General features: G+C 40.9%; 3 protein-coding genes and 1 long non-coding RNA gene across 6 annotated transcripts in view; all 4 read right to left on the bottom strand.

The window, feature by feature from the left end:
- Positions 1-800, bottom strand: part of LOC307004455 (uncharacterized protein) — an 11419-nt gene extending 10619 nt beyond the window's left edge. Inside the window, exon 1 of the mRNA XM_079623753.1 lies at positions 719-800. The gene's annotated coding sequence lies outside the window, so the exon portion shown is untranslated. The remainder of the gene's footprint in view (positions 1-718) is intronic.
- A 37026-nt stretch (positions 801-37826) lies between these two features.
- LOC307004073 (uncharacterized protein) lies at positions 37827-43370 on the bottom strand. Of its 3 annotated transcripts, none has more exons than XM_079623019.1 (6): positions 43326-43370; positions 42332-42702; positions 40869-40965; positions 40214-40283; positions 38643-38797; positions 37827-38480 (listed from the first exon to the last, which is right to left on the bottom strand). In XM_079623019.1, exons 2-6 carry the CDS (start codon positions 42654-42656, stop codon positions 38318-38320), a joined length of 810 nt encoding a protein of 269 aa, XP_079479145.1. In that variant the 5' UTR covers positions 42657-42702; positions 43326-43370; the 3' UTR covers positions 37827-38317. The 3 variants fall into 3 exon arrangements, with proteins under 3 accessions (XP_079479145.1, XP_079479144.1, XP_079479143.1); XM_079623018.1 differs by lacking the exon at positions 43326-43370 and adding an exon at positions 42924-43166; XM_079623017.1 differs by lacking the exon at positions 43326-43370 and adding an exon at positions 42953-43001.
- Positions 43371-53268: 9898 nt separating this feature from the next.
- Positions 53269-55972, bottom strand: LOC307004111 (E3 SUMO-protein ligase ZBED1-like). The gene is made up of 2 exons (XM_079623060.1): positions 54656-55972; positions 53269-54458 (listed from the first exon to the last, which is right to left on the bottom strand). Exons 1-2 carry the CDS (start codon positions 55727-55729, stop codon positions 53772-53774), a joined length of 1761 nt encoding a protein of 586 aa, XP_079479186.1. The 5' UTR covers positions 55730-55972; the 3' UTR covers positions 53269-53771.
- Positions 55973-65594: 9622 nt separating this feature from the next.
- On the bottom strand, positions 65595-68719 carry LOC307004359. The gene is made up of 6 exons (XR_013799015.1): positions 67641-68719; positions 67220-67290; positions 67060-67130; positions 66651-66803; positions 66299-66361; positions 65595-65982 (listed from the first exon to the last, which is right to left on the bottom strand). It is a non-coding gene; the product is annotated as an uncharacterized lncRNA (long non-coding RNA).
- Between the last annotated feature and the right edge of the window lie 3370 nt (positions 68720-72089).

Genomic DNA, 72089 nt, shown 5'->3' with positions numbered 1-72089 from the left:
AGTATAAGTTTTTATTTTAGTTTAATTGTAATTCACTTTTAATTTCCCACACCAGGAGTAATTTATATAGTTTTATTTTATAGCGATTATCTGTTCAGAAAATGCAAAATGTTCTATTAAAGAAAAGATAGAAAATAAATATTTATGTGTGCTGTAAAGTGGTTAGAAAAAATTAAATCGGAATCTGCAGGTCAAACTCGGTGAAAAATCAAAACCGGAATCGGCCTAGAAAATTGTAATTGGTGCATCTCATCTTTTTAATGATTTGTATATTATATTTAATATATTTCATTTTCAAGAAACATTTACAGTTGGTTTGTAAAAGTTAATTAATTACACTTGTGTTTCGTTGCATTTACCCTATTTTGACAGACCAGCATGTCTCGTCAACAAGTGGCGATTCAAATCACTAAATCACTACGTGATTCAATTGACTCGGAGTATCAAAAACCTCATCATAACTTTCTCTAGTGACCAAATTCGTGTTCACGATAAACTGATTCACGATATACAACGCAAAATGAGACGCACCTTTTGCACTCATGTGTGAATGTGCTTTACTCACAGAAAATAACGCTCATTAATGTTAACGTTAGATAAAGCAATACAATTGTACATTTAATGAAGACTAGTTCCTTTAAGATTGCCTCTAATAATTATAAAATCGACTGAATGATTTTTATCTATTCAAACACGTTAAAAGCTTAAAAACACAAACCTTTCTTCAGCCGAATCACAACAGAGGGTCGCGGCGCATATTTATGACGTCACATCGCCAGACTAAAATAAAAGTCCTGTTCACACGCTGCTGTCAAAAGTACATAGAAATTGAAATGCAAAACACACATATAGTAAAAACAATCAGAAATAAATAAGGTATTCATATTTGAATCCTTAGAGAAATGCATTGTCTAATGATCAGCTGAAAGAGTTTGTAGCATATCTTGTGAGATTCTATGCAGTGTTTGGGTGCAGAAACCATTTATACCTGGGGTGGTAACTTATTTTTCAGTAACAAGACATTTTTAAATTGATGTTTGGATGTATTTTTTCTAATGTGCCATAGCAAAACCTATAATTATTATACAATAAACAATGTCAATAAAATCAAACCTTTATTTTGGCCACAGACAAACACAGAAACAATATAGCTAAATTGTTGCAATATGTTTTATTAATTGTGCAAAATTAATAGTGACTGTGTGTTTTTCCTCTTTGAATAATTTTCCATGGCTTTGTAAATTAGTCTTATAAAAGCAGTTAATGGCCAGGGTGTGGAGCACAGAGCAAAGAGCCCAGCCGGCAATTCAACGTTGATTCACTGGTGATAGACCAAGTCAAGTCAAGTCACCTTTATTTATATAGCGCTTTTTACAATACAGATTGTATCAAAGCAGCTTCACAGTGATAACATGAAAATAATACAAAAAACAATTTCATCATCGTCCACCTTAAAGGGCATATTGCAGGTTAGAGTACCCAGTGCGCCAATGTATAGAACAATAATGTAGGAACTAGATTTAAATATAAACATATACTTATAAAACGCTATTTAGGCTTCTGGAGTCGTTTTTGTGAGAAAATTTTACTTCCGCATTTGAAAACCGCCAAACCGGAACTGACGTAGCATGGGGGAGCGCGGTCAAAGTAAACAATAGGAAAGCAATGGATCGCAATGACAGTTCGGACGCTGAGGAAATTGTAGCCTAAATGTTTACTCGTATGACGGACCTCAGCCATATAATTATGAGCCTGATATGAAGCCAAGAGAGTAGACCGGTCAGGATTAGACAGAACAACAGTCAGAGGAGACACATTGAGCTGTGGTGTGAGGAGAACAGGGCAGGGGTCGGGTCTCGATGAGAGAACAGTGTTAGCTTATAGATGTATTCACGTTAGCCGACGATATGTATAACACTATGCTCAGATCACAATATTGTAATTATGTGTCAGGCAATAGCAAAGCTAGTATTTAGACCCTTACCTGCACGTGTATGTCAGCCATTAGGAGACAGTTTCCAGAGAAAGAGGGACATTATAAAGGTTTTGAATGGCCCCACTTGGTGATAATGAATAAAAAAATAATCACAATCACAACTTTCTTACTGTATAAAATTTTTATATGTAGAAACAGCCAACACAAACATTAAAATTCGGAGTACAGATTGAAAATGAACATTATATTATAATAATAATAAGTGTCGGCTGCAGACTTGCAAGACATTACAAGTTTATGGAGGATACGTTAATGAATTAAATTAAGACAAGGCACATTTTGTAAAACAAATGTACAATAAGTGATCTCTGACGGATCCGTGAGCGTCAGTGATGCGCGGGTCAATGTATAAACAACCCGCACCCGACCAACGTTTTCAATAACCCGCAACTCGGACCGCAAAAAAAAAGAAAGAAAATATTGTACCCGACCCGCGTTTTTTAAAAGTAGCTAGTAAATGCTCATCGTAGTCATTGGGCCATAGACGGAGGAACTAGGGGTGCGCATTTTTCTGAATGCTGTATGATATCGCCTAGTGTTTTGTAATAAAGGCTTGATTTATTCATTTAATTCGTTTCATTTTCTTAACAATTAAGATGCAGCATGTGTTTATCCAGTCTAATCGAACTGCGCGTCTCTCCGACTTTCCCAACAAAAACCCCGCCCCCTAGCAAATACATAAAACTGACATTACTGAGCTATATGCGTTTAAAAGTAGCCTATTAAAATGGCACAATGGCATTGCTCAGTTCAACGTGTTGGGAAATCGGGCATTTTGTCCCGCGTCAGCTTTTAGTCAAAAGTTAATAACGCGCTCAACATTCAAAAGGTAAATAAGGATTTCCCACTGTCATCTCTGACTGAGCTCGTGCGTCATCCTCGCGCAGTTATTCAGCCAATAAAGTGTACACCTATGTATTTCATAGAACATTGTGTCTAGTACTATATAAATTACAAAGGTTTAATTGGCATCTTTATTTCAAACGACCCGACCGACCGCGACCCAAATATCATTAAAAATATTTTTGGATGACTCGTAACCGCGGGTAACCGCGGGTGACCGCAGGCACCCGCTCATTTTGGATCAACCCGCGCATCACTGGTGAGCGTCATGTTTCCCACCGGTGGCCGACCCACATGCTGACGGCGGACCGGGTGACCCGATGAAGGAGCCGGGACAGTGTGCACATATCGCCGTCATCATATAACGTAACGTTAACTCATCATATCGCCGGGATTATAATCATGCAGTCTATAGTGAACGCTACACACTACCGCGTTTTTCAAAGCAGACGCAGAAACGAACCCAGATAGCAAATGACATCTGGCCCAGTTGTGGCCCACATCTTCCACATTGTTCTGGCCCACATACCGCATGGAATGACGGCGATGACTCAACCTGAGTGTGGCAGCTAGAAGTCAGCCACAATCGGACCAGATGTGGGCCACATCTCAGAAATGGCATGGGCCACATCTGGGCCACATCTCAGAAATGGCATGGGCCACATCTGGGCCACATCTCAGAAATGGCATGGGCCACATCTGGGCCACATCTCAGAAATGGCATGGGCCACATCTGGGCCACATCTCAGAAATGGCATGGGCCACATCTCAGAAAATGGCATGGGCCACATCTGGGCCAAATGTGGGCCACATCTCAGAAAATGGCATGGGCCACATCTAGGCCAGATTTGGCCCAGATCTAATTATCCTATAATAAAGAAAATACTCAAATAATTGTATAGTCAAAAGTGATTTAATAAATGTAAAAAATTGATAAATACATTTAAATATTTATATATATAAATCAAAAATAGGAAACAATAAATATATATAAATAAATATTATATATAAATAAATATTATATAAATAAATATTATATATAAATAAATATTATATATATTATATAATATTTATATTATATAAATATAATAAATAATATACAAAATAAAACAGGCAGAGGTCCAGAAGGGGAGGACTGCCAGAAACCAGTCCAAAGAAAACATTAGACCAAGGTCTACACATTAACAAGGTCAATGGCGAGCAAGTGTCAGAACCAGGAGAAGATAAATAAAACAATGTGGAGAATCAACAGATGAACAGTTTAAAATGAGAGCAGGGCAAAAGGGGAGTCCGTTGAACAGGCAGGGCGAACAAGGTCAAGGGCGAGCGATCAGAACCAGGAAAAAATCTTAATTTTTTTGTCTTGCTCGACGGCCTCCGTCCCGGTCTGCGGCAAGCTGCAGCCATCTTTTGGTCCAATGCTCAATTTCTTGGTCTGTTGCGGTGGCAGTTAACCGGTTTCTTCTGACAGCAGCTACAATGACACATATATGAACAACAGTAAATAAGCAAATAATTATTGTTATTTATTATAAATCTATCATTTATAGGGAAATTGTTTAGCTGACACCAAACAATATGAATAAAATCACAGTAGTTATTTTCAGAAAGCCATACCATTAATTACAGGTTTTAGAGAGGTGTCTTTAAATGCAGCCTTTCCATTGATCCCCCTCCAGTTAATCTGACGGGCCATGTCATTTGAAAGGAGGAAGCTGAGAATCTGCCATACGCTCTCTTTGACGGTTGTGCCTCCCCTCAATGCTAACGTGTTTATCTGTAAAAATAAATGTATGCCCAAATGAAGAAACAAGCGTCAAAAATCATCCTTGATTGGAATGTACAAAAACTGTGTGGGCTTTTCCCTATCAAAATAACTTGAGTTCATTTGGAATTATAGTTCACCCCAAAAAAAAATTCCTGGCTCTTCCAAGCTTTATAATGGGAGTGAATAGCCGTTTCTGTTTTGAAGTGGATCAAAGAGTGTCCATCCATCATAAAAGTGCTCCATACAGCTATGGGGGGTTTATAAAGGCCTTATGAAGCGATGCATTAGTGTAAGAAAAATATCCATAATGAAAACTTTATCGACTAAAATAACAAGCTTCCGGCAGACGGCCTTCAAAAAAATGGACTTGGAAAATACAGGCATTAACTGCCATTATAAAGCTTGGGAGAGCCAGGACATGTTTTAATGTAACTCTGTTCGTCTGAAAGAAAAATGTCATATACACTAGGATAACTTGAGGATGAGTAAATCATGGGCTAATTTTCATTTTTGGGTGAACTATCCCTTTAAGAACAAGCAAAAACCATTACAGTTCCTAAAGCAGTAGGAGAAACTTATTCACAACCAGCAATCTCATTGGTTAGTGCTAACTATCACCATCCACATTTTAATTTTAGCAAATCAGTTAGAGTGAGTAGGTTGTAAACGATTAATCGAATCCAAATTAAAAGTTTGTTTACATAATATATGTGTGTGTATTGTAATTATTTTGTATATATATATATATATATATATATATATATATATATATATATATATACACACACACACACACACGCATGTATATATTTAAGAAAAATGTGTTATTTATATAAGATAGTTCTATTTATATATAATATAAATCATATAAAATATATATATATGCAGTATATAAATGCAAATATTTCTCAAATATGTATGCATGTGTGTGTATTTATATATACAAAATAATTATACACAATACACACACATATATATTATGTAAACACAAACTTTTATTTTGGATTCGATTAATTGCGATTAATCGTTTACAGCCCTAAGTGAACGCATACAATTTTCAAGTACTTTTTCACCATCGGGCCAAACCTTTCTTGTTGCTTAACCATTCCATGTCGAACCGGCCCAGCCAGTATGGATATGGCTTTAACATTTGGTTGACTACCTACTGTACCATTCACAATGAGCAAAAGATGAAAACACTGACACTGAGTTAATTGATTGGAGTAAATAATTTCTATTGAAATATGAAATCTTACCACAGCTGTCTTGTAGTCTTCCTGCTGCAGCTGCCCCTCAATGACTTGAAGTTGTTGGAAACTTGACAGTGGAAAACAGTCTGTGTTTAATGTTGGGCTGTCTTCTGTAGTTGATAATTTTTTGAGGTCGTAGACCAATTTAACCAATGTGCCCATCTGTTCTTTGATCATTTCTTGGTTTGCAAGAATTTTGCGTATCCAAGCTATAAAAAAGAAAAAAAGCTATAAAGAAAAACTGCATATCACTGTATAAAAAAAAATTATAGAAAATTTCACCTACCTTCACTGAAATCAGTGTGGGATGATGCTAAAGAGGGGAACACAACAGGTAAGAAATTAGTTTGAACATGTTAAATGACAGTAGAAGGAAGTAAAATTCTTATTTTTACTATAGGGCTCTGCAGATTTGGTTGTACATACGTTTTTTTAAAAGGTAACTAATGGTTAATGTGGGTTTTCAGTATTAATTAAATTCACCTGTTTTTAGCTAGAGCACACTGCGTTCATTTATACTAGTGACCAATTAGTGGAACTCCACAGGTTTCACAGACTTTATCAGACTTCTGTGTCAGCCATCACCACATGCAACTTGAAACAACTATTTGAGGGGAGCTGACACACTAATCAACTGTTGTTGCTGATTTTGCCCTCCTGAATGTGACCATCCCACTGACTAAGAATGGAGGAAGGTAACACTAAAGGACTTTAACTTTTCTTTCCAACATGAAGTTCACAAAATACAAACCCATTTCCAGAAAAGTTGGGACATTTTGTAAAATGCAATAAAATCAAGAATCAGTGATTTGTTAATTCTCTTTAACCTGCAGCACACCACAAAAAAAGTTGGGACAGAGGCAAATTAAAAGTGAAAAGATAATCCAAGTTAGATTATCCAACTCTTTTGAAACACTGGAATGAGCAGGTGAATTGGTAATAGGTGAGAGTATCGTGTTTGGGTGTAAAAGAGCTTCTCAGTTTTTGTAAGTGAGGATGGGTCATGGCTCATCACAATGTGCCAAATGTCATGATAGAAATGTCAAACAATTCAAATGATCAAATTCCTCAATGCAAGATTGCAAAGAATGTATGTTTTTATGTCAAAAGCGTGCACACCACTGATCTATATCAGTGACGAGCACAAGCCGTCTCTCAAACAGCTTGTGAGTTGCAAGTACCATAATTAGTGGATTATTGAGCTTAAACTGTCAAATTAGAAAAAATTCTGTCAAAATGTCCTTCTTGGTTCAGCATGGTCAGTTTTAGAACTTAAATAGTTGAGTAAGATAACGCATGTTGTGTAACAGTATTTTGGATATATGGGTAAACCTGTAAGATTTGAATGTTGTGTTAGTGAACTGACACAGTATATACTTACAACTTAAGACTTCTGCCTCTCCATGTCTGTGTGGGGTGCGATTCCTTGCTGTAAAGGATAATTAGTGGCAAATGTCAAAGTTTAGCAGTAGCTTTTAGCACATGTTATATGGGTAAAATATGGGTATGGGTTAAATGGGAAGAAAAAGTCTGAGTGTAAATTTACAGGTTACTGATGTCTGTTTCACAGGTGTTGATGTCCTCCTTTGGTTGCTGCTCATTGGTTTTTGGCGCCCTGATGGCATCAAAACAAGCCAAAAATATAGTGTCACCCCTGAATTTGGCTAACATTAGATATTAACACAACACAAAGATATTAACACAATCTTTAAGCTAAAAAGCATCATTACATGTCCTGTGTTTTCAAATACTCACAATTCATAGTCTCTGCCTTCTCTCTGGCCAGTGGTTGAGAGTAATTCCCTGCTCTGCTGGTAGCTGTAGAGGAAAAAAGTGGGAGAAATTGGTGAGGTCAATGTTCAGGAGCTTTGAGGCAAGTTTAAGTCTAACTGATATCAAATTGATGTTTTATTTGTCTGCGGTGGAATGCATATCTACTCTGTAACTTGCATGTCCTGTGTTTTCAAATACTCACAATTCATAGTCTCTGCCTCCTCTCTGGCCAGTGGTTGAGAGTAATTCCCTGCTCTGCTGGTAGCTGTACAGGAAAAAAGTGGGAGAAATTGGTGAGGTCAATGTGGGAGAAATTGGTGAGGTCAATGTTCAGTAGCTTTGAGGCTAGTTTAAGTCTAACTGATATCAAATTGATGTTTTATTTGTCTGCGGTGGCATGCATATCTACTCTGTAACTTGCATGTCCTGTGTTTTCAAATACTCACAATTCATAGTCTCTGCCTCCTCTCTGGCCAGTGGTTGAGAGTAATTCCCTGCTCTGCTGGTAGCTGTACAGGAAAAAAGTGGGAGAAATTGGTGAGGTCAATGTGGGAGAAATTGGTGAGGTCAATGTTCAGGAGCTTTGAGGCTAGTTTAAGTCTAACTGATATCAAATTGATGTTTTATTTGTCTGCGGTGGAATGCATATCTACTCTGTAACTTGCATGTCCTGTGTTTTCAAATACTCACAATTCATAGTCTCTGCCTCCTCTCTGGCCAGTGGTTGAGAGTAATTCCCTGCTCTGCTGGTAGCTGTACAGGAAAAAGTGAGATAATGATTCTACAATAATTTGGTGTGTGGAGATCGAAAGTGAATGATAATAATGTACTAACAGTAAGGTTTGCGCTGTTGAGGCTTGTGCTGCCTCTCGAGAAATCAAACCAAATGAGTGCAGCACACACAAAGAAACTCAGTAAACATACTGCGGTAAAAATTCTACATTTATTTCTAACAGCCCTATAGTGTCATTATTCAAATGTAATTTATTGATCAAATGTAAGAATTTAAAATGAACAATGAAGCATACATTTAATAAGATTAGGGGGAAAATGCCCTTTAAATGTAAAAATATCACAAATATGCAGATTTAGATATATCAAAGCTGATGAGAATATTGCTTCAAAATAAATTATATTTACAACACAAAAAAATCCTAGTGAATTACCAATTTACTTGTCCAAAGGACAAGCACATGACAAGGCTTAATGTAGAGCCCTGTTTTATTTGAACCAATTGTATTGCCTCATTGTTTTTATATATGTATTTTAAGTAGGGATGCACCGAAATTACAATTCTGGGCCAAAACGAAACTTCTGGATGCACTTGGCCGAAAACTGAAATCGAAAAGATTTTTTTCTTTTTTAACTATATTAATCTAATTTTTTGCATAATTGTATTATTATTAGACTTTTTTAATGATAAGTCAATAAAATAAAATAGCCACAATTATATTTAAAGTAACACTAAAATTGGACAGAAAATAGGCCCATATTAAAATAATATGAAATATCAATATATTGAAATCAATATATTATTCTTTACTCAGTTCTATGCAACAGAATCAGATTTATTTTTTGACCAATTATCAAAATACAGTATAGTCCTAGAAAGACATTCTCAGAGCATGCAAGCAGAGCATAATCAACCGATTACAAAAAATAATCGTTTGTGACAGCCCTACTTATTCAAAGGCAAAAGTGTATTTCCAGAACTGATGATAGTATTCTTTAAATGAATCCACAAAAAAAAAACAAATGTGTTAATTAAACATATTAATAGAACTATGTTGCACAAATTGGCCAATCTTACATTCCCTGATGGGGATGATTTGCACTTCTGGGGCTGCTGGAAGTGGAAAGTTTGCCTCATCCTCAGTTTCACTGTCATCGAAAAAACGTGCCCTTTTACTGATGAAAAAAATCACACAAAAAAACAAAGATTATTCAATTTATTGTCCTCATTCAGCAGCTATACTCTGCTCTGTATGAGCTGTATTTACATTTGTCTTTTTCTTCTCACGGGGGGCGAGTCCACGTCTGTAAGGTCTGTGTTTATTTCTGCCTCAGGTAGTTTTTGGCGAGCTTCTTCATATGTTTCTGTATAGATAAACAAACAACAAAGTTTCTGTGAAGCAAACGAAAAAATACATTACATATTGAGAAATGATGAATAAATAATGTGAGAAAATAAAAAAAAGTCTTAGGGCCAGATTTAAATAGGCAAAATTAGCGTTACAGCACAATCTCTTTTTTGGGGCGGTAAATAATGGTGCAAATACCAATAAATTCACTAGCACAAACCTTAGTGAATAACCTTAAATTAATCCGAATGATTCTGCATGAATCTACATGAGTCTAAAAGGAAAACTCTTACAAATGCATATGCAACAAGGCAAACATGCCTTTTCTGTGCTAATTTTTGTGTCTCTTTAATAAATCCTGACACCAAAAGAGGGTTTGTGCTGGTGCAAGCTGTTAGTAAATCTGACCCATAGGTGCAAGCTAAGGATATATGTACCTCTAGTCAAAATAATCCGGATTTTGAAGGGAGTCCAGGATGGTCCTGGGGTCACCATTGATTTTATGGCTTTAACTCGATCTTCATATTTGTATGGAGGCCACATACAAACATTGTCCCTTACCCAATTTTGGGGGACAACCTCGACTTCATTTGTTGTTTCAAATATTACGATATGATACATTGTCTGAAAAAGAGTTGTAATTAATTTTAGACTTAATTTAGATTAATAAAAAAAAAAATCGAATTCATATAAATGCCACTTACAAAGCATGTCCCACAATATAATCCAGAAATGATGGTGTTACTGCTTCTCAAGAACTATTTACATTAATTGGTGATATTAAGACATGTGAGTCAGGGGGAAGACTGCAAATTTGTCTCCCACGGGCAACCTCACACACTTCTGCCAGGGCTTTGTGAGCTCAGTAAAGTGCATCACTGTTGACAAATTGGACACAATGAATACTCCCATTTGTCTGGAGTCAAGAGGGTAAGTGTACAAGGCCTCCTTCTCTCTGTACTCTTGAAACATCACATACTCTTTACCCCCATAAGCAATGATGTTTTTTACTGAAATCACTTTACCATGAACAGCAATGCAATCATCTTTGCTCGATATTCGCAGCATGACACCATCAACAGTAAGCTGTCTGAACTGATGTACTGCTTCTGTCAGTGTTTGTGGTACAGGTCCATTTGTATGGGGGCACATTAGGGATATTTCATCAGTGGAATAACAGTTCCTTTCCTCATGTTCTGACAGCCTGCGGATTATCTGTGCAAGTGGATTGTGAGGCTTCCTTACCAATCTCTTAAGCTCCCCAAGAAAGTTTTCATAGGGGAAGCCAGATATGCCATCTAAAGGACCATGCACTTTTACATCACTAGCAAGATGTACCAAGCCATGAATATTGTATACCACCATCTCTTTGCCATACAACAAGCCATAATGCTCAACAAATGATACCAAAAAGGAGTGAGCCAAATCATTCATTTCGATACAATACTTTGAATTTGCCAGAATGTAGATGGCAACAGACAACAGCATAAAGTTATCATAAACCTGGCGAGGCAACACACCCTTTAAAACAACAGGGCCTGTGTACAACAACAGTTGACGGAATTCAGTTGCCTTCCAACGAAGTCTCTCACTGAGAGCCCTAGGCTTTCTGGCAAACTCTGCTGGAATGAACTCCTTCAATGCTACTAGTCTCTCAGAGATACCCAAGACTTGAATGCTCGAAAGCCTTGTACGCAGGGGGCCTACTGCACCACACCACAGATCTGTTAGACGTCTCACTACACCCAAACACACAAGGTGCATGTAATCATGAGGAAATCCAGTTACCATGTCAATGTCAGTTTCTAGAAGAGGACAGTGTGTTAGATGGTGTTCCTCATCTAATCCTAGTCGAAAAGCTTCATCTGTTCTACAGGAGGCATTGTTCTCAGGAAATGTCATGCGGTGTTTCATATAGGAACCTTTCTGCTGACATTTGTCACAGCCGTAGTAGCCTGTGTGAGATTTTATACCTTTGATAAAGGCTCGTGCTGGAGCATCACACATGATAGATGTTACCTTGACAAAGAAAGTCTTGCCACCAAAAACAAAACCTCTTCCTAAACTCTGCAACTCGCAAACTAAGTGACTAAGATAGTCAGAGAGATTTTTTGGCTTAGTGGTCCCACAAAACAAACCTACAACAACAGGTTTCTTAGATAGACCTTTGAACATGCCAAGAATAGGCCAAAGTTGAACTGAAGAACTTTTGAAAAGTGGGAGGCCGTCAAAATTTAGCTGCATGTTAAATGTGTGCCCGTCTGTAAAACGAGAACATACACTTCTCAACGTGTTTCTGAAAGCATTGACAATACCAAAATAGTGGAAAGATCCACCAGCAATCATCTCCACATTGTACTCCGTTTTCGTTTTTAACAGTGACCTTCCATCTTTTGGCAGAAATGGTAAATGTACTCTAAGGATTGCCAATAAAGCAGAAAGTGCAATGAGAGATACACCAAAACGAAGTGCCCAGTCAGTAATGCTGCTTCTAAGATCACTTTCATCGTTTGTTTCACCAGTACTGCTACAATCATAGCTGCTGTTCTCATTAACAGAGATGCAAGTAGGATTCATATCTGAATGTCTGCAGTCAGAGGAAATGCCACCAGGAGGAATGCTAACAGGAGAGTTGTTAAGATTATCATGTTCATACACCTCATGGTCCACTGATTTAAGAAAAGTGTCAACTCTTTTGAGGGCCCTTTTCCTAAGATTGCTGCGTTCATTGTAATTCATCACTAGTGAACCATATACTGAGTCACAAATTAAATATGCAAGGAATATCCCTACTGAGTTCAAGCTCAGGATGTTCACTACCCTATAATGAGAGAGAAACAGCAGATTAGGACAGCAAATTAATAAATTAATTAAAGGGATACTTCATCTAAAAATGAAAATTCTGTCATCCTTTACTAGTAATAAATAAACCGGAAATAAACATTTAAAATGACAGTGATTAAACAATATATAAGTCAAGAGTATTATTCTGTATTACAGGTATTTACAGACAGGTCAAAGGAGCCAGAGTCTGGTAGAACAGCAGCCGTATACATCCTGACATTTAAAATAAAAATTGCAAAAAGAATATCTGATCATGTGTCAGTATTCACTACCGAAATTAATAGCTATCATACTGGCGCTACAGTGGATCGAATCTAGTTTGGTTTTGTTTTCCTCCTTTTTTCTTCTTCCAAATCTATGTGCACTCCACACTCCAGATCAGTAGGTGGTGGTAATGCACCTTTTACATTGGCTTGCCAATCCGCCATAAAACACCAGAAGAAGAAGAATTACATGCTGAAACAACTGCACTAGATTTTCACGTGCTTTCCGTGTAGCTATCACGACTTTGCGAGATGAGTTGAGATGAGTGCGATTATGGAAGATCTCGTGGTGATTGAGCAGCTATTCTTCATCTCTGCATATAAGGTGAATAAATTTGAATTCATAAATGTAATAACTGTAGCTTATAATAGTAAACTAATCTTGTCGAATTTTATTCCTAAATAATGAATTTGCAATTTTTTCCTAGCTGCATTCATAACAGAGTAAAATTGCGTGAAGCCATAGGGTCTTTATAATGTTAAAGGAACACTCCACTTTTTTTGGAAATAGGCTCATTTTCCAGCTCCCCTAGACGCACTGGTCTTCAATCCTGCTCCTGGAGGGCCACTGTCCTGCAGAGTTTAGTTCCAACCTACTTCAGCACACCTGCCTTTGTATTTTCAAGCAATCCTAAAGAGATTGATGAACTGATTCAGGTGTGTTTGATTAGGGTTGGAACTAAACTCTGCAGGACAGTGGCCCTCCAGGAGCAGGATTGAAGACCAGCTCCCCTAGAGTTAAACAGTTGAGTTTTACCGTTTTCGAATCCATTCAGCCGATCTCCGGGTCTGGCTGTAGCACTTTTAGCATAGCTTAGCATAGATCATTGAATCTGATTAGACCGTTAGTATCCCTCTAAAAAAAAATGACCAAAGAGTTTAGATATTTTTCCTATTTAAAACTTGACTCTTCTTTAGTTACATCGTGTACTAAGACCGACAGAAAATGAAAAGTTGGATATTGGCCAATATGAGTAGGAACTATACTTTCATTCCTGCGTAATAATCAAGGAACTGCTGCCGTACCAGCAGCGCAATGATCAGACCCGGAGATCGGCTGAATGGATTCGAAAACGGTAAAACTCAATAGTTTAACTCTAGGGGAGCTGGAAAAAGAGCCTATTTCCAAAAAAAAAAGTGTTCCTTTAATGTTGGTATTTAAAATTAAAAAAATCTATTATATTTTGGTATACTAGGATAAATTTTGAATCTTAAAGTGAGTTTTATTAATTTAGATTTTTTTTGTGTGGTTTTTTTGTGAAAGACAGGAGGTGCTGACTGGAAGCGTCAGATCTCGAGTCAATTTTATAACGGTTTACTAATTATGGTACTAAACTAATCTTTTAGTTTAGATTTTTAATCATGAATAATGGATTGGTTGCAGTTTTGCACGATAGTAGCCGTTCAATGACGTCAAGTGATTGTAGTATATTGTAGATTGTAGTTAAATGTATTAACTTTTTCTGCTCATGGACTAATATTGAATTTAAAGTTTGCTTCATTAATGTGAGATATAATAAGCAAATTTGGCATTGTACTATCTTTATTGTTGATGCGTTTTCATTAATAATAATAATAAATGAACCACGAATTAAGCATTCGTTTTAAAGTAAGGGGAAAATCCAAAGACCTTTTATTTGTGTTACAACGCAGGTATACCACGTCATCAGTTTAATTTGCCTTGTTAAAAGTTCTGTTTAATATAATAAATTCATTTTATGCTTCCATGAGTTTAAGTACATATGCACTAAGGAGAAAATAACTAGTACAGACAGAACTGTAAACACCTTTAAGTGTTGCTTAAAAAAAGATAACTTACCTTAGGCTTAGTTGAAATAAGGGGTGGTTAGAAGAAAAAAAAAATCACTGTGGAGGATGATGCAAAATCTAAAAAAAAGGAAATGACAAAAATAATATAGTAACCACTACAGTATAGTCCAAAATGTTGAATGAGGCATGTATGCTGCAAATTAATCTAATATGATATAAAATCAATCTAAAGTGAAACTATGTGCCTAAAAACATCTTACAGCAAAGGATGACTGTGGCGAGCAGGAGGCAGAGGGCCAAGTGATTGGTAATGAGGGACACCTGCACGTCGCTCATTACCAATCAAGCCACCGGCCTCGCACTGTTCTCTCATGGCCCTCTGGCCTCGCCCTGCTCGCCACAATGACAATTATCTGTTTGCAGACAATAAAAATGGGTAAAATAAGGAATGACTGACTGTAATATCAAATATTACCTAGGTCTGTATTTAGACATGCAGAAGTCAAAGAAAAATAATTATTGATGAATAAAATTGTGGTAGAGGATCATATGGATGTTTATTTATTTATTGACCAGCAAAATATTTTGGTAACACGAGAAACTGCATTAATTATGTCCATGTTTCTCATTTTAGCAGATCATTTTCAATCAGTCACAATTTTTAACTGGTAAAGAGAGATAAATAAACATTAACATGGACAGCTAAGATAAAGTGCAAATAAGGGAAACATCTTGAGCTGTTAAGACATGGCTGATGATGTATCTTTAAAGAATTTAAACCCAAATACTAAAGTGTCTCAAAAATATACTTATTACATGGATGAAGACGCTTAATGGTTGAAAGAGCTCTTAAAAGAGCTTTTGTGGTGTTTCTGTTGACACAAAAGCAAAATGGAGAAAAAGAGGAAACATTTGTCTTTTTGGGCAACATGTAATGAAAAAAAGGTAGCTATAATGAGTAATAACTTGACAACATTTTCATAATGTCTCATAGAAATATTGATGTATGCTATAATTTCTTTCCTATTCACTTGTGTCTCCTAAAATGCCTGACAAGCAAGTAGGTGTCCTCTACAGTGGGCATGAATGAAACGGATGCCTCATAACAGAACGTCGTATTCTTATTTAAAACGTTGTCTTAAAATGTGAATTTATGACAAACGATATAAGAATTATGCTGATTTAAATGGCAAAAAACAAACAAAAAAAAACGATTCATTTGATCAAATCATATTTCCATTGAGTGCTGAATTTAGTCATCCAGTCGGGATAGGGGGTTGTCATGGTGAACATTCCAAACATTAGGTATCTCTGAAAAGCCCTGAGTGTTTTGAGGTCTCAAAAAATGTAATCTACAAAGGAAAACTTTGCTGGGTCTCAGGCGGATATATGATACATGGGCACAGATTTATGTTTCTGCCCACACGCGCCGAGACTGTGAGATCCACCGGTTAAAATTAAGGGAGAATATCGTGTTTTTCCGTAAGTGTTGATCGGCCATTTCCGTGGGTGCTTGAGCTATTCACGCGCTGTCTGAGAAGTGTGCGCGCTTCAGGAGTAACGTTAACGTAACTTATGTGTAGCTAACGGATTCAGTTCACTTTCGCATCCAAGAGGATATGAATCGTTTTTTTATATACTTTATTGTTATTATCATTATTAAGTAGGGCCAAACGTTAACATGACAGACACTGGCACGAAAGAGTTTCTCTCAATCTGATTTGCGCCATTAGCGCAAGTGACGTAACAGATTCAACGGCAACAGGTTGTTTGTCTCTGTTAAATTTGTTCATTTTTTAAAATGTCATTGATATTTGTAGTTATAATTTGTAAAGTAAGTTAATTTAAAGAAATTGAATAATTAAAGTACTTACCTCCAGAAAAGTTATCAGTCCTCTCTCAGCAGCAGTCGGCAGTCGGGCTGTGTGTGCACGCGCTGGGCACAGACTTCAGCTTTTATACTGGCTAAGTTCTTTCGCGGGCTTTGCACGCGAGTAATAATTTAAGTCTGGCAGCAAAGTTTATATATTTTAATAATAATAATAATATATATATATATATATATACATATATGTGTGTGTGTCATTATTGTTATATCATCCTGGCATTAAATTATTAATAATATAATAAAACGGCTGTGATCGGTTAATATCTGAAGGAGAGACTGTAAATTTGACACGTTTCTGACTACCTCTATTTTATTTTTTACTTGTAGGCTTATTAAAAAAATCTTGGGAACGATAGTCACCCATAAAGACAGGCCTCATTAATAGCCTACCTTATTATTACATATTTTATAAATGTAAAGAATCAGGCCTACTACAATACACATTGAGGAAACACATTTATTTAAATCTCGTTTAATTAATGATTAATTTAAAACTAGGCCTAATATTTTGAGTCATAGATGCAAAATTCCACCTGCACCATGATAGAACACCTTTTTTGATTTTGTATTATTATAGGCTACATTCAACCTAGACTCTTTTACACTGTAAATTGTAATTCGTAACCAAAAAAGCATGCAAAGTGATTAGTAAAATTAAAGAATAGTAGGCCTATATGCTGTAGTAACAAATGCTTATTTAGTGTGTAAGTTGAGCTAAATAATGTAAGCACTTAAGCACTTCACACATCCATTATAAATCGATAAAAAAATTCCATTCATCACATTTACAAATAGCCTACACACGAATTTAAGGTAGTGACAGTTCAAAGTCAATACTATTTTTAAATTGTTCTTTATACAACAGGTGTCACAATCTTTTTGTAATAAAGTGCCATTTTAAAGTTTCCGATACAGAAAACTTTATGCATGTTTCCCCATATGCATAAAAACATATGCAGAAATAGCCTAGTACAGAAATGAAAAACATTCTCATGAAATTCGTTTCAGATTTGTCATCTTTGTTTTCAGGCTTAAATTAGACTTTGAAGAACAGATTTTACACCAGGTCATTCATGTATTTTTACTGATATCATTTTTCACTGGTAAGATAATTTAGTGTCCCTATTTTAATGAAGACAACTGTGTGTTGAGCTTTATTAGGATGTGAGCTGAATTTTCAGTTTCATTTGCGGCAGTTTGCACGTCGGCTTGCTGAATAGACGCTCAGCCATATCTGTAAACCGTGGCCCGATAACGCGCTCTCGCATGTAAATTTTTTACCATTTTGGGAGGAAGGAGTAAAATTTATATATGTGACCTCAACAAGCAGATGCATTTTTTTAGAACCATTTTGAAACAAAGCAAAAACAACTGATTTAGGGTGTGCTAATTGTAAACAGTGTAGCAGCAGCATAAGCTTAAGTATCTGAAGATTCTTCATTACAATACTTTCCTCACTAATGGCAGTATAAACTGGGTCACAGTGATGATTTGGAGGTAGATTTAGCCTACATCTTTATCTATGACAGTCAGCACTCAAACAGATACTCATGCCCAGACCTCAACATCAGCTGTGTTATTTGTCCTGCCTTCACTGCCTTTTTAGCCATTACCATTAAAGAGTTAGTTCATCCCAAAATTACATTTCTGTCATCAATTACACATTAAACACTGAACTGAAAAACAGCTAAAATGCATGATTTAAAGCTGCTTTGAAATACTCTGTATAATGCTCTATTAATAAACTTGACCCACATGACTTTTGTTTATCAATTCAAGATACTTTTAATTAATAGATTACATTGTTCATTTAGGTCACCAAAAAATTCTATCATAATTTACTCACCCTGAAGTTGTTCCAAACATGTATAAATTTCTTTATTTTGCTGACACAAATTAAGATATTTTTTAAAGAATATTGGTAACCAAACCATTGCCTTGGTAATGCAAGTGTTAAATTAATTTATAAACTGTAAATAAAGCATAACAGTGAAAAATAAGTTTAAAAAAAAATCTGCTCTACTACCATGATAACCATTACGATGAAACATCATCACCTCCAGTGTACTGAGGCCTGTATTGAAGCAAATGGTCAGTGATGACCTCGCAGGCAGTTGCCACAAGCACTTTTTCTAAAAATGACAAAAAAACATCTTAAGTTAAAAGGAAGTTCCACTAGTGTTGTGGCTTGTAGATGAGAGACGCATTTATTGCTCATGTGCACGCTTTACAAGTATTACAGTAAAACTAAAAATATCTCAGTATTAGGTTTGCCAACACAGCTAAGAATAACTGCATTGCAGGACAAATGTGTTCATTAAGTTTAAACCTCAAAAGGTGTAATCATGTAATGCCTACAATTAAATATATATATTTGGCAATAAATTAGCAAATTGAAAAATAACTTGAAGTTCTTGAACCCAAAAAGAGACCAAGTTATATGATGTTATTATTAAGTTATATTATAGAGGAAACGCTGCAAAAGATTATACTAATGGTTAACTTTATCAATGGCAACTAAAGATTGGCAAGACCTTCAATTGTAGCTTGGAATTTCTCTGTTGTAAATTTTTAACATTTAAAATAAAACGCTGGCGGACCCGCAGGTCATTGTTTGCTGGTTATGAACGAGAGCATTACAACATGGATAAATCAACTTATCAACTTATGAGTAAGTCACCTCGGCTTTCATTGTCAATTGCACTCGTTCCTGTTGCGTGTCCTTAAACTGGCAACCTGCGTGGGGGTCGAGTCTGAGGAGGAGGGGGCGGGGTAAACAACAATCTCCCGTATTTTGAATTTGGGCTGCAGTACCTATTTCCACCACTAGCACAAATACATTCTTACAGACTGCACCTTTAAAGATGTCTATTGAGAGTCCCCACAAATATATGTGTGTGCATGTGCACTAACTACATTAGTCCAAAAAAAGTATTGATTTAATTTTCAGATGTTGCAGGAGACATATCTGGCCCACACACAACAAACTCACACTAAAGCCGGTTTGATGTGTGCGGGCCAGATCTGGCCCACACGCAACAAGCCACGTCTCACACTAAAGCCGGTTTGTTGCACACGGGCCAGATCTGGCCCACACGCAGCAAGCCACGACTCACACTAAAGCCGGTTTGTTGCACACGGGCCAGATCTGGCCCACACGCAGCAAGCCACGACTCACACTAAATCCGGTTTGTTGCACACGGGCCAGATCTGGCCCACACGCAGCAAGCCACGACTCACACTAAAGCCGGTTTGTTGCACACGGGCCAGATCTGGCCCACACGCAGCAAGCCACGACTCACACTAAATCCGGTTTGTTGCACACGGGCCAGATCTGGCCCACACGCAGCAAGCCACGACTCACACTAAAGCCGGTTTGTTGCACACGGGCCAGATCTGGCCCACACGCAGCAAGCCACGACTCACACTAAATCCGGTTTGTTGCACACGGGCCAGATCTGGCCCACACGCAGCAAGCCACGACTCACACTAAAGCCGGTTTGTTGCACACGGGCCAGATCTGGCCCACACGCAGCAAGCCACGACTCACACTAAAGCCGGTTTGTTGCACACGGGCCAGATCTGGCCCACACGCAGCAAGCCACGACTCACACTAAAGCCGGTTTGTTGCACACGGGCCAGATCTGGCCCACACGCAGCAAGCCACGACTCACACTAAAGCCGGTTTGTTGCACACGGGCCAGATCTGGCCCACACGCAGCAAGCCACGACTCACACTAAAGCCGGTTTGTTGCACACGGGCCAGATCTGGCCCACACGCAGCAAGCCACATCTCACACTAAAGCCGGTTTGATGTGTGCGGGCCAGATCTGGCCCATATAACCTTTGCCGCTGCCAGAACTGAGCCACATGTGCCATAGTTGGCCCAGATGAGGCCCGGATATGTATGCTATCTGGGAAGTCCCATCTCTTACCCTGCACAAAACGCACACAAACACGGAAGAAAGCACCATCCTTTTTCTTGTTCGGAAACCTGTGGACTCGATGTCCTGACAGGCCATAATTCACAGTCATTTATCACAATAATTATTAATTGAAATACAATAACCACCGAAAACACACTGAATCACGACCGCTTCAACATAATACCAGCCTACTCTGCACTGAGCGAACGCAGAGCCGGCAAACGACTCCCCATTCTGACGTAATATGACGCGGTGGTGAAAAAAAAGCGCTTTTTCAACACGGTCAAGGAAACTGTCACGTTTTCTACTAAATTTGTGCCCTTATGTCTGGCAAAACAATTTTAATCATGCATTTACTCTTCATATGGTATTTTCATACAAGGTTATATATTAATTCTGAAGAAAAAAAAACCTGCAATATGCCCTTTAAGGCAGATCTATAATATTGTTGAATATTAAATGTCCCCAACTAAGCAAGCCAGAAGGCAAGGCAACAGCGGCAAGAAACCAAAACTCCATCAGGTGACAGAATGGAGAGAAAAACCTTGGGAGAACCCAGGCTCAGTCGGGGGCCAGTTCTCCTCTGGCCAATGAGTGAACAGTGTATGATTATGATTCAGGAGCATTACAGATCAGAAGTTCAGAATGAATCAGAGTATTTGTCCAGTTCCGGTTGGTTGAAGTCGGAGTGGAGAGGAGGAGAGACTGGTTGACACTTCAGGTCAGCGGCGTCGTCGTGTCCTGGCGCTGGTCCTTCATCAGATCTGGATACAGCCTGGTTCCGGTGGACAGCGGTAAACCTCGGAATAGACAGAGAGACTAATATTAGCGTAGACGCGCCATCCTTCTTATGATGTACCAAGTACATCAGGATTTATGGGAAGTGTTCCCGGTCCCGGCTGTTCTAAACTATGCAGCCTAACATTGAATTATAGAAGTCTATAATGTGTTATGTGTATGCTAGGCTGAAGAGATGTGTTTTTAGTCTAGCTTTGAACTGACAGAGTGTGTCTGCTTCCTGGACAATGTTAGGAAGACTGTTCCAAAGTTTTGGTGCTAAATAGGAAAAGGATCTACCGCCAGCAGTCGATTTTGATATTCTAGGTATTATTAACTGGCCGGAATTTTGAGATCGCAGTAGACGTGAAGGACTATAATGCGTTAAGAGCTCGCTCAAGTACTGCGGAGCTAAACCATTTAGTGCTAGACCAAGGTTGAATTAACGTTGAATTATGTTTCGATTTTGCAAACGAAACGTTGATATTGCGACGTTGTTTCACTGTTGATATCACAACATTGTGTCACCGTCTTACAGCGGCGTCGAATAAAGTTTGAATTAAGTTTTGATTTTGCAAAACGAAACAACGTTGAAATTGCAACTTTATCTCAACGTCTTATTTTTCAACATTGATTAAACTATAGATTGAGTTTCCTTTTCACTGTACTCTCTGAAGACATCAAAATCAAAAACAACTGTAATGTAACTTGCTATGCATAATTTGCAATACTATCCTTGTGTTGTGATTGCATCTCTGACAGCTGCGCCAGCTGGGTGATCAAGTGTGATGGGGTCAATTTCATCGGGGAGAAGCTGGTTTTGTGGTCTGATAGTGGCTATATTGTGCAGAATGGCACATGCAGCCACTATCTGCGATGCCCGCTCTGGTGACACTCTTAAGGACCTAAGGCAGTTGAAACGTGCCTTTAGGATGCCAAAGGTCTTCTCAATCTTGACCCTGGTTTTACTAAGGGCCACATCGAAGAGGTTTTGTGGCCCTGTCTGAGGGTCAGGATAGGGGGTTAGCAAAAACCTCTGACATGCATAACCCCTGTCTCCAACCATCAGGCCATCATAGAACAGAAAAGGGGGAAATTGTTTAAGTTTTGCTGTGTCACAATTAAAATGAACACTTTAAAGTGTTTTGTTGCTGCCTGTTCGATTGGATCTCTCTGCCTGATCGATTGCTCCTGTCTGCCCTGCTGATACTGCTGAGTTGCTAAGTTGGTTTGCGTTTACTTGTTTACTTGTCACGGGTGTGGTGCGGGTGAAGAAAGGCAGAGGCACAAAGCTCCAATTCAAACTTTTACTATAATAAACTTATACAAAACTGGTACAGGCAGAAGGGTAACATATACAAGGACCGACTGAACAGAAGCAAACTAAATACAGATACAAACGAACACTAACAAGGTGAAGACAGGTGACACAGATAATGAGGACACAAGGGATTCTGGGAAGTGTAGTGCAGACTAAGACAGACAGGTGCAGACGAAGCCTGTGACATAACGCCCCCCTTCAACAAGGCGTGACCTCGCGCCGTAGAACATCAAAGGGGTTGGGGGGTGGGCGCCCTGGAGCAGGACGGCCAGGGCGGAGCAGGACAGGCGGGCGGCCATGGCGGAGTGGACCCCTCGGGCGGCCATGATGATGTGGACCCCTCGGGCGGCCATGGCGGTGTGGACCCCTCGGGCGGCCATGGCGGAGTGGACCCTTCGGGCGGCCACGGCGGAGACCTCCCCTCGGGTGGTCCAGGCGGAAGCCTATAGCCCCCCCAAAGAGTGACAGGAACAGACACCGGCTCAGGAACAGACACCAGCTCAGGAACAGACACCGGCTCAGGAACAGACACCGGCTCAAGTGTGTGCGCAGCCCACACACACCACATGGTTGTGGCCATAATGGCCAGTGTCGCAGTCACTGAGGACACAGGCGGTGCATACATGGGGTGAACAGTCTCTGTGCTGGACGGGACCAGCGGCGCAGGAAGCTCCGGGCCGGACGGGACCAGGCACTACTCACTAACTCTTCTGACAGGTGGTTGAACGTGATCTTAAAAGAATAGTTCACTTAAAAAAGAAAATTTGGTTATCACTTACTCACTCTCAAGTTGTTCGAAACCTGTATGAACTTCTTTCTTCTGTTGAACACAAAATAAGATATTTTGAAGAATGTCCGTCACTAAACAGTTGATGGACCCCATTTACTTCCACAGAAGGGAAAAAAATACTATGGAAGTCAATGGGGTCCATCAACTGATTAGTTACTGACATTCTTCAAAATATCTTCCTATATTATTATTGACAATACATATCGCACACTCCTACCTAACAGTAGATCTTGTAGCTTGAACTTAATTTTGGCTCTTTAAAATGTCCTCCCAACTTCATAGCACCTTATCTTGCAATAACAACAGGTTTTATAGACTAGCGAGTCAGACATTATTCAATTCAATTCAATTCAAGTTTATTTGTATAGCGCTTTTCACAATACACATTGTTTCAAAGCAGCTTTACAGAAAATGCATTTCAAAAATATACATACAAAAATACAGTTAGTTAATCATGAAATTTAGGGCATAACATATCGCCGGCGTTGGGTCGTCTCTTCACAGGCGTCGAGTCGTCTCATCACAGGCGTTGGGGCATCTGAAGTCTCCATGAGAGGCTGGATACTAACTGGAGCTGACAAACTCTATTTGAGTTATCTCGGGACAGGCGTCCCGAGATAACAACAAAAAAAGGCAGATGGGAAATAATTAGCGTAGCTGCTGTTCTTAATATGAATGCATTTGATCTGATTTAACTGTAGTATAAAAGGTATGAGATGCATCATGTGAATGCTTGGCTAAAGAGATGCGTCTTTAATCTAGTTTTAAACTGGGAGAGCGAGTCTGAGCCTCGGACAGTATCAGGAAGGCTATTCCAGAGTTTAGGAGCTAGATGTGAAAACGCCCTCCCTCCTTTAGTGGACTTAGATATCCTAGGTACGACCAGAAGCCTCGAATTTAGCGATCTTAAAGAGCGCGATGGAATATATGGCGATAGAAGATCTCTTAAATACACAGGAGCTAAACCATTTAGGGCTTTATAGGTCAGTAACAATACTTTGTAATTGATACGGAACTTAATAGGTAACCAGTGTAGAGATGATAAAATTGGTGTTATATGATCATATTTTCTTGACCTAGTAAGAACTCTAGCGGCTGCATTTTGGACTAACTGTAGCTTGTTTACGGAGGATGCAGGACAACCAGCTAATAGAGCATTACAGTAATCTAGTCTCGAGGTCATGAATGCATGAACTAACTTTTCTGCATCAGAAACTGATAGCATATTACGTAGCTTAGCAATGTTTCTAAGGTGGAAAAAGGCTGTTCTTGTGACATTTGAAATATGATTTTCAAAAGACAAGTTGCGGTCTAGTATAACACCCAGGTCTTTTACTGTAGAGGATAAAGTAACAGGACGTCCATCTAGATTAAGGTTGAATTGTAAGAGGTTTTGTGGGCAGTTTTTTGGACCAATCAGTAATACCTCCGTTTTATCTGAATTTAATAGAAGAAAATTACACGTCATCCAATATTTTATATCTTTAACACACTCTGTCATTTTAGATAATTTAGTGTTATCATCTGGTCTAGATGAAATATATAATTGAGTGTCATCAGCATAACAGTGGAAACTTATTCCATGTTTTCTTATAATATTACCAAGTGGCAGCATATAAATTGAGAATAGCAGGGGGCCTAATACAGATCCCTGCGGCACTCCATAATTTACTGACGTTATCTTTGATTTTTCCCCATTTAAATGGACAAAATGGTAACGGTCTGATAGGTACGATCTAAACCAGCTTAATGCCTGTCCCTGAACACCAGTGTAATTTTGAAGTCGATCTAAGAGTATTTTATGATCTATAGTGTCAAACGCAGCACTAAGATCGAGTAAAACTAGTATTGAGATACAGCCTTGGTCAGAAGCTAAAAGTAAATCATTTGTAATTTTAACCAGCGCAGTTTCTGTGCTATGATGTGGCCTGAATCCTGACTGAAACTTTTCATAGATATCGTTTTCTTGCAAGAAAGAGCACAATTGAGCGGACACAACTTTTTCTAGTATTTTAGACATAAATGGAAGATTTGAAATGGGTCTGTAATTTGCTAGGTTATTTGGATCTAATTGTGGTTTCTTAATAAGAGGTTTTATGACTGCCAGCTTGAATGTTTTTGGAACATGTCCTAAAGATAGAGACGAGTTAATAATATTGAGAAGAGGCTCTTCCACTACAGGTAACACTTCTTTCAGTAGTTTAGTGGGTATTGGATCTAATAAACATGTTGTTGGTTTAGATGCAGTGATAAGTTTATTTAGCTCTTCCTGTCCTATAGTTGTAAAGCGCTGTAGTTGTTGTTGAGGGGCGATAATTGAGGCTGAATCATAAGACGCTGTCAAAGATTGTACATTTACAATTGTGTTTCTGATGCTTTCTATTTTCTCAGTGAAGAAATTCATGAAATCATTACTATTAAAATGTAACGGAATATTTTGTTCAGGTGATGTCTGTTTATTTGTTAATCTAGCCACGGTGTTAAATAAAAACCTTGGATTGTTTTGGTTATTTTCTATTAGTTTGCGTAGATGCTCAGACCTGGCTGCTTTTAGAGCCTTTTTATAACGTGACATACTGTCTTTCCACGCGATTCTAAAGCCCTCTAAATTAGTTTGTTTCCATTTGCGCTCTAAGTTACGAGTTTCTCTCTTGATAACATGCGTAGCACTGTTGTACCATGGTGCTTTAGTTTTCTCTCTAACCTTTTTTAATCTAATTGGTGCAACAATTTCTAATGTACTAGAGAAAATGGTGCTCATACTGCTAGTCATTTCCTCTAGCTCATCTGTTTGTTTGGGTTCACTGAGGAGCGGAGATAGATCAGGTAAGCTATTCAAGAATCTATCTATAGTGGTTGGAAGGATTGTTCTGCCTGGGCGATAACGTGGCGCAACATGACACATTTCAGCCGTACGTAGTATGCAAGTTACCATGTAATGATCAGTGACATCATCACTTTGCGGTATAATATCTATATCGGTTGGATCGGTTCCATATGATATAATTAAATCTAGAGTATGATTAAGACGATGAGTGGGACCACTAACGTTTTGCTTGACCCCAAAGGAGTTTAATAAATCTGTAAACGCAGCTCCTAACGCATCATTTGTGTTATCAACGTGTATGTTGAAATCTCCAACAATTATTGCCTTATCGGCATTGACCAATAGATCTGAGAGAAAATCTGCAAACTCTTTTAGGAAATCAGCGTAAGGCCCTGGCGGTCTATATACGGTAGCCAAGGCTAGAGATAATAGGGATTTCTTTCTTACATCTAGGAGCGTAACATTTAGCACAAGTACTTCAAACGAATTAAACCTGTGGCCTGTTTTCTGAGTAACATTAAGAATATCTCTATAGATTGTTGCAACACCGCCGCCATGACCAATCAGACGGGGCTCATGCTTATAACCGTATCCTGGTGGAGTGGACTCATTAAGACCGAAATAATCATTTGGTTTAAGCCAGGTTTCAGTAAGGCAGAGTACATCAAAGCTATTATCAGTGACCATTTCATTTACAATAACCGCCTTAGGTGTAAGCGATCTAATGTTTAGAAGACCTAGCTTTAGAAATTGTTTTTGTTCACTAATATTGAGATTTTCTGGTTTAATCACAATTAGATTTTTCTTAGATCCTGCAGTAGATTTATTGTTTGGCCTCACTAAACGAGGAATAGACACAGTTTCTATATAGTGTTCTACACTGGTACTTATATCAATTAATTTGGGACAGCAAAGAATGTGATTTGGACTTTGACTTACTAGTCATATGGTGTGTAACGTCTTGGAGATGTTGTCCGACAGAACAGCCGCTCCGATTCTGCTGGGGTGCAGGCCATCAGCACGGTAGAGCCTAGGTCGCTCCCAAAACAGATTCCAATTATTTACAAAGAGCAGTCTCTGTTCATTACACCATGACATCAACCATTCATTTAGTGCAAACAATCTACTGAACCTTTCTTGTCCTTGTCGGTACGTGGGAAGCGGTCCAGACACGACGATCTTTGCTTCAGGCGATGTTCTGCGTACCGTCTCGATCAGGCTCCTGTAGTCCCTCTTCAGAACCTCCGTCTGCCGCAGCCTGATGTCGTTCACCCCCGCGTGCAGCACGACAGCTCCGACGCGCTCGTCACCGTTCAGGATCTCGGGGACCTGCGCAGCGACATCGAGAACACGAGCACCAGGAAAGCAGTGAGTGCGCACCATACCTTTACCTGAGGTAGCGCGGACATGCCGGACCATGGAACTGCCGATGATCACAGCGTCGTCGCGTTCCGTCTCGCGAAGAGGGGAGAAGCGGTTCCGGGTGGAGATCTCGAAGACCGGGAGGGGCGGAGAGGTCCTTGCTCTGGTCCTGGCTCGTGTCTTCCGCTGTGGCATCATCCAGGGTCCATGGTGCTGTGTCGGTGTCGGGGTAAACGAAACCAGGGGTGCTCGGGTCCTGTGCAGAGAAATACACGGAGTAGAGGAGGCCGGAGTCGAAAAGTTACTAACCACTGACTTGTGAGCATCGGCGCGTGATGCTTCAAGCGCTGATCGTCGGTCTCGCAGCTCGGCCTGCCTCCCCAGCAGATCACGGATCTGCTTCTCCACGGACTCCAGCTCCAACCGCACCGAATGCAGCTCAAACGTGTCCTCACCTGCACTCAGAGGTAGACACACATCCGATATATTCGCCATTATGACAGATGAACAATAAATTAGCAGTGATGCTACCAATATCACTACTAATTTAGGACTGAAATCATGGATAGAACCCGTATCCTTCCAGTGATTCGAGTGTAAATAAGACGGTCGATAGGCGAGACCACGCGTGCAAATGCTAGCGGGCTAACTTAACGTTAGAGATAGTAACGGAAGTTCGGAAAGTTGGATATAACCAGCGATATCAAAGCAATACTGCGGATTGCAGATCTCTCACACGATCTCTCTCACAGATCACAAAGCAGATCTCTCACACGATGTCTTTTGTTAAACACTGAACTGTCCTTTAGCCTCCTCTCTCTCTCTCTCTTCACCACTGTAGCCTCATTTGGCAGGCTGGGAATGAGCAACGAGGGAAGCTGAGGAACTGGCGTACGAAGTCTCCGTCCCATTAACAGTTGCGCTGGGCTGTATCCATTAGCCAATGGGGTCGCTCTGTAGGCTAAAAGCGCAAGATATGGGTCTTTTGCTTTCTTTAGTAGTCTTTTCACAGTCTGGACATGACGCTGACCTCCCCATTGCTTTGAGCAAACTTTGGACTGCTGGTTACATGTCTGAAACCATATGCTGCAGCAAAGTCTTTGAACAGCTGGCTTGAAAACTGAGGTCCATTGTCACTGTAGAAAAGCTCTGGAATGCCATGTCTGGAAAAGATTGACTTTAGGTGTACTATAACATCTTCTGATCTTGTGGGCGTCAGTTTTGCTAACTCCACAAATCTGGAATAGTAGTCCACCACCAGAACATAGTTACTGTTGTTAAGAGTAAAAAGATCAGCTCCAACTTTTTGCCATGGTCTTTCAGGGAGTACACTGGGCATTAAAGGCTCCACTGAATTGGCACGTTCCTTAATGCATGTGGTGCAGTTTTTTACAAGCTCGTTGATTTGGCCACTCAGACCAGGCCACCACACTGTCTCTCTAGCTCTCTCTCTGCACCTAGACATTCCCTGATGTCCCTCATGTAAGGCTATGAGAACAGAGTTGCGCATAGTGGTAGGAATCACGAGTCTGGTGCCTTTCAGTAACAGTTCATCGTGTACAGTTAGAGTGTCTCTGTGTGGCCAATATGCTTTGATTGGACCTGTGAGATGGCTGTAGTCTGGCCAGCCTCTCTGACACAAAGACATGACTTCAAAACATGTGTTATCTGTCTTTAATTGTTCTTTCAGTTGTGTGATGTATGTTGAGCTAGCAGGCAGGCTTCTGATTATCTCATCGACGTAGATGTTTGTGTCAGCCATTAGATCTGCAGCAGCTCTAGAATCTGAATCTTGCACGACAGGTGCGCGTGAAAGGGTGTCCGCTGTGAAGAGTGCTTTGCCTGGAGTGTGTGAGATGGAGTAACTGTACCTCATGAGCCTGAGTCGGAACCGCTGGATCCTGGGTGGAAGCTCGGTTAGGGCTTGAAGTCCCAGCAGACTGACAAGTGGCTTGTGGTCAGTTTCCATGGAGAAGTGTCTCCCGATGAGGAAGTCTTTAAATCTTTCACATCCCCACGTTAGTCCAAGCGCCTCCTTCTCCACCTGTGCGTACCTCTGCTCTGTCTCAGTTAAAGAGCGTGAGGCGTATGCTACCGGTCTCCACTGCTCACCTTCTTTCTGAAATAGGACTGCTCCGAGTCCGTAGGATGAGGCATCAGCAGACAGCTTCAGATCTTTGTTTGGATCATAGAGTGTGAGAACAGGTGGTGATGTCAATTCACTTTTCAGCTGATCAAATGCTTTTTGTTGTGCATAGCACCAAACCCACTGGTTTTTCTTTGAAAGCAGATCTCTTAGGGGCTTATCTTTTTCAGCCAGTCCTGGAATAAATTTACCTAACTGGTTGACCATCCCAAGAAAGCTGCGCACTTCGCTGACATTTGACGGCTCTTTCATCGCTTTGACTGCTCTGATTTTATCCGGGTCAGGTTGGACTCCCTCCGCAGACAAAATGTGTCCAAGGAACTTTACCTCATGTTTGCTTAAGTCACATTTCTCCATATTTAGTGTGACACCAGCCTCTTGCAGTTTGTGAAGCACTGTGTGAAGTCTGACATCATGTTCCTGCTGGTCCTTTCCCCAAATGAGTATGTCATCCATGTGACAAACCACGCCTGGCAGCCCATTGAGAATCACTGACATTCTCCGCTGAAAATGTTCTGGAGCTGAGGCTATTCCAAAAGGAAGTCTGTTAAAATGGTAGCATCCGAAAGGGGTAATGAATGTTGTATAGTGTGCTGACTCAGGTGACAATGGGACCTGCCAAAACCCTCTGTTTGCATCTAACTTACTGAAGACGATTGCTCCCGCCAGAGATCCAAGTGTCTGTTCCACTGAAGGTAAGATGTACTTCTCTCTGCACACTGCATTATTGAGGTGAGTGAGGTCCACACAAATGCGCACGGAGTCATTTTTGGTTGGCACTGGGACCATACCTGAGCACCATTCAGTTGGCTCTTCCACTCTGCTGATTACTCCCATGGACTCCATTTTTTCCAGTTCCTGTTTCACTTTTCCCATCAAAGGAATGGGGACACGTCTTGGTGTGGCCAGGGAAAAAGGAACAGCGTCAGGTTTTAGCTTAATGGTATAAGGTTGCTGCATTAACCCCAAACGCTGACACAGCTTTGGGTATTTCTCATTTAACACTTTCATGTCTATGCTATCTGCTCTAGACACAAGGTTTAGCTTGACACTTGCTGGCCTGCTCAACAGCGCTATGTGCAAATCTTTGATAACATATACGTTTTCTTCAATTTCTTCTTCACCTTTGCACAATGTTTCTCTGCACATACCCAATACATTGAGAGGAGTGCCCCCAGGTCCAAACAATGGTCTGTCTGGTTTGCATAACTCTGTCACATTTTGATTTATACTGTAGTACATCTGGGCTGGGATAACTGAAACATCCGCTCCAGTGTCTATCTTAAATCTGACTTTGTGGTTTCTGATGGTAAGATCTGCATACCAAGGATCTGAACCTGCGTCCACAGAACCAAGGAACATGGGTGTGTCATTATATTCCTCTGTTTCTATCACATGCACGGATTTAACAGACTTACACACCTTACTGTAATGTCCTCTTTTACCACAAGTATGACAGGTCACATCTTTTGCTGGACATTGAACTTTAGCATGTGCAGGTGTTTTACCACATCTGTAGCAGGATCTCTCATTTGGTGTTTTGGACTGTGTTGAGTATTTTGGCTGAGTTGGGGACTTGTATTTTGTATACTGTTGTTTTGGATGCTGTTGTTTTCTATATTTCACAGACACAGCATCTATTTCTGTGTTGTTCTCTCCTCTAATGTCTGTTTGTTGCCTTTTTATGACTTCCGACTGCCGGGCTTGATTTACTGCCTTCTCCAGCGTCAAATCCTTGTCCATTTGTAATCTCTCAGCTAAGCTAGTGTCTCTGAGTCCCACGACGAGACGATCTCTTATTAGCTCATCGTGTAGAGCACCGTAGTTGCAGTTTTCAGCCAAAGCATAAAGCGCGGTGACAAACGAGTCAACAGTCTCATTAGTTAGCTGTACTCTTTTATTAAAACGGGCTCTTTCATAGATAATGTTTTTCCTGGGCACAAAATATATGTCCAAATTATCTTTTACCGCTTGATACTGTTGTCTCTGCACGTCCGTTAAAGCTTGACCTCGAAGAATGTCGTCCGCTTCATCTCCCATACAGTAGATGAGCGTGTTTACCTGGTTAGCCTCTGAGCTAAGATGCAGATTGCTGGCTAGACGGAATCTTTCAAATCTCCGTATCCACTTTTCCCATTGCTGAGGCTTAGAAAAATCAAACGCTTCGGGAGGCTGAATGGTGAATGTGGCGTTCAGGGGTGGATTTGCGTTAGCATTGTTGCCGCTGTGTACCTGTAGCTGGGGCGGTAGCCTGCGAGGCTGCGTATGCGGTGCGCTAGCTCCCGCTTCCTCTGCATCCGACATTATTTTCTTCCGATAAAATCTTCTTTTTCACTCCCAGAACAGCTTACTTTCACTCCCCGGCAATTAAGCTCTTACTGCCGCCCGACTTCTGACACCATGTCGTATTATTGGGCATAGATTCAAGCGACACATTGTAGAGCAACTGAACAGCATTTATTCATGCATCATTCCGAACTCACATTCCACACATGAACCCCCAAGCACCCCGTAGTCCCGGTACTTCCTGTTGGACCCTTCGTAATAAAACCCATTACTCCACAAGGACATTACAAAGGACCACTGGACCAGTGTATAACAAGAACTGCCTGAGTTCTGTAGCTTTCCACCTCAGTCTATGTGTTAGTGGTCTTGGTGTCATGATCCTGGCTCTCTCTCTCTCTTTCTCCCTCTGCTGGTCTCATTCTCATACTCACACACACCCTCCTGTTACACACACACTCAGGCTGCGTCCGAAACCGCGTACTTCCCTACTATATAGTAGGGGAAAAGCAGTAGGCGAGTGAATAGTATGTCCGAATCCTTAGTATCCATAAAAGAGTAGGCGAGAATTACCTGGGTGACGTACTCATTCTCGCGAGATTTGGACGTGCGTATACTAATAGTGCGTCCGAATATGCTTACTTTCCAACTACATAGTAGGAGAAAACAGTATGTGAAAGGAGTAGTATGTCCGAAACCTCAGTACTCATAAAAGAGTAGGTGAGAAGTTCCCGGATGGCTTACTGCTTCTGCCCAGATTCTGAAGAGCTTGTGGATGGATACTCTTCTATCCCAGGAGGCCACGCGAGAGAATATACGTCATTATCAAACATCGCGGAGAACATTGACGTGGGTGCTTTCAAGTGTGAGTTAACACGGTTCCTTGTGTTAAAATCGCATGTGTTGAACTACTGTAAACTGTTGAATTGTTGAAGGTATAAAGACGCTATACGGTATAGTATATATTATTATTATTATTATGTATAGCTGACAGGGGAGCTCCAGTAAGCACACACATACATCTCTAAATTGGATTTACATAAACCATATACATCTTAAAGATGCTTATTTTAAATGTCTATTAACATCTGACAGGAAAATCGTCGATAATATCGCAGATTAGCACATCAACATGAAATAGACATTCGAGTGAGTGATGTATATGTCCTATTGTGTAGGAGAATTTACTGTTGTCAACACTGCTTATATATTATACGATAAAGTAACAAAACATACATTATCTATTTTATTTGTCCATTGGTACTGTTGATAAATTGAGGAACATTTATGTTGGATAAAAAGTGAGTTAACACATAAGCATCAACCTCAACATGTAAAAGTTTGAGCTCATAAAAGGAAAACCTGAAATAAAAATAAAAAGTAAGATCATTTTGTTACTTGTTAACAGCACAATGTCGTTTGATTTCTGTATAACATCATGTCTGTTTTTTATTATGTTTTGTGCATTTCTGTAGGATTCTGAAGTTTCTGCAGACTGGTATATCACCATCACTGAGGATGAGGAGCCCAGAGCTGAGTGCTGGAAATGGTGCCATGGATGAGACCCTCCATTACTCCTCCGGCCCTTACGAGACCCTCCATCACTCCTCCGGCCCTTACGAGACCCTCCATCACTCCTCCGGCCCTTACGAGACCCTCCATCCCTCCTCCTGCCCTTACGAGACCCTCCATCCCTCCTCCTGCCCTTACGAGACCCTTCATCACTCCTCCAGCCCTTACGACACCCTCCATCTCTCCTCCGGCCCTTACGAGACCCTCCATCCCTCCTCCTGCCCTTACGAGACCCTCCATCACTTCTCCTGCCCTTACGAGACCCTCCATCACTCCTCCTGCCCTTACGAGACCCTCCATCACTCCTCCGGCCCTTACGAGACCCTCCATCACTCCTCCTGCCCTTACGAGAGCCTCCATCACCCCTCCGGCCCTTACGAGATCCTCCATCACTCCTCCTGCCCTTACGAGATCCTCCATCACTCCTCCTGCCCTTACGAGATCCTCCATCACTCCTCCTGCCCTTACGAGACCATCCATCACTCCTCCTGCCCTTACGAGACCCTCCATCACTCCTCCTGCCCTTAAGAGACCATCCATCACTCCTCCTGCCCTTACGAGACCCTCCATCACTCCTCCTGCCCTTACGAGACCCTCCATCACTCCTCCTGCCCTTACGAGACCATCCATCACTCCTCCTGCCCTTACGAGACCCTCCATCACTCCTCCCAGCCCTTACGAGACCCTCCATCACTCCTCCAGCCCTTACGAGACCCTCCATCACTCCTCCTGCCCTTACGAGACCCTTCATCACTCCTCCAGCCCTTACGAGACCCTCCATCACTCCTCCTGCCCTTACGAGACCCTCCATCACTCCTCCAGCCCTTACGAGACCCTACATCACTCCTCCAGCCCTTACGAGACCCTCCATCCCTCCTCCTGCCCTTACGAGACCCTTCATCACTCCTCCTGCCCTTACGAGACCCTCCATCACTCCTCCTGCCCTTACGAGACCCTCCATCACTCCTCCAGCCCTTACGAGACCCTCCATCACTCCTCCTGCCCTTACGAGACCCTCCATCCCTCCTCCTGCCCTTACGAGACCCTTCATCACTCCTCCTGCCCTTACGAGACCCTCCATCACTCCTCCTGCCCTTACGAGACCCTTCATCACTCCTCCTGCCCTTACGAGACCCTCCATCTCTCCTCCTGCCCTTACGAGACCCTTCATCACTCCTCCTGCCCTTACGAGACCCTCCATCACTCCTCCTGCCCTTACGAGACCCTCCATCTCTCCTCCTGCCCTTACGAGACCATCCATCACTCCTCCTGCCCTTACGAGACCCTCCATCACTCCTCCTGCCCTTACGAGACCCTCCATCCCTCCTCCTGCCCTTACGAGACCCTTCATCACTCCTCCTGCCCTTACGAGACCCTCCATCACTCCTCCTGCCCTTACGAGACCCTTCATCACTCCTCCTGCCCTTACGAGACCCTCCATCTCTCCTCCTGCCCTTACGAGACCCTTCATCACTCCTCCTGCCCTTACGAGACCCTCCATCACTCCTCCTGCCCTTACGAGACCCTCCATCTCTCCTCCTGCCCTTACGAGACCCTTCATCACTCCTCCTGCCCTTACGAGACCCTTCATCACTCCTCCTGCCCTTACGAGACCCTCCATCACTCCTCCTGCCCTTACGAGACCCTCCATCACTCCTCCTGCCCTTACGAGACCCTCCATCTCTCCTCTTGCCCTTATTGCCTCAGATTGTGAAGCACAGCGCAGCAACAACCTCAGGCACAAGTCATGCCTCATCTCTGGCCTTGAAGATAATAGAGCACCAGCTTGTTTTCGGCATGTTAAAAGCTTGCTCTACTATGCTTCTCTCACGGGAGTGTTTGCTGTTGAGACGAGTCTCACAGGTTCTGTTCAGGCTCTCTGTATGAGGTGATGAGGGAGACGGTGCACTCAGGAAAAGATAGCCTCATAATGGACAGCAGAGACAGGAGAAGGTGGGAACGCTGGTCAGCGGATTCATCAGAATAAAGCTGAGGAATGAGAGCCGCTGTGTTGAGATGGCAGTAGTGTGGGGTTCACTGCCTGTAAATATGTGATTGTTAGAACATTAAGAATGAATAAAGCTTTGTTTCATGTGTTGTTGACTTGTATATATTTATTTATTGTGATGGTTACTTTTTAAAAATCTTTTACTCATTTATTCATGTTTCTTATTGTTGTCAGTAAATAAAATATAATTAATTTAATTAAATGATGCATTAATTCATTGCTTGACTGAAAATCGAGATGTGTTCACTGCAATTATCTTGTGTATTTATGCATAGCTATGTCATATGACAAAACAAATTACATTGTGCTTGTTTTACTAAAATGTATAATTGGTCAGCATTTATAATTATTATTGTGCATAAGTGTTGGGGTGGGCTAGCAATGCAATTCATTTTAGGGTAATCTTAATTTTTAAGGGGTGATGTTTACATTTTCCCAGAATAAAGTCAACAGTTTTCTCCAAAGTCAACAATCTTCGCGCAGCTGCCCGTCTCCTTTGTACAGACATTACACATGATGAGTAAAACCATTCTAGGTATGGCTGTTGAGTTACTGGTGTTATGATGAGGTGTTAGTGCACCTGTCGCTCATATCATTTTGTTATTGCTTATAGTTAACTTATAGTTACATAAAGATCAGGGAAAGATACCATGGTTGTATCTTTCAACAATGAACAATCAGAATGAAAAAAAACCCCCCAGAAAACATAAATAGCATTGGTTTGCTTACATCATAATATAAGATTATATACACATGGGAAAAAAGCACAATAACGAGGTTAAATATTTTTGAATAATTCATCATAATACATAAAGAAAATGCATTTTTTGTTTGCTATTTATAAGCCTGAGGGATAAATCGAGGTTTAAATTCATAAAGAAAAAGTGGAAAATAATGGAGATTTAAGTGACTTTTGCTTGTGGGCGAACATTCTTGCATATAAAATTAATTATTTACCCCCTTTACTCCCGTAGTTTTGGGTCACCCCTGGCTCGTTAAACACAGCCCTCAGATAAATTGGTGCACAGGAACTATCCTCTCCTGGAAGTTGTCAGGTTAAATGTTTAGTGTATGCTGTACCTCCTGTGTCTGTGTTTCAGGAAGAGCCAGGTGATTTGTCAGGAGTGCCAGAGGAATATCACGATTTGCGGGCGGTCTTCAGTCGTTCCCAGGCATCTTCTCTCCCTCCCCATCGACCTTATGACTGCTGTATCGACCTTCCTGGGACCTCTCCCCTTCGCGGAAGGCCTTTACTCTCTGTCGGGACCAGAACGCGAGGTGCTCGAGAATTACCTCTCTGAATCGCTAGACGCAGGTACTATTGTTCCTTCCTCCTCTCCTGCCGGTGCGGGATTCTTCTTTGTGAAAAAGAAGGATGGTTCCTTGCGTCCCTGCATAGACTATAGAGGGTTGAACGACATAACGGTTAAGAATTGTTATCCATTGCCACTTATGACGTCAGCTTTTGAGGTCTTGCAGGGAGCTAAGGTTTTCACAAAGTTGGATCTCCGCAACGCTTATCATTTGATTCGCATCAAGGAAGGAGATGAGTGGAAGACGGCGTTAGAAACGCCCTTAGGGCACTTTGAATATCGTGTTTTACCTTTCGGTTTGGTCAACGCCCCAGCTGTTAGGGTTAGAAATAGAAACAGTTTCTAAAATAGAATCGTCGCGTGTTAGGACAAAAACTCTGATTATCATGGAAAAGATACCTTTTATCGCGTGTGTCGTGTGCAGTGTTGCCAGATTGGAAATGTCCAAGTATCGTACCAGAAGCTCAAAATTATCGTATTTTGAAGAAAATGATCGTACACGAGAAAAACATGCGCAGAATTCTCCAAAAAGGGGGGGGGGGGGGGGGGGGGGGGGTGGGGTCTGAATAATTCGCTTGGTTGGGTCCTTACCATAGACTGTAAAAAAAATAGGTCCTTACATGCGCTTCGTGAGGCACACTAGCACACACACGCAAGGTCTCTCGCTCCCTTTCTCTGCTGTGCGCGCGCTACACGTGCGCGCTCTTGCTTGCTCGATCTAGATTCCGGGAGATTTTTTAACTAATTTGCGGGCAATTCTGAAATTATCGTACATTATGGGATTTTTTTCATTATTGATCGTACAGAGGTCAAAATTATCGTACAAATACGATAATTATCGTACGTCTGGCAACACTGGTCGTGTGTAGTTAGGACACGGTTTGACGCTTTTTTCTTCTAGAAAAAAACTTTGTTGCATTATTTTCCTGTTATCTCTGTAAAGCTGCTTTGAAACAATCTGTATTGTAAAAAGCGCTATATAAACAAAGGTGACTTGACCTGACATTCTGTACCATTTTTAAATTCAGATATGCAATAGTGCCTTCTTAATTCCAAATATGTTTTTTTTTTACTTACATTCTATCTTATTCATTTACTGTAGTTTGTACCTTGCAGCCATGTATTACAATGAAAATGCAGACCGTGAGCAGGGAACAACATCAGCAGGACAAACTAGGTACAAGGTAATTTCCCCCAAAGTCAAAGGAGGGTGAATGCACGGCAAAGCCACTTAAAACAGCCCCTTTAGATGGTATGTTATAAAATGAATTTTATTTAAATACATCTACAAATACACTTTACACGTAGTGACACATTTGAGATGTTCTAAAGGAATAGGTTGTGTATCAAAATTAATTAATATAATGAATTTCCTTCTGAATGCTATGTTTTACAGAAAATGTGAATGACCTGATGAAGCTATAGATTTATAGAAAAGCTACAAAAAAATCCCCATTCCCACATTTCTGTCCACTCAGTTCAAAGGAGGAAGATATTGTCTGCCACGTCTCTAGCTTTAGTCAAGGGGCGGTCGAAATCCAACAAACTGTCCATCCGGATCAGGAAACTCCTGCTGAATCCGGAGCACAACACAGGATGGAAGAACAACCCTGATTTTACGTCCTATATAGCCCCAGCACCAGCTGGCAAAGCTTCGATGGGCGAGATAACGATACCGCCTGTAAAGAGAGTGGTGGACACTATTAACATTGAAGATAAAAAATGTACACATTTTGGAGAAAAACAATCATGTCTTAATTTTTTTTGCAGTGGTGTCATGAAATAACATTTATATTGGTTTAAAAAATATAATGTCATAAAATGTCATAAAAAACACTTACCCTTCTTCTGTTCTACGCCTCAAAGGTCCATAATCAGCTCTGTAAATGTTTAAAATGTTCTGCAGGGTGTAAGGATTCAAACAGTTCGGTTCGAAGCCTGGGTGGTGTGTCATGCATTTTAGAGGCTCTGAAATCTGATTCATTCGTCTTAAAACCTAAGGAAGACAAGCCACCAACTATTTATAATACTGTCAAAATTACAAGAGTAAAAGCCACTCATTTAAAATATGACCTCTTTCATTAAACCTTGTGCAGGATGCAGTACACAAGACTGTACACATTGCGTATACAGGCAGGAGCCATCTTTGGGAAACAGTCTCGACCAGTCGAGCCACAAACGCCGTGCTACGTGAGCTGAACTGTGACTTAAACCTATCGACTAGCACGACGTTCGTGGCTCGACTGGTCGAGACTTTTTCCCAAAGATGGCTCTTGCCTGTATACGGGACGTGTACTGTCTTTATAAAGTATCTTCTTATTAAACTGTCTGTACACTTACAAAGTTCTCAATGCTTCGGTTTGCATGTAGGGACCCTCATTATGCTACCGTGTTAGTGTGAGGCTATTTTGAGCCTTGTTAGTGGTATTAACTAGCGATTTCTGTTTACTTCTATTCGATGCCCCATATACTAGCGTTATAAGCTAATCAGTTTTTAGAGATAAAACTCTTTACATTCAATTATCATGAAAACACATCCCAGAGAACGATCGACTGGGTAACCATGTGTTAATTACCCCTAGGTTCATTTCTCGCCGGAATTGTCCTTTAAGGACAAAAATGTCCCCATTAAAACAGCAATATTTAAACCCAGGGTCATTTAACTATAAAATAATGCAGTCTTTGTTTATAGGCGTTGATTTCGTATACGTGCATAAAATCATTTTTTTACCAGATGGTGCCATTTTCTCAGGTTTGGCTTAAAAAGCAAATACTCGCTTTATTCCTGTTTTCTGCATATTATAAAGCCAACTGGATAAATTATGCAGCTATAATTGTGTGGGTGTGAAAAATTTTTTTGCGTGCGCGTGTAATATTTTTCGAGAGAGAAATGCTACTACTGCACTGCAAATCACTAATCCAACCACTGTGTGTACCAGTGGAGTTTTGCTGGCATCTAATGGGGTAATTTTGGTACTGTGTCCAAACAAAATATTACAGAAAGCTCTTCTTTTTTTAGATATCAACCTCAAATTTGGAACGCAACTTGTTTAGAAACTTGTTTTAAACTTTGTTTATGGCTTTAATTTTCCAGCAGTTTTAGAGTTCAAAATATTTCATAAAATATATATTTTATTTAAAATACTATCATTCAAATAATCGTAAATTAAAACCTTTATTGTTAACACATTACTTAGCACTCATTGAAATACTTGGAAATTTTAAATTTCAACCCTGGAGTGTTATTGGGGGTTATTACAAGACTTTATTTTTTACTTTTATGACTTAAAAAAAATGTATGTTGCAAACAAGGTCAATGAAGTTACCATATATGGTTCCTTGCTGGTGTTTGGTCATTGACAAAAAAGGATTGGTTTAATACATCTTTTGATGGTGTAATTTATTGTAGTACCTTTGGTATTTCCATGCAGCAGACATTTTCAACTTCGCTGGGCATTCTGTTACAGTTTTCACATCTGCACCTAAATAAACAACAAAAAGACACCAGTTTGTTTTTAAGCTGTATTTTATGTTATCATTTCAGGCAGAGGCGTGCACAGGCCTCCTCAGGGCAGGGGCGGAAGGACCAAAAAGAGCACTAAAAAAGTTCCTGTTTTTTTTTCCCTTTTTATCCTTCCTTTCCTTGGCATTCTATGAAAAGACGTGATAATTACAGTTATTAACTCACAGTTATTACCGCAACTTTTACAGTAGCATGGTAGGATAAATGTAACTCTTCCGTATTAGCTTAGCTTACCTTACCCTGCCGCAAAGGAAACTACCACTTCTGATCGTGGCACTCCGCAAAATGCTTCCGCCAAAAATGTTTTATATTATATATATTTTTTTATTATTATTGATAGTAGCAATGGTGTATACGTGTATTGTTATTTATTATAATATTTATAAGAATTATTATTATTTACAATTATCAGAGAGGGGCACAATACATTTTAAGACAAAAGGGGCAGGGGCTTGTGCACGCCACTGACATGAAGTCGTTGCAGTAAAGAAGATAAATTAAACCATTAAAACAATATATCTAAAAAATGTAAGTGTTAACTTACCACTGTGAAACGTTCTGCTGAAGTCGCAGTTCAGATTCATCGACTTGGTCATCTGCATTTTCAGGATCCGACTCCGGCTCGAACTGATATGGTAAAACTGATGACATAATTATTAATGTGTAAGTATAACTGTCATTATGATTGCTTTGCAAGCTGAAGCTTGTTATTATGGAAATGGGGCGTTATGAACTGAATCAGCTGGCCAATCAGAGCACACTGCGCTTTTAGGAAAAAGGGGCTTTGTAGAAATCAGTGCATTTTTGAAAGACTTTTAGAAAGACTTAGAAAGAGGAGCTACAATAATGTACAGCATAGGGACTTTCGCACCGGGTACTTCTAGGAACTTAGTTATAGGCGGTTCCCAGAGAACTAATGGTTCCCCGAGGAAAGTTTTCTTGGTTGCATTCACAGCGCCAGTGGGAACTCTGAAGTCTCGTAAGCCGCGCTTGTTTTTGTGACTTATTTTGACGGAGCGGCAGACCTTTATTTTGACGGCGCTGAGAGCACCAGAGCCTGAGCACACAGTGCTTGCATTCTCCGTGTTCATTAGTTTACGATCTGTCTTACCCGTTATTATTAGATAGAACTGTTATACATAGAAAGTAGACAGTAAGGTTTTAGCATATATGCCTTGTGGTTGATTATCCAGTGTCGCTAGCTGAGCAGAAATACATAATCATGTTTCTCTTGGTCCCCTCAAAGTTGCATTGGATTTTCTCCTTAGCGTAACGGTTAAGAGGCCCATCTATCACTGTTTTCCATGTTCATAGAATTCGTTTCTGGAGTAAATATATAGGCTAGGCTATAATCTGCGTGTTTACACAGCTTTTTTTTTAAATTGCGGGTGCTGGTGTTTCGAGTGCGTTCGGCCAATCAGCGAACACTAACGTCGCGGATAGTTCCTATAGTGCTGGTTTAGACCCGACTGAAGTAGGAGATAAATTAGTTCCTCCAAAAGGAGTTCCTAGAACTAAAATTGTCGTTCCGCCAATAATTCTAGGAACTGTGAAAAGGTTCCTCCGGTGCGAAAGCCCCTCATGTGAATTATTATTTATTTATTTTTACATTAAAGCATGTTAACATTTTTTATTACAACCAATACACAAAATAATTATCTTTGAAAAAGTATCATATGACCCCTTTTAAAATTACTCAAAATAATTGTTTTGTTCAAGCTTCTAATGTATTATTTTTCCTAATTAAATGTGTGACTTCATGTCATAATACGAATGTTCAATGTGGAAGTAGGATCTTCTCATGTTCGCTTGAAGGCAGCATTAGTATTTATCTGATCATGAGATCTCAATGTCTGTCCACATGAGGGACCCGCTCCATGTCAAATAAAACCACTTTAATTAGGACACTCATATATGACATTCTTCAAAAGAATAATTTAGTTCTGTAGAGGAGCACATTTTAATGAGGATCAAATGACTAAGTTCAGCTTTGAGAATTAAACCAACCTGTGTGTTTCACACTGAATGCTTCCTCAATCGTCATGTCTTCACTCTCCTCTTTAATAAATGCCATCTTTGTTTGTTCTTCAGTTTCTTCTTGTTTCACAACGAATGCTTCATCAATCTTCATTTCTTCACTTTCCTCTTTAATAAACTCCATCTTTGTTTGTTCCTCTGTATCTTCTTGTTTAACTATGAATGCTTCTATCTTCATTTCTTCACTCTCCACTATAATAAATCCTATCTTGGTTTGTTCCTCGGTATCTTCTTGTTTCACGCTGCTCACTTCTCCAATCTTGATTTCTTCACTCTCCTCTTTAATAAATGCCATCTTTATAATAGTGTCTGGTGGATCTCTGCAGTCGCTTCAATTTGTCCTGTTTAAGATGAGAATAATTAACAGCAATAAAAATTAATTCAAACTAAATCTATGGGTGCGTCCAGATAAGGGTGTCTCAAACCACCCCCAGCAAATTAATAATACAACGTAAATTATACAAGTTTAAACTTGGTATGATTTGTATATTATAGCCTATTTAATAGATTACATTTTCAAGAACACATTTGCAGCTGGTTTGTAAAAGCAGTAATTAATTACACGTGTGTTTGTTTACTAGTCGCATTTACACTGTTTCGACCAGCATGTCTCGTCAGCATTCGGTGATTCGAGCTAATTCGAATCAATGAATCATAACATGAAGCATATGATTCAATTGACTCGGTGTATCAAAAAGCTCCGTTATTCCATCATTACTTTCTCCATTGACCGAATGGTTTTACGATAAACTGATTCACGTTATACGACGCGAAATGAGACGCAGCTTTTTATTACTCATGTGTGGATGCACTTACTTCACAAAATTAACGTTATTTATAGATAAAGTAATACAATTGTTCATTTAATGCGGAATAATTAATTTAAGGTCGCCTCTAATAATTATGAGAATCGACTGAACGATTTTTTATCGATTTAAACACTGAAATGCTTAAAAACACAAACCTTTCTTCAGCCGAATCACAACAGGCCTCGAGCCGCATACTTATGACGTCACACAGTCAGACCAAAATAAAAGTCCCATTCACACGCTGCTGTCTAAAATAACAAAGTGCAAAGAAAATTACATGCAAAACACACACATAGTAACAAATAATAAGAAATAAGGTGTTCATATTATTCAATCCTTGGAGAAATGCAAATACATGTTGTCTAATGATGCGCTGAAAGAGTTTGTACCACTTCTTATATAAGATGCAAAACAAGTCATGTTTGGGTGCAGAAACCATTTATACCAGGGGCTGGTAACTTCTTTTTCAGTACCAAGACATATTTCAATTGATGTTTGGAATGCATTTTTTCTAAAGTGCCATAGCAGAAACTAATTATTATACAATAAACAATGTTTTATTTTAATAAATCAAACCTTATTAGGGCCACAGATGAACACAGAAACAATATACAGTAGGTAACATGTTCCAATATGTTTTAAAAATTGTGTAAAATTTAATTGTGACTGTGTGTTTATCCTCTTTGATTCATTTCAACTCTTGTCTCTTGTCAACTCTTGAGATGGATAAAAAAAACTTATTTAAAAAAAAATATATATATTAAATGAAACAAAATTAAGTCTTATTTATGCATTGTTTTATTGATATTGTTTTTTAAAAACTATTTACAACATTAAAAAAACGAGTTTAAAAACAATTTTTTAAGATGTGGCGCTCTTTTATTGACTATGTTGATAAGTCTGTTTAAATAATGCCACTACTATTGACACTTTTTTATTTTTTATTATTTATTATCATTACTTTTTTATCTATGTATTTGTTGTATTTGGTTGGAGGTTAATGTTTGTTAGCATGTTTGTAAGTATTGTATGTATGCGTGATGTATATTGTGAAAATCAATAAAAACAAACTTTGAAAGAAAGAAAAACATGAGTTTGAGAACATGGAAAAACAATAACACGAAATTAAAATGGACAGTAACGGAAAAGAAAACAGATGTGGCTGAGCTGCTACAGATCCTGGTATCCTCTGTAATTTATGTGCTGTTGTTCGTGGGTGTTACGTGCCACGCGCACTCACATATAGAGCGGAAACCTATTAAAAGGTGCCGCCCGGAGTTCCATCTCCTGCTCCATTAAAACACACAATGAAACATGGTAACCCCAAAAAAAGTCAATGTTTATTGTTACATGTAGGGGTAAGAATTCATTCGGTTTGAAAGGTAAAGTATACTCAAAAAGGAGAGGGTTCAGTCAGCCGCAAAAACAACAAACAAAAACGAGTCTTCTAACTAAATTTTAGTTCATCTTCCCTGGATTTCAGAAATAAACAAAAGTACACAATTCTTACCTCCCTGCTAGCCAGTAAACAGGAGAAAACAAGGTTAAAAGATAATAGCGCTTCTGACCCTCTCAACAGTATTAATAAAGAATGCAGGACGTCACATTTACCGGCCTATACCGCTAACAGTCAACACGCCGTTCACTGGCGGGTTATTCTATCACAGAAACACACGACAGCCAACCGGCTTTCAACACCACTGTTGCGCAAAACTCGTTCACAAAAACACACTTTCTACAACAGCGTGAAGCAGGAGGGGGAACTCGATGACCGAGCCTTCCAGACAGCTTATATTCACGCGTCGAGTCCATCAGCCCCGCCCATCTAAGCAGCTGCACCTGTTACACTCAAATGAGCGCAAAGCGACAGGGAGAGAGAGAGAGAGAGAGAGAGAGAGAGAGAGAGAGAGAGAGAGAGAGAGAGAGAGAGAGAGAGAGAGAGAGAGAGAGAGAGAGAGAGAGAGAGAGAGAGAGAGAGAGAGAGAGAGAAGAAAAGAGCACAACAAGAAAACCTGCACACACTCACAGTTCTTGTTAACCACATTTACGTTCTGACAAAAGATTCTGATAAAAGATTAAAGTCTCCCTCCCCAAAAGATTAATGGTTACATCACATTGATCTCACATTAATGCGCACTTACTTGACAGGTTCAGTACTGTACACTCTGGACAGCGCATCGGCGATTAGGTTTTCAGCGCCGCGCTTATGGACAATTTCCAAATTGAACTCTTGAAGTGCGAGGGACCAACGCATTAAGCGATGGTTTGTATTGTACATGCGATTGAGAAAAACTAACGGATTGTGGTCCGTGTACACTCTGATAGGAAACGTAGAACCCCCCAGATAAACTTCAAAATGTTTCACTGCCATCAATAATGCGAGAGCCTCCTTCTCAATGGTGCTATATTTGTACTGACAGCTGTTAAACTTTTTCGAGAAGTAACACACCGGTCTATTGATGTTCTTTTCAGATGTCTGCAGAAGGACAGCTCCTGCACCAACCATACTCGCGTCAACCTCAAGTTGGAAAGGGATTTCAAAATCAGGTGCGGCCAGGATTGGGGCATTACATAAAAGATCTTTCGTTCCTGAAAATGCGCGTTCACATACAGAAGTCCACTTAAAACTTTGTGATGGTCGGAGAAGATCTGTTAGAGGTGCAACAAGAGTGGCAAAATTGCGACAAAACCCACGGTAATATCCAGCCATTCCGATGAAGCGGCGTAACTCACGTTTGTTCGTGGGCCTAGGAAACTCCGTTATAGCCACAACCTTGGCATCTAGTGGGCAAACTTGACCTTGACCCACACGTTTGCCAAGATAGGTGACGTAGGCTTTGGCGAATTCACATTTTGTGAGGTTCACAGTCAATGACGCATCAGCTAATCGGAAGAACACCTCACATAACGTTTCAACATGTTCTTCCCACGTGGAAGAATACACAACTATATCATCAAGATATGCAGTACAATTTTGTATATCACACAGTACCAACTGCATTAGGCGCTGGAACGTGGACGGGGCGTTCCGCATCCCGAACGCCATTACAGAGTATTGGCAGAAGTAGTCAGGTGTGACAAATGCAGAGATTTCAGCAGCGCGCGGAGTAAGGGGCACCTGCCAGTAGCCCTTAAGCAGGTCAAGTTTCGAAACGAACTTTGCAGGTCCGACTCTATCGATGCAATCATCTATCCTTGGTAAAGGAAAACAGTCAGGTTTGGTAACGGAATTAACTTTCCGGTAGTCAGTACAGAAACGAGATGATGAATCGGCTTTAGGTACCAACAGGCTGGGGGAACTCCACGCGCTCTGACTTGGTTTTGCTAAACCGTTTCGTAACATGTATTCAACCTCTGATTTCATGATACTACGTTTTTGAGGATTCACTCTATACGGGTGTTGTTTAATTGGAGCCGCATCTCCAACGTCGATGTCATGAAACAACACATTTGTGCGAGACAGAACATCAGAGAAAATACTGGGAAAACTGTCAATCAATTTTACGATACTTCCTCTTTGATAATCTGATAAGTGACTAAGGAAGGTATGCAAATTGTTGAGTACGCTAGAGTTTTGCAAGCTTCCTACCAGCGCTGGGATATTCCCTCCAACTTCATCCTCAACGTTGCACTGGAGAGTAGAAGGGGCCACCAATGTCACACTTTTAACTGACGCTTCAACTTGATCTCTTGCATGATAAGGCTTTAACATGTTAATATGACAATTTTGTCTCTTTTTCCTACGATCTGGCGTTCTCAGTATATAATTTGTTTCACTCACTTTTTTTTCTACAATATAAGGACCAGTAAATCGGGACCGCAAGGATGACCCAGGAACTGGTAATAAGGCCAGCACGGATTCACCTGGATCAAACGAACGAGCAACACTTTTGCGATCGTAATAATCCTTCATAGTAGCTTGAGAGCCTGCTAGGTTCAACTTCGCGAGATCACAAGCGTGCTCCAAACGCTTACGGAGTGAATCTACATACTCAGTTACAGGCACAAGCGCAACCTCATTCTCAAGTATTTGTTCAATCAGAAGCTTAAGGGGGCCACGAACCGCATGACCGAACACCAACTGCATTGGGCTGAAGCCTAGAGAGTCTTGCACAGTTTCTCGAACGGCGAAAAGTAATAAGGGCAAACACTCATCCCATTCTTTTCCCGTTTCTACGCAGTAGACACGCAGCATGGTTTTGAGCGTTTGATGGAACTGCTCCAACGCTCCCTGCGACTGCGGATGATAAGCGCTGGACATCTGAAGTGAAACCGGAATTTTAGTCAGCACCTGTTTGAAAAGCTTTGATGTAAAATTAGTTCCGCGGTCTGTTTGGATTACATGCGGCAGGCCAAAAAGAGAGCAAAATTTGATTAGTTCCTTTACAACGGTTTTGGCTTTTAAGTTACGGAGGGGAATCGCCTCGGGAAACCGAGTGGCAGCGCACATCAGCGTGAGAATATATTGGTGTCCACTTTTCGATCTTGGGAGCAGTCCGACACAGTCCAATATTAGTCGTTCGAACGGCTCCCCCACCACGGGAATTGGGCGTAAGGGTGCGGGGCGCACAACCTGATTAGGCTTCCCCGCGATCTGACACGCACGACAAGTACGGCAATATTTTGCGACACTTGCTTTCACTCTGGGCCAATTAAAGTATTTCGTAACACGCTGAAAGGTTTTATTGATTCCAAAGTGCCCTGCCATTAGATGATCGTGGGCAAGTTCAAGCACTACAGAACGATAGCACATAGGCACAACAATTTGATAAGCATGGTTTACGTCAGTTTTGTCCTCAACCATTGGAAGCCACTTGCGCATTAAGACATCCCCATCCCAATAATAACCTATCCTTACACAAGCGAGATCATCTTTTGTTTTTACTGCGGTTTCAACACACCGCAACAAAGACGAATCTGACTTTTGTGCCATACTAAGTGGTTTACGGCCGATAAGTGTTTGCCGCTGAGTACGCCCGTCAGAGCTCGTCTCTAAGACATTGTCATTCACTGACAATGACAACTCCGTAGGTTTTGAACGTAACAGAAACGAATCAGATAAATCAACAGTGTCTGCAAATTTCTGTGACTGTGAGCGCGTCACCGCACACGCTGGAAACAAAGGAGAGACAGGCAGCAAAACCGAATCTTTCGCAGGACACTCGGACACTAAGGGAAAAGGGAAAACATTGCCTCCAGCCAAATCGTTACCCAGGATGAAATCTATACCTTCCACTGGTAGTCTAACACAGACTCCCACGTTTACTATGCCCGAGACTAGCTCGGATTTCAGAAACACAGAGTGAACAGGAATTTTAATGCACCCTAGCTCAATTCCACGAACTAATATATCAGTCCCTGTAAACGTCTCCGCGGACAATGGAAGAACATTTTCGCGAATAAATGAATGAGCAGCGCCAGTGTCGCGCAACATAGACACAGGTTTTGACGTACTGTCTGACGTACTGTCTGGAGAAATAGAAACAGAACCGCTCATCAGGAAGGGTTTAAACAACTCCATCCCAGGCGAAAACGATTCAGCCGATCCTACCTGCGGTTCAAGTACCACATGTGCAACGCTTTCGCTTTAACCGCCGCATTCTTTTGTTTCCACGCCTTGCAGTCCGCAATTAAATGACTGGGATCAAGACAGAAGAAACACGCGCGTTTAGACTCTGTGGGTTTAAAAAAAATTCCCCCGGGCGCGCTCGTACGAGCGTCTGTCTTTAATGATCGCCCAAACGCTGCATTCCTCTCAGCATACGATCTAATGTTTTGATTCTGACGGGCCGTGGCATCAGCAAACACTGCAGCCTCCGACAAAGAAGAAACCTTTTGTTCATTCAGGTGCAACACTACGTTTTCAGGAAGACAACCTTTGAAATCCTCCAGTAGTATTAACTCCTGGAGACGTTCAAACGTTGTAGCATCAGACGCAATACACCACTTCTCTAACATTGCTCTTTTATCATGCGCGAATTCTACGAAAGTCTGTCTAGCTGCTTTAGTATGATTTCTGAATTTTTGCCTGTAAGCTTCGGGCACAAGTTCATATGCTCGAAGAACCGCTGTTTTTACTATATCATAATCCAGAGAGTCTTCAATGGGCAAGGCAGAACAAACCTCTTGTGCCTTGCCCATGAAGCTGCTCTGTAACATTACCGCCCACATATCTTTAGGCCAGCGCAGCTTTCCCGCTACCCTCTCAAAAGCAGTAAAGTAGGCATCTACCTCCGACTCTCTAAATTGGGGAACGAGTTTCATGTACCGGGTTGGATCAAACTGACTTAACCCACGGGAACCCTGTGACACATCAATGGGAGGCTGTTCTCGCTCCTCCCGTTTAGTTAAACGAATCAGCTCTAATTCCTGAAAAGCTAGGATACGCGTTTCGTGCTCTTGACGCTTAATTTGTAATTCTAGTTCTTTTAATTTCAGTGCCATAACAGGATCAAATTCACGTGGGGCAGGCACCCCTGATTTTTCGGTCACAATACCAAGAGAGATCATCTCCGACAAAATTTCGGTTTTGATATCAGCTTTTACTCTATCAGAGCATGCTACACAACTGCTTGTTCAGGCGCTTGTTCTATCCAGACTGGACTATTGTAATGCTCTCCTGGCTGGTCTCCCAGCTTGCACTGTCAAACATCTGCAACTGATCCAGAATGCTGCAGCTAGAGTGGTCTTCAACGAGCCGAAGAGGGCACACGTCACTCCTCTCCTAACAAAATTGCACTGGTTGCCGATTGCCGCTCGCATCAAATTCAAGTCACTGACGTTTGCCTACAGAACAACCACTGGCACTGCTCCCTCATACCTGAACTCATTACTTCAGACTTATGTGCCATCCAGAAACTTGGGCTCTGCAAGCGAGCGCCGTCTTGTGGTGCCATCTCAAAGAGGCACAAAATCTCTTTCTCGGACCTTTACCATGACTGTTCCCTACTGGTGGAATGATCTGCCTAACTCAGCCAGAGCCGCTGAGTCTGTACCCATTTTTAAGAAATTGCTGAAGACATATCTTTTTCGGCAGCATTTAATCCAGTAATACTAACACACTCTTCTCTATTCTAACAAAAAAAAAAATACTGTACGTTGTACTGTGAAGGGTCATAGCACTTACATACTGTTGGTCTACTGCTAGTTTAATTGCTTCTATTGTTTCTCATTTGTAAGTCGCTTTGGATAAAAGCGTCTGCTAAATGAATAAATGTAAATGTAAATGTTACTGCTGAAGGCGAAACGGATATTTTAAAGCTCTCTGCAATTTGCAGTAATTCTTTTTTATTTAAGCGATCCAACTGCTCCACCGATGGAGAGTTAACAAAAGCTTCAACCTCACTCTCCATATTCCCTTCCCCACCACTACTATTTTAACTCGTTAGACAAGAAGAAGAAAAACACTTAAATTTTACTCACCAAATTTTTGAAGCTTCCGGTTTTTTTGTGATTGAGGATTTATGAATTTTGATGACGAGCCCCCATTATGTTACGTGCCACACGCACTAACATATAGAGCGGAAACCTATTAAAAGGTGCCGCCCGGAGTTCCATCTCCTGCTCCATTAAAACACACAATGAAACATGGTAACCCCCAAAAAAAGTCAATGTTTATTGTTACATGTAGGGGTAAGAATTCATTCGGTTTGAAAGGTAAAGTATACTAAAAAAGGAGAGGGTTCAGTCAGCCGCAAAAACAACAAACAAATCTTCTAACTAAATTTTAGTTCATCTTCCCTGGATTTCAGAAATAAACAAAAGTACACAATTCTTACCTCCCTGCTAGCCAGTAAACAGGAGAAAACAAGGTTAAAAGATAATAGCGCTTCTGACCCTCTCAACAGTATTAATAAAGAATGCAGGACGTCACATTTACCGGCCTATACCGCTAACAGTCAACACGCCGTTCACAGGCGGGTTATTCTATCACAGAAACACACGACAGCCAACCGGCTTTCAACACCACTGTGTTGCGCAAAACTCGTTCACAAAAACACACTTTCTACAACAGCGTGAAGCAGGAGGGGGAACTCGATGACCGAGCCTTCCAGACAGCTTATATTCACGCGTCGAGTCCATCAGCCCCGCCCATCTAAGCACCTGTTACACTCAAATGAGCGCAAAGCGACAGGGAGAGAGAGAGAGAGAGAGAGAGAGAGAGAGAGAGAGAGAGAGAGAGAGAGAGAGAGAAGAAAAGAGCACAACAAGAAAACCTGCACACACTCACAGTTCTTGTTAACCACATTTACGTTCTGACACGTAACACTGGGTATAACGTGAGCAAGACAAGACAGTTACAATATCATGATTATGCTTAAATAAGACACCTATTATAACCAAATCACATTTATTTAAATATTGAATATCACTATATACATTTATTATTCAGTCTAGCACTTTCAAATATGACAATTTATACTAAATAATAATACATTTACAGTATAATTTTGTAATTAAAAAAAAAAATATTGCAAAAAAAGTCTCCTTAAGGCTCAAAAATAAAGACGTTGATAACAAAATTATGTGCAGTGCATGTAAATCTTTGAAAACCTTTATTTTTCTTTGTGCACTTTTCATCACAAACCCACACATTTTGCTCTCTTTTCTGCTGTCTTTTTTGCGGGTCAAAATATTTTGCTTGCGAGTTGAAAAGTTTAGCTTGTGAATTGAAAAGTTTTGCATGTGAATTGAAAAGTTTTGCTTGCAAATTAAAAAGTTTTGCTTGCAAATTAAAAAGTTTTGCTTGCAAATTGAAAAGTTTTGCTTGGCGTGAGGCTGTACCTCAGTGGGCGGCCTCTAACTGTCAGGGGTTGGGGGGTGGTGAAAGGAGCGAGGACTCAAATGCAAAACAATGAGCTTTTATTAATAAAAATAAAACTAAATGCAAAAAAAACTACCACGAGGGGGAAAACAAGACAGACTTGACTCAACAGCAGGGAAACACAGCGTAAATACAACGACGAAACAACACAGGACTTTCTTCTTCTTCTTCTTCTTCTTCTTCTTCTTCTTCTTCTTGTTTCTGACCGCTCACTCCATAGGCAGCACAGGACTGAAAACACAAGGAGAATAAATAGGGAAAACAAGGAGGAGGTAACAAGGGAGGACAGGTGGGGAAAATAAATAAATAATCAGGTAACAAGATGGGAGGGGCTAGACAATCGACAGGAGAACACATACATACACCGGCACATCCGGGAACTTAACTGTCAATTTTGTAAACCGCCCCTTTTTAGGGGAAAACAAACCAGACTTCCCATAGACTTCAATACAAAATAGCGGCACAAAACAACGAAATCACTTAGATGAAATATGTTGAGTAATTATATGTCCACCCTGCCTTCCATAGAGCGTGAACGATACATTTATAAACTTAATTTGGGCAACTTAAAAACATGTCCCTTCATTCTACCAGCGTCAAATTGGTCTGACAACCCCACCCAGTGGCCAGAAGTGTCTTACCCGGACATTTACTCGTACCTCATCGAGACAGCCCAGCAGTTATCTATCTAATAGTATAACACGATGATCATGATATATTGTAAAATATTGGAATTGTGGGAAGCTTACATAACTTAAACTTTATGCTTAAGGTTGCTAGTGTCCTGCTTCTTTCTAATCAAGCTTGAGATGTCAATACATTTTTATTGAGATACTATTGTTCAATAATGTTTAGCTAGTCTGTGCAGTGAAGAGTATCATACTTTATTTTAATGATGGTGTTGTTTCATTTATAGGAATTATAATATTATATTACAAATATTATTGGTGCACCCAACCACGCAACAACTCTTTGGCATGTTTGTAAGGGTTAGTACACGTCCTCAATCCGATACTGTGTATGGCGGTCGCCGGTTTTGTTTTCCCCTAAATGAAGTTTTATGTAACAAAGTTCGGGAGGAGCATGTTCAGGTAATCATCCAATCAGCACGAGAAGGAGCCAGTATAAATAAAGCCTTTCCTTACCTCCTGTCTCATGACTAATTTCTCCAGTGTTGGGCAAGCTACTTGGAAAATGTAGTGAGCTAAGCTAGCAGTTACTCTACATTAAATGTAGCTTCACTACACTGAAGCTACCACCCTGGGAAATGTAGCAAGCTAAGCTACAACAATATGGCAAAAGTAGTTTACTACATCTAAGCTACTTTTTCAAATATAATTTTTATATTGAAATGCTATCTCAGTGATCAATAAAACTGTAAGTCAAACAGATAGGCAAGCGTAATTGTTCAGTTCAATTGTTTATTTAACAACTGTTCCAAACCAATTTGGCAACAAAAACAAACAAAAAATGTGATCCACATAATAACAAAACCAGGTGTGTGTGTGTGTGTATTCACGTGTATGTGTTTGTTTGTGTGTGAGAGTGTGTGTGTATTCATTTGTATGTGTTTGTTTGTGTGTGTGTGTGTGTGTGTGTGTGTGTGTGTGTGTGTGTGTGAGAGAGAGTGTGTGTGTATTCATGTATATGTGTTTGTTTGTTTGTGTGTATTCATGTGTGTGTGTGTGTGTGTGTGTGTGTGTGTGTGTGTGTGTGTGTGTGTGTGTGTGTAAGATAACTATCTCTCTCCATGGAAACAAGTTTCTGCCACCACATATCAAGAGGTGGCCAGGCTGGACCCTGAGCTTTTTAACAAGAGGTGTTTATTCACGCGACATAATAGAAGCTTTTCAAAATTTGCATCGGAAAGACGGTTTCTCTTTGGTCGGAAAATGTCTTTTCCTACACTAAAGAGTCGTTCACAAGCTGCACTAGCAGGGACTCCTGTGTTGTACTTCAGGAAGATCTTCTTCATCATCGGCAAGTTTTGGAATGCATTGACAAGGTTGGTTTCGGGTGATTGCAAGTAGCTGTCCACTTCATTCAGAACTGTTCTTGTTCTGAGTGATGGGAAGTATCCAGTTATTTCATCGCCATCATCAGTTGGGTCCTCGCCATCTGTCTGCATGTGATCATCTGGATATTGAGTGTGAAGCAGGTTAACTTCTGCTTTCAGGTTTGACAAAACATCAGCCTTCTTTCCACTGGGGATGTACGCCAATCTGAACATAGGATGAGCTGCAGAGGCTATGAGCAACCTTGTATCTTGAAAAATGTATCCAAACCTCCTCTTCACCCCACTGATGATGGCATCTACCAGTGGATTACAGTGATGCATGTTTGCCTCATGCTTCATCTGCTCCATTTTATTGAGGAGAATTGAGATCGTTGGCACCAACACTCCTGTGTAGGCCATTTTATCTGATTGTAGTACGTCAAGGGCCTTGGCCAGAGGCGCCATAACCTTAAAGATGCACAGGAAAGACAAGGAATAAATAACAATTACTCAAAAGTAATAATAATATAAGTTTTCTTATTTTTAATCATCTAAACTCTGATAGACGTATGTGGAATGTGGTTGCCTTTGTTCAGACAGATACATGGATTACAGCATGAACATCGGTTAACTTAAGTACATGTCAAAAAAAAGGTAATATTTACCTGAACATACTCCTGTATGAAGGTGAGTTCTGTTGCTTTGAAGCGAGTCACCAGAAGCTTCTCACAGGTCTCCTGGAGGTCTTGTTCTTTTGTCAGAATACAGGTATTCAAGCGCTCCATGGCATGGTAAGTGGAGTTCCACCTTGTTGGACTGGGAACTATCAGCTGGCACCCTAGCTTGTCTTTGATAATGTCTGAAGCTTGTGTGCTTCTGTGTTGCTTGTTCCACAGTCCCTGGCATTTGCTAATTGTTGATCGTGATACTTTTTTAAAGGCCTCTGACTGGGTCAAAGCACTCTCAATGTCTCTCGTTGCAACCAGGTTGAGGGTGTGGCAGGCACATCGCTGATGAAGTGGGAGACTGTAGTCTTCTTCCGTTTCATTAAAAATGTCTGTGACATCTATGAAGACAGTGTGCCCCTCCTCTTCTTCCTCATCCTCCTCTTCTCTGTCTTGAATGGTTCTTTGAGCTTCTGCAAAGACACTGAAAGCCTTCACAAAATTTGAACCATTATCTGTGGTTGTAACGGTCACCTTGTCTTTTATGTTGAAATCTCTGTGCACGTCTTGCAACATCTCAGCTAAAACATCATACGTGTGGCGCCCTAGGATCCTGCGACAGGCTAATGCCCCAGAGCAGATGCTCAGTGTTTCTTGGTTTATCCAGTGGATAGTCACCCCAAGGAAGCTTCTGTTGTTTGACGACCACGCATCTGTTGTGGTACATACATGATTCTGTTTGGACAAAATCATAGACAGTGTGCTTTTCATTGATGCATACTCATCCTCAAGCATTCTTCCCAATGTTCTCCTGGACATCAAATGCATAGAGGGTAAAATCTCTCTAAATAAATCTGTGTATTCTGGTCTCTCCACAGTGTGAAGTGGATGCAGTCCTTGAATGATGAAGTTAAGGATCAATTTGTCAAATCTCTCTTGTGTTAGGGTGGGTCTACCTCCTCTGAAATACTGTGCTACACTGCCTTGTATGAGAGGAACAGGGTGTTCCTCCTCCTCATTCCTGGTTGCACTCCTTTTCTTGGCGTGCTCACGTTCCATTTCCATGGAAGCCATTTTATTTGGGTGAACCCTCTATAAAATGTTAAAAACAAAATAATTTCAGAATAATCTAAACTTTTTACTTTAAACTTTGTATCTGATCCTTAATTCTTTCCCCACCTCTTCCCTCATATATGTGCTGTATTTGTTTATTTATTTAAGTTTGGGTAACACACACTTTTATAATAATGTTCAGTTATAAGTCCCTTAAAAGTTAGTTAATGCTGAACTAATCATACTCAATACTACTCAATAAAGTACTTGAATTTATGAATGTAGTCATGTTTTATAAAATGATTAGTTCATTAACTAATAATTTATAAATTACATAACTGAATAACAAAACATTTATAAAATGTTATTATCATATCACTTTTTATTCATTTATGAATATATAATAATGATGTTTTGTAAATGATTAGTTCGTCATTAACTAATAACTTTTATTACATGGCTTGGTTGAATTCATAGGTTGAATTCTAATGTAGAATGCGGTCTGTTATTTCTTGATAACTGACGCTGCAGACCGTTGCCATGAAAACAGAGCGTTACCATGGGCGCATGATTCTAACCGTAGAGACGTAGCGGACTACTTTCTTTAGCGGAAGCAATATAAATCGTTTTTAAATCAATAAACTCCTTTTTAAATCAATAATTTGTGTAAATTTTTTTATTTATTTGTTAGGTAGCCATGTAATAAGCGGGATAATGTAGAGTGAGGCGGTTGTTATAGCGAATACAACACCTTCAGGCTGATCGGGACCCCGACGCGAAGCGGTAGCTACGTTAACTTAACAACCGTCACACTCTACGTTACATCAATGACTTTTAACTGAGTTAATAAAACATTTATAAAATGTTACTGTTATCGTACCACTTGTTAATCATTTATTGGTGGTTGTGTTAGCTATCCTATTCGGGAATCACCTGAATGTGTGTTCTCAAATTCGTGTTTGATGTCTTCGAGGTTGAGAGCAGCTTCTTTTTTGGATTGCACATTAAGCACCTAAAGACATATTTTTTCTCTGCCGTCTCAATCAGTATCATGTACTTCTCGAGGTACGGCCACGGCGACTCCCCCCTCGGGATCAATTCCTCTCTGTCCTCACCCTCTGCCATCTTTCAGATTTTCAAATTTCTTGCGTGTCGTCAGCCCAAGTATGATGTCATGTCACCTTCCGGAGCAGAAGGTGGCGGTAATGCACCAAAAAGCTGGTTGACAACCGCCGCAAAACACAGATGAAGAAGCCACCGGCACGTCCGTGTGTAGGGCGGTGGGTGGTTTCACTTATGATCCAGTAGCAGTGATCCAGTTGTATTGGCATCCGATTTGAGCTTGTGCTTCAGAAAATGTAGCTTCAGCTTGTGTGGACGCTACCGCACTACTTGATCAAAAAAAGAGCTTCGCTACTGAAAAGCTATTTTATTCAGAAAACAGCGACGCTACCACTAAGCTATTGATAAATGTAGTTAAGCTAGTAGCGTCACTACTTGTAGCGACGCTACTGCCCAACACTGAATTTCTCAGCATTAGACTCCGCCTTCGTGCAGTCATGTCCGAGTTAGAGCTCTTCCCCTCCGACGATGAATCTTTCATCACGGAGACATCTCAACCGCAAAACGCAGCTCCAGCGAACCCTTCTTCTCTGGCAGCCAACGACAACTTGGAGCCTCCATCCTTAGGCAGGGGACGTCGGCCTTTCAGATCCTCTCAGCATACTCCAAGACGCCGAAGACTCCCCTCACCACCGCCAGCGAGGAACTCATCATCTTCATCGTCTTCCTCCGCGTCTTCCCACCTTTCAGCTCCCCCAAACATCCCTCCCATAGGGAAGTGGACAGTTAAGGGGCTAAGACAAGCCCTAATTAATTCTGATGCACATTTCTCCCGCAGGATGAAAAAAGCAGAATTATTTAATTTATATGTCACCGTACAATCTTCTCCCCTTTCTGTTTCAGCTCCAATCCCATCGGCTCGAACGAGCACGGCTCGCCGGGCCCCGATCGCTCGTCCCGCAGTATCTCCTTCCTCGCTTGCAGCGCCGGGCCCCGCCCCTGCGCCACGTCGTCGCAGACCTTCCGCTAGCCTGGGCCGCGCCCCGGAACCAGTCATAGAAGGGCGTCAACCCGCTCCAGGTCAACTCCCCTCCCCAGCCCCTCCCATCGCGGTACCTCTCACTCTAGATCCCGGCAGTTCCACTTTCTTACACGATCCCCAATCTTTTTTCTTCCCTTCTACTTCTTTCAGTTTTCCTCCTTCCCAAGCGTCAGGTGCTTACCCTAACGTGAGGTTGCCTCCGTTAGCCGGTCAATCGCCGGCGCATTTCCTTCCCCTTCCACACTATGCTCTTCCTATTCCTCCTCCAACTAACCCGGGGGCCGATCTCCGCGCGAGGATGCCTCCGCAAACGGCCACAGCCCCGTTTTTCCCCCCCTTTAACCCTCTCCAAGTGCGTTCTCCTTTCTCTCTCTTCCCAGCCACTCCTCAACCAGCCCCTCCGAATGCAGTAGCCACAGAACCTCCTCCAGTGACGAACAACATCAGAGCCCAAATCCTCACAGGTGCAGATGTCGATTTGGGGTCTCTCCTGTCCTTGTTTCCCCCAGCTGAGTCCAATCGCCAAGTAGACTGCGGCGACATTTCAGCCACTCTAAAAAATAACACACAGGTTTCATCACGTTCACTGTCACTGGCCGAATTCTGTATTGCCTTCAGCCGCTATACAGAAATCATTTGCTCATCTTTCCCCCATAGACGGCGCGAGCTGAATGATTATCTATCCATCATAGCGGAGCTCGCACTGTCTTACGGGGGTAGTCATTTTTATACGTACCACAAGCTGTTTTCCGCAAAATGCGCCGTCCGCGTTTCCCAGTGGAATCAGTGTCCCTATTGGGGAGCGTTGGACACGGATCTCCATAACCGAGTCTTCCTCGGGTGCAGAAATATCTCCTGCGCAATCTGCAGATCCACAATCCATGCCACCACAGCATGCCCCCAAATCAGTCCTTCGATCCCTCCCTGCCCAGAGCAGAATGCAATAAAATCAACGAGTTACGTTCCGCGTCACGCAAGAGAGGATTTTCCAATCAGAGCACCACATTCGGCACCCGATAGACAAGTCTGCAGGAACTTCAACGAAGGGAGATGCCCAAGACAACGCTGTCGCTTTCTCCACGTCTGCGATTACTGTGGCGGCGCCCACGCCCGCGTGATATGCCCAGTTAAAAATCTGTCAATAAAAACGCAAAAAACTATCTCTCGACTCCTGTGAATGTTCCCCGCCTGGCCGAAGAATTATCACACCACCCAGATGCCAACTTCACAAATTATTTATTGACAGGTCTCAAGCAAGGCTTTAAACCCGGTGTAGAAAGCCATCCCACACAAAATGTCATCTGCGCTAACCTTCAGTCCGCCTTAGCCGAGCCTGGAGTAGTGAATAAGCTGATTAAAAAAGAAATAGAATCCGGTTTCATGATGGGTCCTTTTGAGGCCCCCCCGTTCGACAAATTTCGCATCAGCCCCATAGGTGTGGCTACCAGGAAATTCTCTGGGAAAAAGCGGTTGATAATCGACCTTTCAGCCCCCCATAATTCTCCATATCCGAGCATCAATAGTCTCATCCCTCTCGAAGAGTTTTCTCTCAACTATCACGATATCGAACAAGCCATAACCATGATTAAAATAGCTGGACGAGGTGCATGGCTTGCAAAAGTAGATATATCCTCTGCTTTCAAGGTAATGCCTATTCACCCCGATTCATGGCACTTATTCGGTGTAAACTGGCAGAAAAAGTTATATTTCGCCGTGCGCCTAACTTTCGGCTGCAAAAGCAGTCCAAAAATCTTCGACGCTCTCTGAAGCCATATGTTGGATCCTTTCCAATAATTATGCAATTCCTCATCTTCTCCACCTGCTCGACGATTTCCTAATAATTTCACCTCACGACACCATCCCCGAGGCTCACCTCCGCATAGTGGAAAAAGTTTTCGCCGAGCTAGGGATTCCGTTAGCCCAGGAGAAAACATCGGGTCCAACTACATCCATCGAGTTCCTAGGCATCAATCTGGACTCAGTAAAATTCCAGTCCTCGCTGCCTAAGGAAAAAATCGATCGCATCATCCTAATCGCATCCAATTTTACAGACAGCACAGACTGTTCAAAACGCGAACTTCTCTCGCTGCTGGGCCACCTAAATTATGCGATGCGCATTATTCCACAGGGCCGACCCTTTATCACGCATCTCCTAGCCCTCACGTCATCCGTTCATGCGCTGGAAGATCGGATCATCCTTTCTGGCGAGTCAAAAAACGAGCTAAAACTATGGATTAATTTCCTCAATCAGTGGAACGGCTTAACTTTTTTTTACGACGACTTTATCTCTCTCCCCCTTGATATCAAACTGTTCACAGACGCAGCACCCTCGATCGGCTTCGGCGGTGTGAGGGACCAAGCAGTCAAGGCCAAAGGACACAGGATTTCCAACCAAAAATTATTTATTAAATGCAAAAAAACAAAGTTACAAATTAAATAACTTGAAAAACTGACTAAAAATAAAGTCAGGTCTGGGCCCACAAAAATGGTAAACTAAAGCAAATCAAACGAACAACAGTATTCAAACAAACAAACTAAACAAAGAAAACATGGCCTCCCCAAATGCCACAAATGGGGAAACTTATATACACCAAGGACTAGTCCATTACACACACATAGGGAACAACAAACATCAATTAAACACAGTTAGAATGAATAAAGTAATTCATCCACAAAAAATAAAGAAATAAGTCATAAACAAATGAGTTATATACATAACCAATTATAATAAACAAAAAATAAACAAATAAACAAACAACCCTACATCCCCCCCAGCTAATCTGCAACATGGATTCAACCACTGGAACAAAATGGCGGCCGCTGACGCCAGCCGGTCCTTTATTAGAACAGACCTCCACTGAAGTGCAGCGCTTTGCCCAGACAGCGTCAACCTCCGATTTCCACATGTAGGTAACTTAAACTCAAAAGAAATAAATGTTAACACAATATACCACTAATAACTAGAAAGTGTGCACCCAACCTAGTCATGTATGGTAAAAGTGTAAATTAGAAATAAAGTGGGTAAAACAAACCAAATCTGTGTCTGTCTTTATTTTGAAATATATATGTATAGTGATCTGCAACAAAATATTTAATTATGAAATGTACTAAAGGACAACCAAAATAAACAAACGAGAAGGATGCATATCTGTGTGTGTTGTTTAGTTACCGCCTTGCTGTGTGGCCACGTTGTCGGCCATCACAGGCGGCTATTACCAAGGACGCTGGTTTGCGTCTCCCTGGCCCCCTCAGCTCCTAGACACACCCCAGTCTTCAGCCTCCTCAGCCCTTTTCGAGCTCTACCCAATCGTCGTCGCAGCTTCCCTATGGGGGAAAGAATGGTCAACCAAAAGCATCCAAATCCATTGCGACAACGAAGCAACCGTACACTGTATCAACAAAGGTCGTTCTCGCTCACCTGCGCTCATGCCACTCCTCAGACGCCTCACATGGATCTCCGCATGCGACCAGTTCTTAATAACTGCAAAACACATCCCAGGGGCTCAAAATCAAATCGCTGACTCTCTCTCCCGTTTCTCTTTTCAGAAATTCAGGATGCTGGCGCCAGAAGCAGACCCCACTCCAACCCCAGTACCTCCTTATTCTCAGCTGATCTTCCCATAAACCATCCGCTAAAATCCCTCCTGGACACGTCCATTGATTCCATCCTCCAAGCCGTTTCTCCCAGAACCCTGCAAACAGGTCGTAGATAATGAAACCATATCGTTTTTCATTAAACAAAGCAAAACGGACAAAGATAAAAGAGGTCACTTCGTATATATTTTCAATCTTCAAACTCCCATCCAACCGTTCCATGCGCTTTTTAATTACCTGCAGTACAAACGTTCCACGTCCAAATCCCCACTCGACCCACTTTTTACTAACGACTCCAACCACCCAGCTACGAGATTCTGGTTCCAAAAGCATCTTAAAGCAGTCCTCATTAAATCCGGCGTCTCAGCAGAGCGTTTCTCTAGCCATTCCTTCCGCATCGGAGCAGCTACCACAGCCGCACAAAAAGGTCTCTCCCAACAACAAATCAAAACCCTCGATCGCTGGTCATCGAATGCCTTCAAAACCTATATTAGATCAAGCCGTTTCTACATCAGAAATGCTCACCAAGCCCTAACTAATTAGTTCATTATAATTATCACCTGCTGCGCCTCATTCAGTTCCATCCGTTACACCAAACCTTCCGTTCATCTGGGCTCGCCGCTCGCACGATCGCTTAATATTCACAGGGAACGTTTTCTATCATATGCAGACTCCCCCGTTCGCACGCAGCGATGGCTCACCCGTTCGAAGGCCGGGTTCCGTCCCCCTTCCAAAACGCCGGTTGAGCCCTCCCGTTCGAATTGCAGTGAGAGTCTGCCCGTCTTAGACGTCGCCGGACGTCCGCGCTCGTGTCGCCAGGTGGGCTCCCCATTCGTCGGGACGTGAGGGGTCTTTCCCGTACCCCAGCCCCCCCTTCGAAGCGCCGGTCGAGCCTCCCCGACCGAGTCCAGCGGGCGCCCTCCGTCCAACCTGGCGAGGCTTACCCGTCCGATGCCGTGAGCATATAAGTTCCCGTCGGACGCCGCGAGAGCCCTCCTAGGTGAACGGTTAAACTCGTCCACAAATTCACGCTCGCATAATTCTTGCGTCAGCGAGCTGTCAGTTCAACTGCAGAATGGGCTTATCCGTCCGATGCCGTGAGCATCCAAGTTCCCGTCGGATGTTGCGAGAGCCTTCCCAGTCGAACAGGCAAGCTCGTTCCTTGGTAAATACATACCCTTCACTTTTTGGGGGGCTAAATTCTACGCTCGCTGTTCTTCGTTTATCTGGCATTTGGGGGAGTACTCTGGGGTCGGGCCGAATTCTGAGCTCAGAGCCCTCCCCCCGGACAGCAAGCCAAATACGCATTATAATATTACATCAGATTTTATTAACATGTAAACTCGTGAAATGAAGTTTTATGTAACAAAGTTCGGGAGGAGCATGTTCAGGTAATCATCCAATCAGCACGAGAAGGAGCCAGTATAAATAAAGCCTTTCCTTACCTCCTGTCTCATGACTAATTTCTCAGCATCCCACCTCCACCCCTTCACCCCACATTCGGCTGGGTCCGTTCATAGATTCCTATGATCTCTAAAGTTATGGGGGGGAGTACTCTGGGGTCGGGCCGAATTCTGAGCTCAGAGCCCTCCCCCCGGACAGCAAGCCAAATACGCATTTTAATATTACATCAGATTTCATTAACATGTAAACTCGTGAAATGTGGGCGAGAACCTTTTCAGAGACGTTCTATGACGCTACGCCGGTTGTGCGTATGGCACAAGGAAACATACATGACAAGCCATGTTCTCACACCAAACATGACAAAAACACAAGCACATGGCCAGTAAAACAAATCACCAGCCATGTGCTCACAATGAGAACACTCATAAGCCACGTGTTCACACAAAACATGAAAACACACAGCTAGTGTAAACACAAGCTGCCTGCTACACAGCACAAGACACAACAAGACAAGAAAGCACATATAACAAGGCGCACAGACAAGACAAAACAGGAGTGTCAGGGCTCTGTCACAAAACCAAGAAATAGATTAGACAGAAGTGACAGAACCCTGACACTACCAACCAGGATGAAAGGCCTTTTTCTATTGGTCACCCTTGATTGAAGTGACAGGTTGCCCACGCCCACTACGTTTTCCCGCCGCTGCCATCACCAGTCCGTCTGAGAGAAGAGCGAGCGATCTAGTAGAATGGTGAGCAACAGGTCCTTTACAGGGTAAGATAACTAATTTAATATCATAAACTCAGTGACAAGTGAACTGAATGATTCTCTCTTCTTATGCTGTCCCTTTTAAATACTTAATGTTAACTGTAGTTAGTGTTACCGCTGACTAGATTTTATTAGTCAACACAATAGAGCTCGGGATTGTGTCGTCACGTCGCAATGCATTGTAGGAATCACGGTACGGAAGTAGATGTACTGTATAGTAGGCAGTAGGTTGTGACGTTCGTCATTTGAAAATATTGGTTTAATTTAGGTTATTTTAGGAAAAATGGTTCAGTCTTGCTGAATTGTGAACTGCTGTAACCGGTCTCACGATTGACAGGCCAAACGCCTCTAACTAATCTTAGTTTTCACCATTTTCCTACTTGGAAAAAAACACAAGGACACTTGGTGTCTGAAGTTACAAAGAGACGTCGGATGGCTTGGGTCGCCGCTGTACGGAGGAAGACCATCACCTTCGATAATATTTCCAAACACATGCTTGTTTGCTCGCGGCACTTTCACAAAGGTAAGGTATTATTATTAAAGCTGTGGTCTTTTTGCATAGCTTTCTAGTCAACTTCGTTAGCATCGCGGCTAATAGGCTAACTGATAACTGATATTTTTATGACATGGTCTATAGATTTTCAGCTGCCAGAGTTAACTAGCTAGCTACATTTACATTGAATGTATTCATTTAGCAGTTAACTAAAGTTATGCTGTTATGAATAAAGCAGTAAGTACGTTGCTGTGTTTTGGGAGCAAGCTGTTAAATATAAAAATAATGATGTAGCTGTTAGCCAAATCAGCATATAAACTCTCGATTAGCAATGTCACCGTGTTTATTCATCTAGATTTTGGTGGATAGACTAGGTTAGTGTAATACTGACAGGCTATGGCATAATTTGTACCTTACATTTCTAGAAAGCATCAGCCAATAGACACACAAATGCAGTGGTAATTCCTCACTATAGTCTCCTCTGCACTGGACCTTAAAAGGTATTCTATTGCTGAAGCTGTAGATCTGTAGCTTAAATGTTAAAATGCTAAAATACTTTATTATTATTAATAGCTTACATATTATTCTATTGCTGGAGCTCTATAGTTTAATTGTTAATAGCTTAAAGTTATTCCATTGTTGTAAGTCTCTTTGGATAAACATCTCTGCCAAATGAATACATGTAAATGTAAATCACACAATTGCTGCCAGTTACGTAACAGAAATCCAGTTTTTTTGTTGTTGTTTTCAGGCAAGCCAGCATATGAAATGTTGCAGTGAGACCCTGATTGGGCACTGTCTCTACACCTTGGTCACAAAGGGATCAGTGGAAATTCTGACAGATATCAGCAGAGGATTCAACGGCAGCAAGCTGCAGTTGTGTCACCCTTTACCACACCTTCTGCCGCCACATCTGATGATGCTTGCTGTGTCACACCTGTTGACACATCCAATGGATCACCTGTTGACACACCGATGGCCGATGACACACCCTCTGACTCTGGGGAACAACAACTTTTGTGGGCAGAGGCAAGCTGAGATCAACCGTTTGCTAGAGGAGAACAGGGCAACTGAAGGAAGAGATCTCCAAGCAGAATTTTGATGAGCGCTTCCTTGAAGGCAGTGGAATGAAGGTGAAATACTACACTGGTCTGCGTTGCTTCACTGTTTTGATGGGTGTGCTGACACAGCTCCTTTCATGCCTACAGAAAGGTCAAAAACGTTCACCTTTTCAGATGGTCCTTTTAACTTTAATGCGGCTGATGCTGAACCTGCCAATTCAACATGTAGCACATCTATTTAGGTTAGACATCAAGACAGTCTTACTTTCAGAGACACCATAGCAGTAATGTTTTCATATTTCAGGCCACTAGTGCACTGGCCACAGAGGCATTGTCTGGGGGGTACCATGCTGTGGAGTTTCCTTTGTGTCTTTTTTATTCAATCAAACATACTGTGTTTGAGAGTAAAACAAATTATTTTGTAATAAAAAATATATATATATTGCAAAAAAGTCTCCTTAAGGCTCAAAAATAAAGAAGTTGATAACAAAATTATTTGCAGTGCGTGTAAATCTTTGAAAACCTTTATTTTTCTTTGTGCACTTCAAAAACTTTTCATCACAAACCCACATATTTTGCTCTCTTTCCTGCTGTCTTTTCTGCGGGTCTAAATATTTTGCTTGCGATTTGAAAAGTTTTGCTTGCGCGTGAGGCTGTATCTCAGTGGGCGGTCTCTACCAACCAGGATGAAAGGCCTTTTTCTATTGGTCACCCTCGATTGAAGTGACAGGTTGACCACGCCCAATATATTTTTCCGCCGCTGCTGTTGCCATCACCAGTCCGTCTGTGAGAAGAGCGAGCGATCTAGTAGAAGTTATCACGGCATAACAGTTCATGTGCTCATTGTCTCCTAATCAGAACCCAAAATAGATCAATATTATGTCTGCTCTTTAAAACAAAGAAAAGAAGCAATGTAGGAGAATGGTATGCGACTATGCGCAAACAGCAGGAAACGCTATATATATATTCGTGCAGTGAGCACATATAAAATAATCATGATTTGAAGCTTGTGGTGGCATATTAACGCACACATCAACCCGATTCACTTTATGTATAATTCATGTAAACTACGTACGGATTCATCAATTAGAATGACTTCGTTCCAGTTGAAACAAAAGGTGTCATGTACACATAGCCAATGTTAAATTCAGCTTTTGCTTGTGTACCTCCTCAGGGTGATGTATAACATTAGATAAGGTTTCCTCCTCTATAAACACCAAATCTTCTTCCTGCAAAGAGAAAAAAAAATGTTTCCACTGATACAATTCAGTGTTGTTGGGAGTAGTCACAAATAAAACACCCCTTAGAAGTCAGGGGCATATTGAAATGTGATTGTGAATGTGTTAAGTTAGTATATTCAAATGTCTTCAAAGCAAAGTCTGTTAAAGGCTACAGTGTTACTGACTGTCCTGAATTTCAATTGTTACAATTGGAGTAATAACAAGTTTTGCTATTGTCAGTATTGTCAGTGGACAGTTCTTAAAGATAGTAACCTAAAACTACACAACATAGTTTTACCTAATTTTCTGAGTTATGCATGCTGTCACACTGGTCAACATGCAAAGCCAGTGTCTGAAGTGACATCAGAGTCTTGCATTTTTTACAAGTTGCCTTTGGCATTTGGGCAAATCCAGGTGCATTTGGTGGCAGTGGTGTCATATCAAGTTCATCCTGCAACGGCACGACGTACAGCAAGTTCCCACCACTAGAAGCACTTTTGATCACTGATCCTATTTACCCCTCTGCCTCCAATGGTGTTACAGATATTCTTCTCCTTCCATTCCCACTTATATAAACAAGTAATACAACAACTGAAAAGGAGAATAACTCTACGGTATAATGCATTAATGTTTTCTGTACTGAATGGACTAATTCATATTATGGAATTTTTACACAAAATGATGATAAAAGTTGTGAAAAAGCACACCTGCAGCTTTGGAAAGAAGCCACTTCCAGTTCACTCATCTTTGAGTATGCTTCCCGCAGCAAACTTGATAACTACATCAACATTAAAGAAAACCCTTAAAACACTGACACAACAAATAATGCTATTAGAATATGTGTTTGCTTAAGATCTGACTCCTCACCTCTGCATGTGTTGTATCCGATGTTAAGGACAGGGTCCTCTTTCCTAGCCCTGCTTGCATGAGCTCCAGCTCTGCGGGTATAGATGTGGTCGTATCGGATTTAGAGCCCAGCAAAGACACAGAACAATCAAAAGTTTTCTGAGCTTTTGCTGGTACTGTTGGCCTGTGACTTCTGGCAAAATGTCTCTTATGTTTGCCAGCATTTTTTAAAAATCCAGACATACGTAGGCTATATTTTGTTTCAGTCCTCGCGCTCCAGTTTACGGAGATCATAAAGCACGTCTGATTGTTTTATTTTATTTTACAAAAGCACAACGTAAGTAATTTGTTTTGTGTCCATATGGATGCATCACTGTGTGAAGACAGCAATATTTTTTGTATGTGTGTGCATGCAAGTGAAATTTAGAGTGCAAATACTCACATGATTAGTTTATGGTTGGTATCCACATGAACTAGGGACAATGTAGCAGGAACAGAATAACTTCTACGAGCTACAATACCAAGCTGGAACATTCTGGCCAAAATTCCAGCTCCATCCACCCATTGCATACTGGCCTTCAACCTGTGCCTTTGTACGCGGTGCCCTCTAGCCAAAAGTTCCCCTTTTACTAGCCTGTATCCAGCATGGGGCATTCTTATTTTTATTGATCGCACCACACGATCAAGTTCATTATCTGATATGCTGGAATAGCAGCCTCTGACAGAGAGGGGCTGCTCCTTCAGTCTTCTGTTCATTGTTCTTCTTGAAACACCACAGAGCTGTGCAAGAGTTTCTACAGGAAGAGCAGTAGTGACAAGTTCTTTAAGGTCATCCCTGCTGATTTCCAAACGTGGGCGTCCCCACGTTTCCCCAGGTGTAAATTTCCATTTCTGATGCATTTCCTGAAGTCTCTTCCAAATTCAGAGATATATTAACTACGTTGATTAACTCCTGTAGACCACTAATTAAATGATCTGGGATGTTAACATGATTTGATGCATTAATAGCCAAAGCAAGTTCTTGCTGAGCAACATCCAGGAGGTAATCCTAATCTATAGCTTCATTCCGACAAATCAAGTTAAACTTGGTTAGCATACGCTGTAAGATATCTTCTTGCACTTGTTCCTGCAGGTATAAACAATGCCTGATTAGCTTACATATCATGGTAACTACATAATTCCATGCTGATCTTGCCAAGTTTTAGCAGGGTAATGTTAGACATTTAAAATCTAATAAAATCCCTTGCGTATTAAAAAACAGCTAAAAGGTTACCCAAGTTCGTTATAATATGCATTCTATAGAATAACATGAATGGATGTATGCCTACCTGGAGATGATCAGATTACTCATCTCGGTTTTATTAATATTGATGATGTGCTTTCATTTAGCATACTGTTGTTAGACTGTCACACAGATCCCAAAATTTGCGCCGCTGATGTCTCTCCTTCCGGTTCAAGGAGCCGTCAATCCAAATCTCACTACCCAATGAGAGCAAACCGCTGTTAAGCCTGCCCACACGGTAGGTCTGTGTCAGAATTGCGAACGAAAACTTCAGAAGTGTAAACGAAAATGTCAGAAGCGTAAATGAAAACTCTGGAAGCATTTGTAAGTTCAGATCAGCTAAAGAAATATGAGAAATAGTTAGCAAAACATGCAGTGTATTAAAAACGAAGTCAATTCATTTGTCAGCGAGTTATTCTTTTTCAGTTTCAAAGATATTTTATTCAGTTTCAATTTATATTTTCATTAGTTTCTTGAAAAGTTACGTTCATTTTTATTGGCACAAGAATAATTCCATATAATAGTAAAAACGTAGTAAAAGTTTTCAAGAGAGTTCCACATGTAATAGAGCTCAGGCGTAGACGTTATGGAAAGGTCCATAGTGGGACCATTTTAGAGGCAACGCAAAGGCCGGTTTGGAATAAGGTAATAGCGTAGCCGGCCGGTCTCCACCGGCACAGAGAAAGAGTTATGGACCGTGACAAAAAAAAGTTGGCTATAACGTATAGGCAAGGCAAGGCAAGTTTATTTATATAGCACATTTCATACACAGTGGTAATTCAAAGTGCTTTACATAGAAGAAATTGAAATAATTACATAAATAATAAAAGAAATAAGAATAATTAAAACAGTTTAGAAAATAAAATACAGTGCAAACAGTCGGACGAACAGTGGCACAGTGCTCATTCAGTAAATGCAAAGCTAAGCAATGGTAATTCAAAGTGCTTTACATAGAAGAAATTAAAATAATCAAAAGAAATAAGAATAATTAAAACCCTATCTGAGATGGAAGTGATTGAGCAGGTTTGCGGTGCCACTGGACCTACAATCCAGGGACGTCCTCTGCTGGGGTGGTGTCCCCCACAGAGCACGTTTCACTTTTGCTGTTTTAAGCAAACAGCGAACCTCTATACTCTCCATAGTATAGATAATCTTCACTCGCCTCGTCGGAGTGAAGCTCTCCCGTTCCCCTTCAAAATCTCTTCCAATCAGACAGCCCTAAAAATTAATAAAATCTTCCTGAATCACAGTTTGGAAAATAAAATAATAAAATACAGTGCAAACAGTCGGACATAAATTACATCAACCGGTATCTTTCTTTTAAAAGGATCTTCTTACGAAGAGTAGAAAGCTAATGCTGTGATAATATAGTGATATAAGGAGATCTTTTTCAAGACCTGCCCTGTTTTCCTCAAATCTAAAGTTACTAAACTTATACAAGATCTGTTGTGAGGTAAAAAATAAAATATTAAAAATGTTAAAAAACTAAACTGAAAAAAAAAAAAGATTCTAAATAAACATAAGAATGTAAAAACAAAAATGTAAAAAATAACAATGGCCTTAAAAAACAAAAATCTGTAATGTTATATATTAACAGACGTGAGAATAATTCTTAAGAAAAACAGCATTTCAGATAAAATTACCATTTTTAGTTTGTAAGAGCTAAACAAAAAGCTGATGTTGTAAATGGTATAGTGATGTAAATAGTTATTTTAAAAGACCTGCACCTTTTTATTAAATCTAAAGTTACTTAACACGATATGATAATGAGTAAAAATATATATTACAAATGTAAAAAGAGAGAATGTAAAAAACATGCTAATAATTAAACATATAAAAATATTAACAATTCAATATTAAAAATGAAGAAAACACAAACAAACAATAACATACAAACAACCCCAAAAAATGCCTTAAATTGATGTTATTAAAACTATATCAATAGGCATGTGAGACCACACCACCCCCTTTCAAATCCGCCCGGCCCACCTGGAATATCACTTGGCCCACCTTTCATCTAATATCTGGAGCCGGGCCTGGTTCGAACTATTGTCAAACAAAACGGAGGCTAGCTAGACCCTCCCTCCTCCTCATCCACGCAATAACCCCCCAAACCCCACCCCGCATCATTCTTGTCGGTTATTGGCTGGAACAGTTTGTTATGTTTCGTGCTGTGGGTCGCTCTGTTTATTGCTCAGTTTGTTTTTGCTGCTGTTTGTGGAGCTTGGGCTCTCTGCAGAGACCGCGTTTTTTTACAGTGGGACAGGCAGCTAGCGGATAGTGAGGAGATGTTTGCGGTATGTGAAAAAAAATGTTTTGGCCTAAAAAACGCGCGAGATCGCTTAGAGCACCTTTGAGACAGACCTTAAAACAGAGCGTTCAAATCAGAGGCTAAAATCAGGCTAGGAAAAAGCCTTTTATTTCTAAATTATGACAATTTTTTATGTAAAAATCATACTAACATTATAAGGGCACCCCAGGCAACATTATAAAATAATAAAACAATCCAGTTCATGACCCCTTTAATGCAAAGAAAACACATTTATATTCATTTTTAAACAAAACCATACTAATGTTTTAACTTCAGAAGAGTTAAGAAATCAATATTTGGTAGAATAACCCTCATTTCCAATCACAACTTTCATGCGTCTTGCATGCTCTCGACCAGTCGGTCACATTGCTGTAGGGTGACTTTATGCCACTCCTAGCACAAAAAAGTAAGCAGCTTGGCTTTGTTTGATGACCTTCATCTTCCTCTTGAACACATTTCAGAGGTTTTCAGTGGAGTTTGGGTCTAGAGATTGGGCTGGCCATGACAGGGTCTTTATCTGGTGGCCCTCTATCCACACCTTTATTGGCCTGGCTTTGTGGCATTGTCCAGTGGGGAAAAAAAACTATTGTCAGTGTTTTCTTCAAGGATAACCTTGTACATGTCTTGATTCATGCGCCCTTCACAAAGTTGGATCTGGCCGATTCCAGTCTTTACTGAAGAACCCGCAGTTCATCTACCAATCCTCCACCAAATTTCACAATGGATGCTGCACACTGGTGGTGGTTGAGGAGAGCCCACGGATATGATTGTAAAGCACTTTGGGTGTAGAGTAGTACATAGTAACGGCCTATATTCATTAATTCAAGGATGCATGGACTCTGTCTGTCACATGAGCGATCACGTGACAAGTGTAGGAAGCAGCCTTTCAAGTTTATGAGGAGTAGTGTGGCCTAACATGGAGGCCTGACACCTAAACTAGGAAGCAGGGCGCTGTTTGTTTCTTGCCTGGGACGTAAAGTATACATTGTGGATTTATTTACCAACCAGGACTTGAATTTGCACTTGCAGTGCAATGGAGTGCACGTCACCGAAAGCAACAGATGAGCTGCATTTTATTGATCATCAGCTAATATTTCAAAATCATAGACGGCAATAAGAGATAGCGGCAACAGCCCTGGTAAGATCATTTCGGTTCCTTACTTTTAATGAAGATGATTGTGTGTCAAGCGTCTGCGACTAACTTTCACTTTGATTTGCGATAGTTTGCACGTTGGCTTGATGAATAGATATGCTCAGCTGCGGCGATGCGTGTTGCGTCGTCATATCTGGCTATAACA

Source organism: Phoxinus phoxinus (genome assembly GCF_949152265.1).
Source record: "Phoxinus phoxinus genome assembly, chromosome: 9".
Taxonomy (NCBI): Eukaryota; Metazoa; Chordata; class Actinopteri; order Cypriniformes; family Leuciscidae; genus Phoxinus; species Phoxinus phoxinus.
This window is presented reverse-complemented; position numbering and strand designations above follow the sequence as displayed.

What these genes read in the sequence shown, in the direction of transcription:
- LOC307004111 (XM_079623060.1), bottom strand. Translation starts at nt 55,729, where the DNA reads ATGGCTTCCATGGAAATGGAACGTGAGCACGCCAAGAAAAGGAGTGCA. An exon ending in TCATACAGGAGTATGTTCAG is followed by an intron (nt 54,459 to 54,655) that starts GTAAATATTACC and finishes TGCATCTTTAAG; the next exon opens with GTTATGGCGCCTCTGGCCAA.
- LOC307004073 (XM_079623019.1), bottom strand. Translation starts at nt 42,656, where the DNA reads ATGGCATTTATTAAAGAGGAGAGTGAAGAAATCAAGATTGGAGAAGTG. An exon ending in ATTCAGTGTGAAACACACAG is followed by an intron (nt 40,966 to 42,331) that starts GTTGGTTTAATT and finishes TTATGTCATCAG; the next exon opens with TTTTACCATATCAGTTCGAG. An exon ending in AGGCGTAGAACAGAAGAAGG is followed by an intron (nt 38,481 to 38,642) that starts GTAAGTGTTTTT and finishes CTCTCTTTACAG; the next exon opens with GCGGTATCGTTATCTCGCCC.